Source organism: Chelmon rostratus, chromosome 10 (assembly GCF_017976325.1).
Source record: "Chelmon rostratus isolate fCheRos1 chromosome 10, fCheRos1.pri, whole genome shotgun sequence".
Taxonomy (NCBI): Eukaryota; Metazoa; Chordata; class Actinopteri; order Chaetodontiformes; family Chaetodontidae; genus Chelmon; species Chelmon rostratus.
This window is the reverse complement of record NC_055667.1, coordinates 15,265,380-15,326,327: the sequence shown is the minus strand read 5'-3', so window position 1 is coordinate 15,326,327 and position 60,948 is coordinate 15,265,380. Positions and strand designations below refer to the sequence as shown.

The following is a 60,948-nucleotide window of genomic DNA, read 5'->3' as shown; positions in this document are numbered from 1 at the left end:
TGGCCCAGCCACAGAGTAACAGATTCCCTGAATAAAGACGAACACACACTGCAACATTCAGAGTCTCTGCTTCAAAGCGAGGCCCTGCAAAGTGCTTTCAAAATACTTCAGCGAGGTCAGACAAAGCAAAAGCCTCTGTTATGCCACATGCAGACATCCTCTGCCAGTTTTCTGGGGCAGAAGCGGGGTCAAACCCATTTCCATTCCAAAAAGTTCAGAAGTAGAATTGGACATGAAATTGAAAAAGGAAAAAAAAAAGCCCTGATAAAGAAAATGAAATGAAATTGACCTCCACTCTGAAAGAGCACACATGGAGTTATAAAGGAGTGGCAGAGGAAAATATAACTGAATTAGGGTCAAAAAATGAGACACATAAGGCAGATTTCAGCGTTTCTCCACTGTCAAAAAATAATGGTGTGCAACCTGCATACATGCGTGAGTGCACTCACATCTGCAAACTGCACACAACCCTGCATTTCAGAAGTGAAACTCATTTATTATGATGTCCCAGTGATGAGGCATACATACAGAGAATAAAGAATAAGTGGATTATGCACTGACACATCGTTTAGCAGCTGATGCCTTCCTTGAAAAACAACATCAAATGCATTAGTCAGAACCTCTAGGGTTAGCGTATATCACTGAAAATAAATCATATGCTACAGTATGCAGTAATTGACCATTCGGTTATTGTTTTTATGTCAGGGCTGGCTGGTACAGACACAAGCTGTCTTTGGGGGTGGGCGGATAGAAAGTGGGGGCTTTGTGGTCTTGTGGTTGTCTGGCAAAATAATGTCAAAGTAAATGCCTTAGTATTGATCTGCTTCTAGTCCCCTCTCTCCACAGCATGTGGTATGATAGTCCGTATGCAGGCTACATGGCAAACAGATGGCAATCCACACCTACAGTCTGCAGTCTGGAAAAACCTGGATGGAGACTGAGCCTCTGCTCTGAAATTATGGGTAGGTAATTCCACCTGATGTGTAGTATGAGGACTACGTTATGTTGCTAGCTCAGTTCCCTTATGAAGGAACAGAGGTTAGTATCCAATAAGTAACTCTGCTGCAGGTATAAAGCCGTCAGTTGCTATTTGGGTTAAAGAAATGCTTGACTCTTAGCTTTAAGTCCATAATAATCTGTAATTAGCTTTGAGGTAGATGAGCGTCTCCAGGTTCTTTGGTAAGATGCGGCCTCTCTCTGGCTGCAGGCAGCGCCCAGCACTGGTGAAAATGCCCTCCACCACAGTGCCACAAGCAGGTATGGTGACCGCCCTTTTGGCCACCTGCGCGAGTAGAGGAAAGTCAATTGCTTTACGCCGCCAGTAATGCAACGCCTCCTCGTCCGTGGGCTCCTCTCGTAGGTAGATAGCCAGCTCCTGCTCTAGGCTCTTGGCCTGTGTTGCGGGTCTCTGCTTGATGAAGGAGAAGAGCTTACAGGGTCGAGAAAGTGAGGAGACAGGCGATGGAGCTGGGGCTGGAGGGGTCTGGGATTGAGGATGTAGGTCTGTGCTGGGGTCTATGGGGCTGGAGGCTGTGGAATGTTTGGATAACTCCTCTATGAGAACCTGTCTGTGCCAGTCAGGGTTGCTGCTCCATGTGAGCTTGAACTGGGGGTCCAGGGTGGTGGCAGTGATGTAGAGGGGGTCCTCCAGGATAGGGGCCAGCCGACTCTCTAAAGCCTGGCTGAGGCCCACCAGGAGAGAGGGGCAGTGGGGGGTTGACGTCTCTGAGAGATGCTTACGGAGGCCCAGAACACACGGCAGAGCCAGGCTGATGGACACATGTCTGTCTGTCTGCACGTCTGCCTGTCTGTCCCCATGCACCATGTCCCACGCCTCGGTGAAGGGCTCCAAGGTGTCAGTGAGCTCCCTCAGCAGGGCTCTCTCTGCTCCACCCAGCGCCAGCTCCCCTGGACCACTCATCTCCTCCAGGAACTCCACTGAGTCCAGCAGCCGCCGAAGCACCTGCGCCAAAGATGAAACAAAAAAAAATTGAAAGCTACGGAAACACACTTTCGACTTTGTACCCCCCAAAAAGCTCACATCTCTCATTCTCATAATTAAAATCTTGCTGAAACAGCTACATAATCCAGCTTTGAGAGTAACAACATTACAGACACATACTACATACTGGTACTTAAAAACATCCCACTCACAACTTTGTGTGTCATAAATAATCTAGTGTCTACATTCTACTTAGAAATGCTAAACAGGGGGAGTTAAAGTAAGTCAAGTGCTACCTGTATACTATGGCGGAGTAATAATACATACCTTAAGCTGAGCAGCCCAGTCTCTTGCTGCAGGAGGGGTATTTCCTGGTCCCCCCATGATCAGCCCAGGACCATCAAACACCTGAGTAAGTTTCTCAGGTGGGACGGCAGAGGTAATGTAGTTGTAGAAACAGCCAGCCTTGGCCAGCGTGGAGGAGAGCTGAGGACAGGAGCGTAACCCCTCACTGACACACTGCTCGAGAGAGCGAGAGAAACAGTCCACCCGACAAACACCCAGACCCTGCTCCCACGAGTCCTCCCATTCTGCTTCCTCTCCACCGTCGCCATGGCCATTCCTGATCCCTTCCTCCACGCTGTTATTATTGTCCACCTCTTCATCATCATCTTCGTTTTGCCCATTAGCGAGAAGAGGTGAAATCAGGAAACCAGGTAGACCACGTGGCTTTACTGTTGTTGTAGCCAGTAAAGGGTCCGCAACAACACGAAATGCTCTCCCTGACACGCCATGAGAGTGGCATACTTCATCAAAATCTGAAAGCACACGATTCCCAGAGCTGCCCCCTGTCAGGGGCAGGCACGCCAGAAGAGCTGAACACATCTGCCAATCAGACGTGAGGAAATGGCAGGTGACACCGAGGTACCTACACAGAGGGAGACAGAGAGAAGTGGACTCATCAGTGAGGGAATCAAACCAAGTGGGAATCTTTTTGTTTCAGGTTGATTTTACCTCCTTACCCTGAAGTGGCTCCAGTCAAGCCCCTCCAGAGATCCAGGCTGAGACTGAGGGCGTGCGTCGAGGCCAGGGCCTGACGGGTTGCTAGCTGGGCCTGGTAGGCGTAGGCGGGGAGGAGCTGGCTCTGGATGTAGTGCTGGCGCTCAGGAGTGTACCGCGGCTCCAGGAGCTGCAGCAGCTCTCTGAAGCCTTGATTTTCCACTATGGACACTGGCTGTAGATCACGCACAATCATCTTGGCTATAGCCTCAGAGATCAGAACCTACACAACAAACAAAATAAATGATTTTATTAAGGCTCCATTGCAACCACACTATTAACAATGAAACTCTTGTAAGATTTCATAAATGGCAGCCCGGTTATTGGCATCTCAGGCGATGACGGGACTCTAACACACACCTGACGTGGGTCATGTCTGTCAAACTTGGTCACTCCTCCTCCAGAGCCTCCTCCTACTCCTCCCTCCAGGGATACAGTTCCTCCAGCACCTCCTGCTGCTCCTCCTCCTCCTCCCACTCCTGTGCTGATGGGGAGAGTGTAGCGGGTATTCCCTCCATTGGCGGTGAAACTATGCAGGGAGCCAGAGGAGTAGCCCTCTCTCTTCATATCCTTCCTTTTCACAAAGTCATCATACATAGCCTGGTGCTTCCGCTGAAAGGGAGAGAGGCAGTGTGGGGGCACAACAATGTTATTAGTTGACAGGAAGAAGAGTTAATTCACTGTTTAGGTGCAGACATATCTACACCTTAATGCCTTATGAAGGAAAATGCAGTATGGGTAAATTCCCCTCTTGTGGAGGAGCAACAGACTGTCTTTACAGTCAGGTTTACACAGCTGGCTCTGATAATATACAGAAAAAAGATGCAGTATGGCCAGCTGTTGCTGACAGAAACATGATAAGACTGGGAATTGGTGTAGATGCTACGTCCCTCCATGTTAACAGCATTTCATTTTCAAGTCATTACCTTGAGATGCGTTACGAAGTTGGACGTGACACTCCGCTTCGCCTGGATTCGGGTGCCACAAGCCTTGCAGTTGGACTCGATTTTGCCATTTTCACCTTCAAACACAATATTAAAGTAATCCAGAATAGACACCTTCGAAACTGACGCCATTGGATCGCGCGGTCCCTCTGCTCCGAAGTGAAATCAACTTGCGATCAAGGACGATCTGAGTCTGAGGTATCAGTATCACCTCGCCTCTGATCATGAGCGCAGGCCGGCGTGTTTACTTCCCAATCCCTGATCACACATCAAAAAAATGTTGCGGCCAGTTGCGCAGACAAAAGAAAATTTAATTCCAAGCAGGAGTTGCGACGCCTGCGCGTCCGAAATCGGCCACAATCCGGCTACGCGGGCTGCTGCGGATGTCTGGAAACATCAATAATATGATAGAGGCGACATCCGTTGTTTCCGCGCTCCCATCCGTCGTTCGGACGCGACTGAGGAGGAGGCAGAGCGGTGTGTCTCATGGAGGCAATTCAGGCTAACACACAGTATTGTAATTGAAGCAGGAAGTACACACAATAAACGGGAGTTTCGATCCGTTTCGACTGTTCCCGGTAATGTTCGGCTGTCCCCAGCCAAGCCGCTTGGATGTGAGGGTGGTGGCGCTCGGTCAAATGTTTTCAATTAGGGTGCTGTGTTTGGTGTGTGTGAGACATAAGAGGGGACCGTTTTCCTCTCCTTTATAACACTTGTAATAAGATTTGGAATTAGGAATTTATGTACTGAAAATAGAAGAAAACATACTTCCGTCTGAGAAGCAGCTATTCAAAATTGAACATTTTATAACTTTATGTATATCGATGCATAAAGACTGTGGAACTTACAATTAGCTGATTTATGAATGTCAACAAGGAATTTACCAACGCTTTACAAATAAGTAAAGTAGTTAACATAAACATAAAAACAATGTGTATTATAGACGTCATTGTGTATTTCTAATCAAGATAATCAGCATACATAATTTATATTCTAATCAATATGTTTGATTATTCACCTTTTGGAGAAGAGGATCAGGAGCACAATATACTTACTAAAAACTTATTTAAAATGTCTAAAACAATGACCAGAATTCACAACTGTGTTACTACCAAATCAATTGTATTAATCATTAACTTGTTAAGAGTAAATGAATAATAATTCATCTTTACAGTATACAACAAAGATTTTATTGAGCCTGAGTAATTCCTAAAAGAGAATATTCACAAACACATCAACGGGCAACACGTATAAGAGTGAGACAGTCAAAACGCCACAAGATCAAACATCATCTACTAGCAGCTACATCACTGCTTCATCTGTAATCTTCACCAGGGGGATCACTGTTGAGTTCCACTGGCCCTGAAGCATAATCCGTCACTCTCTGTGGCCACAGGTGCTTCTCAGATCAGGTCCAGTGTGACTCGATGCGAGTTATTTAGTCTGCCACCTTGTGTGCTGCTGAGGCGTTCTCCTGGAGAATGTGTTTGTCTTTCATGCTGTGCTTCAGCTCCTGTCTGGTGTTCAACACTGCAGTCTGAAGGGCTGCAATCTCAGCTGACAGCTCTATTACTGTAATATGACAGAGAGGAGGAGAGAGGGAGGATGAGGGAAAGGAGGTTTCATCTTGCACACAGGCATTAAAACAGTATTGTCACCAATAAAATTCTTGTTCTTCTCATATGCTTAATTAGGGGGGTCACATGAAGGTTGATTTTTGTGCCATTTTGTTCATAAATTTAGTGCTTTATGTTTTACTTCACCTTCACCAATTTAGACTTAATCTGTGGCAGCAAATGTGATTGAAATTTCAACTTCTTTGTGAGACACACAACCTACCACGGTCTCAACAAAATGTCAGACCCTTTTATTGTAATTGTTAATTCAATTCCTTTGCATTTCAACTACATGAGACTTCCAACTTCCCTTTTGCTCCTTTAGCAATATCCAAATCCTTTTGTATTTTAAACTGTGATGTCTAGATGGTTTAACTCACACCTCAGGGGGTCGGTACTGATACCCGCAAGAGACCACATTTTTAAAAAAAAATGGGGTGTAATCTCTCCGGTGACATGCCTTCGGAGGGGCCAGTTGTGAATATTATGAGAAAGAAATATGGAGAAAAGCTTAGAGCATTTAAATGTCTGGACAGCTGAGTTTGGGTTCCCAATAGGGGGATCCCTCAGTTTAAAAAAACGTGTCAACATTAGAAGAAAAACTAAAAAAAACAGAGCAAGAAATGAGAGGAAAAAAGAAAATTTCTGTTAAGAAATTAGAAACTATAGAGGGTGAAAAAAGAATGTTTAAAGATGTGGAAAGGGGAAAATAGGAAAATGATGCAGAAACAATTACCTCTTTCACATGAAACATTTGAAACAAATAAAACTTTACATTCACAAAGAACACATGACTCGCAGAGTTCTTCTTCTTTGTACCCACAGTTGACAGCTTTGAAGTTGGACCCAGACCTCGACGACAGCCCACCTTCTCATCCCTCAGCTCCACCACCATACAACTCTACAATGCCCAGCAGAGGAAGAGAAACAGACCCCTCCAGCCTGACACAACAAAGAACAAGTCCAGGAACATCTTCTTCTCAGGCGTCTGTTCCCCCACAAGACGCTACAGGCAAACCCTCCTCTCCAATTGAACATAGACTGTGCAACCCCAATCAAGATGCAATCTTCAAGCCCATGATTGAAGTGTCCGGACCAAAAGGTGCAACATTGGTCTTCTGTGCATGGACTTCTGCTGACATTACAGCAGCCTCTCAACACCTCCCTAGCCCCACAGCATCAGGTAAAATATTTGCTGAGCAACTCCTCACGATTTGCCAGGAATTTAAACCAACCACAAATGAAATGAAAAGACTCCTAATTGCCCAAATGAAACCCACCGACTGGCAGAAAATATCTGAAAAATTCCCAGACGTTGACATCTGTTGTAAACACATGACCTGGGAAGATGAGTCTAATGCTCAGTATAGAGATATTGTCCGTTGTCTCTGAAATGCATTTACTCAAGCTCTCTATAAAAATTAACATGGCGAAAATCACCACCTGCAAACAAAAAGATGATGAAAATCTTGATAAATATCTCACGCGTCTGACCGAGGTATTTAACACGTACAGTGGCCTGCAACTACCAGATGAATTGAGCAACACTCCAGATGTGCAAGAAATTAATCTTTGCAACTGTTTTTTAAATGGACTGAAACCAGACATTGCCTCAGCATTTAAAAATTCCTGATGCACGTCTGTCTGAACTTCGCAGACACGCCATACATGCCCATGACAAATCCTCTTGAAGAAAAAGAAAAAGGAAGAGACAGCGCAAAAAGAACTTCACATGGCGGCAATAACCATGTATAACACAACTACTTGGACATGGAAAACCAGATCGTGAAAAGGGGGGGGGGGGGGGGGGGGGCTGCGAAGAAGAGCTAGCAAATGTCCCAGGGATGCCTGTTTTTGCTGTGGCAAAATTGGACATTGGAAACGTGACTGTCCTACACCAACAACAGATCCAGAGAATACTTCAGACTGAGGGAGGGACTCCTGCTGACAAGCCAAACCAACTTGTAAGGTCCAAAGAAGGTACTACACCACACTCACAGATACATACTGAACATATTAAAACACAATCTATTGAGAGCACAGACAATAGACATGCAACTGCTTTAGCATATGTTCAGTACACGTTCAGTACACGTCTAAGCATTTCAAGAACTTCCAACAACATACGACCATTTCAGACCAAAATGTTGTGTTCTTAGTTGATTCAGGAGCCATACACTCTGTGCTAAAAGCTTTAGAACTCACTACAACACCAAAACGGAAATTTCGTGCACTCTATTGGTTCATCAGGTCAAACAATTAAAGAGAACATTACCGTCCCACTCAAATGTGACGATGAGTTAAATGCAAATTTCAAACATGCATTCTTACTCTCAAAAGTCTGCCCCATTAACCTGATGGGCAGAGACTTGATGTGCAAATTAGGCCTTTGTCTAATCTAGAACCACATCTTTCACACTCCTTTGTTCACAACACCTCAAATTTACTCTATGAATACCATCCACTGCCTCTGAACTTGTAAATTAAGCCAGAAAAACAGTGTCAACAGATGCAAAAGACTTTATGGCACCAGAGGTTCTGCATTGCACCTCTCATGTGTCACCAGGACCTGATGAACCATATGAGGAATGTTGGTTGAGAGAGAGATTAGATAAACTTACTCACTGACTCACATTTATTGGATACAACATCAATGTTTTTTCCTTTCTGACTGAAGAACAAGCTACAGAAATTCAGGCCTACAGGAGATCCCTAAGACACTGTGGGCTGTCAGCAAATATGATGTTGTCCTCATCAAAGATTGTGAACCTGTTGTCATCACTTTAAAATCAAACTTTAGACCTTGCAAGGCTCAATACCCACTTAAACAAGAAACCATTGACGGCATTACACCGGTATTTGAGTCTCTTAAAGCAGCAGAAGTAATTGTTTAACAACAGGACTGACTACAGAGAGGAGATACACCAGCTCACCCAGTGGTGTTCAACCCGGTACTGAACACAGGGAAGACCAAGGAGGTCATTGTGGACTTCAGAAGGTCCAGAAAGATGGATCACGCCCCCCTCCTTATGGACGGAGAAGTGGTGAAGCGTGTGGACAACATCATGTTCCTGGGCCTCCACATCACATCTGATCTCTCCTGGTCCATGAACACCTCCTGCCTGGTAAAGAAGGCACAACAAAGGCTCTTCTTCCTCAGCAAACTGAAACGGGCTGTACTCTCCTCTCGGTTGTTCGTCAACTTTTAATCCTTTAATTGAAAGTATCGTCTGCCTTAGTATGACAGTGTGGTATGGCAGCTGCACGGCGCAGGAGAGGAAACAACTGGCATGGGTGGTTAAAACTGCACAGGGCATCGTGGGCTGCCCCCTTCCTAACTTAGACTCTATATATGAAGGCCGGGCCAGGAAGAGGGCAAGATCCATCGCCACAGACCCAGCCATCCGGGCCACAGACTGTTTGTATCGCTTCCATCAGGAAAGCGGTACAGGAACATCCGCACCACCAACAACAGACTGAGGGACAGCTTCTTTCCCAGAGCTGTCAGAGCTATCACCCCCAGCAGCCCCTCACTGGAGTAAAAGACTGTGAGGACTATGAGCCACTGCACACCGCACTTTTACACCTTCACCTCCACCTTTACCTGCACCTTCTGTGTACTTAACATTTAAGTACACACACGCCTACCTAATGTTAGCTGCATCTCAGTATATACATTTTAGTATATATTCAGCTGTTGTTGGTATATCTTGTTTTAGTATATTTTTATTGTCTTAGTTTATTTTATCCTCTTATCTTTATTTTATTATCTTTCTTATATTTCTTATATCTACATGGGGGTTGCAATGCAAATTTCGTTGACATGCACAATGACAATAAAGGCAATCATGAATCCTGGCCCACATGACTGCCATTTGGTCATAACTGCCACTGACGAAACCCTTGCCCCAAACAGGAATCCCCGCTTCATGGTAACAAAAATTCCACATCCAACAAAGCCCAAATCACCATCTCTGATGTCAAATTCGCTGATACAGGCACATATTGGTGTGGAATTGAATATCCAAACTCTGATATGTACAGACAACTCAGAGTCGTAGTCAACAAACAACCAGGCACGTACCACTAACACTTAACATACTGTCAAATGTTAAGACTATCACACCGACTTCTGAAATAGAAGACTACCACCCAGACAATTTGAGCATCACTGATCACAAAGATGACACAGTGCAACAAGCCCTCAGACAATGCAACTACAACAGCGCATGTGCCCTAGCTCTTTTACACAAAAAGGAGCTGAAGATTTCTGGTGACTGTTGGATTTATCATGCTCTAACAGCTAGATGGCAAGCAAGACCCTCACAGCAAATGTTGTGTTGCAGGGCCACATGAAGGAATCTTGGGACAAAGAAGATAATGGAAAATGTACTGTCCCTTTGGGAATGATGACGCTACTATTTGCCGGCCACCAAATCAGAAACAATGTCTCAGTCACCCCACATCCGAATATTATCTGGACTGATTCCCATTCTACCCCTAATAACATGGCATTTGAAGTTCCTCTACAACAGGGGTAACCAACCTTTTTGAAACCGAGAGCTACTTCCTGGCTACTGATTAATGCGAAGGGCTACCAGTTTGATACACACTTCTGAAATAACCAATTTGCTCAATTTACCTTTAACTATATGTTATTAATAATTAACAATATTTATCTGTGTGAAGACACTGATCATGTTGATTTCTCACAATAAATATCAACAATGATTTAACTAGATAGGAAATGGGTAAATAGCCATATGCAACACTTTATTTCTATATTTTCTTCAAGTGCAAGTGTTTTTCAAATTGAACTTTTTCAAATGATCACCTCTACAACAGTCCTAGGAAATCACAATGTCCCATTTTCACTACCCCCTAACATATCATGACTTAGGGATGCACGATAACTGTTTTTTAAAACCGATACCGATAACCGATAACTTTCAGCTCCTAAAGGCTGATACCGATAACCGATAACACACACATATACCTAACATCATGACATCAATACCCCGAACAAAACCAAAATCAGTTTTGACTCTTTAAATGAAGAGATATTTATTTTTCCAATGAAAAACTATTGGTAAGCCTCTCAAACATGTTCTTAAAGCTATCAAACAAACCTATTTGATAGCTCACATCAATTTAAATAAGGTGCATTACTTACTGATATAAAAAATAAAGGCTCCTTGAAATGATGCAAATACATGCATCAGGATTACAAACTGAAAAAGTGCATTCCAGAAGTTTGCAAAAAATAAATATACATAGAAAATTAATGCACTGGCACAAGTTAGATTCAAACATTTCTATTTAAACAAACTGAAAAAGTGCATTCCTCAATGACATCAAAAATAATGCACAGTGCATATTGTACTGACAGAAGTTAGAAGACGGCACTCTTAAATACTCAATTCTGATTGGTCAATCGCGAAAATTCAGCGGTGTTCCTAACAGTCACAGACTAAAGGGGCAATCCCTTAATGTACCAAGCTCAATTACAAATCGCCAGCTGATTTGAGAGGCAAAATATGGAGCATTTTCCGTGCATTATTTTTAATTTGTTTGGAGAGGACCAAACACTTGGCTGGAGAATGATGTCCCCAGCAAAAAAGACGAGAAAAGTAAAGAACAACACTGGACCGACAGCAGGAGCGATAATAAGACACAAAAGACTTGAGGACGCAGAGATTGACCAGAGTGAAGCCGACAGACACGAAAAAAACACCAAAAGAAACACAGCATGGACGATCGGTCTGCTAAAAGACTGCTGAGTGGAGACAAAACTGGAGACAGATTTTTTAATGTCTGACGCTGAAAGCAGAAATCAGCTGATGCAGGACTTTTATCCATCAGTCCGAAAAAATAGCGGTAAACCAAACTCTGTCTCCAGCTACGTCTCTCTCAGGTCTGGGATATCCCATCACTTCTACACATTTGACATGATTTCGCTGAATATCTGTAAAGAAATAAGTTTTTCTGCCTGCCGGCCTGCGCACAGTGAGAGGCGGTTGCTAGGCAACGTACGTGTTTACTTTCAGAGCCGCTGCGCAGTGAGAGCGGTGACAGGCGAGAGTAGACTCATTTTAAATCAATAAAATATGTTTTAATCAGTATTTTGTGTCACACTATTGAATGCTTAAGTAATAAGCAGTGTTCTAAGCGGGATAACGTATAGTGAGCAGTTTTCTACGAAGAAGCGTCGCGTCGGGCTTCTATGTCATCCTGAAGGAAGATACATGATCTCTTACTTAGACTTATCTATGTAAACAAACTGAAGAAGGGCAGTCCATAGTAAGTCAAGCACCATCACGTCCATGATTAAATCTTCAATAACCTTAGCCCGTGGGTCATCTTTGGCAAATTTCTTGGACTTTTCGAAAGCCTCACCGACGCCTAAGTCCCCGTGGCTTCTTTGCAGCTAGCTTGCTAACGTTAGCGTCTTTGGCAGGCCGGGCGTCCTCATACGCTTTCCAAACTCCGTCAAAGCGGTGGTTATGTTTCAGGTGACTGATCAGGTCTGATCACACACTGACATCACACAGTGACATCACATCACATGGTGACATCACACGGTGACATCATACTGTGACATCACACGGTGACATCACACGGTGACATCACACAGTGACATCACACACTGACATCACACGGTGACATCACACGGTGACATCACACGGTGACATGACACGGTGACATCACACGGTGACATCACACACTGACATCACACGGTGACATCACACACTGACATCACACAGTGACATCACACGCTGACATCACACGCTGACATGACACGCTGACATCACACTGTGACATCACATCACACATCACACGGTGACATCACACTGTGACATCACACTGTGACATCACACTGTGACATCACACACTGACATCACACACTGACATCACACACTGACATCACACACTGACATCACACACTGACATCATACAGTGAAATCACTGTGACATCACACACTGACATCACAGACAACACTGTGACATCACAGATCACACTGAGTAACCACGGTAACAGGGTTTAACATGAAATATTTCCAGTTTATCAGAAGTGAAAACTGACAGGAAGTGGTTGTAACTTCTTTACATTTGAGAGTTTCTCAGTTTCTTTTTCTGTAGCTCTGCCTCCAAGTAATCAAAGTAAAAAATGAAGTGCTTCTTTTCCAACATGTTAAAATAAACCTTCTGGACGCTGCAGCTTCACATCAGAATTAAAAACTGACTCAGATTCACTTTGTTCAATCAGGTTTGGTAAACAAACAGCTGTGAGCTCAACAACACCAACATGCAGAATGTGTATTTTCCCTGTACGTCGCAGCGTTCGAGTGATGGTGGGTCTCTGTAGTTTCTGCTCAGTCCAGTTAACCGATGGTTGAACCAAACACTGAAAAGTCTGTAAATCCACAGTTTTTGATCAGCGTGTGTGTTACTGACTGCCCGATTAAAACCAGTAAAAGCCACTCACCGGTTAGCGATGCTGAAAACAGGATAGTCGTGTTGGTGTCCTCTAGGGGCAGCTGGATTCATTACAGCACCCGATCATTCAGATCTCCAGGGTTCATCCTCTGAGGAGTAAGATCTGCCTCACTGGCTTTGTTAACATGCTGATGTTTAGCAGCTACGTCTAATGTTTACCATGTCCATCTTAGCTTAGCTTTTTAAGACTGCATGCTAATATTTAGCTAATTAGCAAAAGGTGCAGCTGAGGCTGATGGGAGTGTCTTTATTTCTGCAGGTATTTGCTCCCTAGCACGTTGGTTTATTAGCACTAAAACACTGACCTGATGGTGGCCCTGTGGCTTCTTTGCAGCTAGCTTGCTAACGTTAGTGTCTTTGGCAGGCCGGGCGTCCTCATACGCTTTCCAAACTCCGTCAAAGCGGTGGTTATGTTTCAGGTGACTGATCAGGTCTGATCACACACTGACATGACACACTGACATCACACAGTGACATCACATCACACGGTGACATCACACGGTGACATCACACACTGACATGACACGCTGACATCACACTGTGACATCACACGGTGACATCACACACCGACATGACACGCTGACATGACACGCTGACATCACACTGTGACATCACATCACACATCACACTGTGACATCACATCACACATCACACTGTGACATCACATCACACATCACACGGTGACATCACACGCTGACATCACACGCTGACATCACACTGTGACATCACATCACACATCACACAGTGACATCACACGGTGACATCACACGGTGACATCACACGGTGACATCAGACACTGACATCACACTGTGACATCACACACTGACATCACACACCGACATCACACACCGACATCACACTGTGAAATCACTGTGACATCACACACTGACATCACAGATCACACTGAGTAACCACGGTAACAAGGAAAACTGACAGGAAGTGGTTGTAACTTCTTTACATTTGATCTAAGAGCTCAGTTTCTTTTTCTGTAACTCTGCCTCCAAGTAACCAAAGTAAAAAATGAAGTGCTTCTTTTCCAACATGTTAAAGTAAACCTTCTGGACGCTGCAGCTTCACATCAGAATTAAAAACTGACTCAGATTCACTTTGTTCATTCAGGTTTGGTAAACAAACAGCTGTGAGCTCAACAACACCAACATGCAGAATGTGTATTTTCCCTGTACGTCGCAGCGTTTGAGTGATGGTGGGTCTCTGTAGTTTCTGCTCAGTCCAGTTAACCGTTGGTTGAACCAAACACTGAAACGTCTGTAAATCCTCCTCACCGGTTAGCGATGCTGAAAACAGGATAGTCGTGTTGGTGTCCTCTAGGGCCAGCTGGATTCATTACAGCACCTGATCATTCAGATCTCCAGGGTTCATCCTCTGAGGAGTAAGATCTGCCTCACTGGCTTTGTTAACATGCTGATGTTTAGCAGCCACGTCTAACGTTTACCATGTCCATCTTAGCTTAGCTTTTTAAGACTGCATGCTAATATTTAGCTAATTAGCAAAAGGTGCAGCTGAGGCTGATGGGAGTGTCTTTATTTCTGCAGGTATTTGCTCCCTAGCACTTTGGTTTATGAGCACTAAAACACTGACCTGATGGTGGCCCTGTGGCTTCCTTGCAGCTAGCTTGCTAACGTTAGTGTCTTTGGCAGGCCGGGCGTCCTCATACGCTTTCCAAACTCCGTCAAAGCGGTGGTTATGTTTCAGGTGACTGATCAGGTCTGATCACACACTGACATCACACACTGGCATCACATCACACGATGACATCACACAGTGACGTCACACGGTGACGTCACACGGTGACATCACACGGTGACATCACACTGTGACATCACACACTGACATCACACACTGACATCACACACTGACATGACACGGTGACATGACACGGTGACATGACACGGTGACATGACACGGTGACATCACACAGTGACATCACACACTGACATCACACACTGACATCACACACTGACATCATACACTGACATCACACTGTGAAATCACTGTGACATCACACACTGACATCACAGACAACACTGTGACATCACAGATCACACTGAGTAACCACAGTAACAGGGTTTAACATGAAATATTTCCAGTGTATCAGAAGTGAAAACTGACAGGAAGTGGTTGTAACTTCTTTACATTTGATCTTAGAGTTCAGTTTCCTTTTCTGTAACTCTGCCTCCAAGTAATCAAAGTAAAAAATGAAGTGCTTCTTTTCCAACATGTTAAAATAAACCTTCTGGACGCTGCAGCTTCACATCAGAATTAAAAACTGACTCAGAATCACTTTGTTCATTCAGGTTTGGTAAACAAACAGCTGTGAGCTCAACAACACCAACATGCAGAATGTGTATTTTCCCTGTACGTCGCAGCGTTCGAGTGATGGTGGGTCTCTGTAGTTTCTGCTCAGTCCAGTTAACCGATGGTTGAACCAAACACGGAAACGTCTGTAAATCCACAGTTTTTGATCAGCGTGTGTGTTACTGACTGCCCGATTAAAACCAGTAAAAGCCACTCACCTTTTACTGAGCACTTTGGTTTATGAGCACAAAAACACTGACCTGATGGTGGCCCTGTGGCTTCTTTGCAGCTAGCTTGCTAACGTTAGTGTCTTTGGCAGGCCGGGCGTCCTCATACGCTTTCCAAACTCCGTCAAAGCGGTGGTTATGTTTCAGGTGACTGATCAGGTCTGATCACACACTGACATCACACACTGACATCACACACTGACATCACATCACACTGTGACATCACACGGTGACATCACACAGTGACATCACACGGTGACATCACACGGTGACATCACACGGTGACATCACACACTGACATCACACACTGACATGACACGGTGACATCACACACTGACATGACACGCTGACATCACACGGTGACATCACACTGTGACATCACACACTGACATCACACTGACATCACACGCCGACATGACACACTGACATCACACGGTGACATCACATCACACTGACATCACACGCCGACATGACACACTGACATCACACGGTGACATCACATCACACGGTGACATCACACGGTGACATCACAAGGTGACATCACACACTGACATGACACGCTGACATCACACTGTGACATCACACTGTGACATCACACGGTGACATCACACACTGACATCACACACTGACATCACACACTGACATCACACACCGACATCACACACCGACATCACACACTGTGAAATCACAATGACATCACACTGTGACATCACACACTGACATCACACACTGACATCACACTGTGACATCACAGACAACACTGTGACATCACAGATCACACTGAGTAACCACGGTAACAGGGTTTAACATGAAATATTTCCAGTTTATCAGAAGTGAAAACTGACAGGAAGTGGTTGTAACTTCTTTACATTTGATCTAAGAGCTCAGTTTCTTTTTCTGTAACTCTGCCTCCAAGTAACCAAAGTAAAAAATGAAGTGCTTCTTTTCCAACATGTTAAAGTAAACCTTCTGGACGCTGCAGCTTCACATCAGAATTAAAAACTGACTCAGATTCACTTTGTTCATTCAGGTTTGGTAAACAAACAGCTGTGAGCTCAACAACACCAACATGCAGAATGTGTATTTTCCCTGTACGTCGCAGCGTTCGAGTGATGGTGGGTCTCTGTAGTTTCTGCTCAGCCCAGTTAACCGATGGTTGAACCAAACACTGAAAAGTCTGCGCACAGTGAGAGGCGGTTGCTAGGTGTTTACTTTCAGAGCCGCTGCGCAGTGAGAGCGGTGACAGGCGAGAGTAGACTCATTTTAAATCAATAAAATATGTTTTAATCAGTATTTTGTGTCACACTATTGAATGCTTTAGTAATAAGCAGTGTTCTAAGCGGGATAACGTATAGTGAGCAGTTTCCTACGGAGAAGCGTCGCGTCGGGCTTCTATGTCATCCTGAAGGAAGATACATGATCCCTTACTTAGACTTATCTATGTAAACAAACTGAAGAAGGGCAGTCCATAGTAAGTCAAGCACCATCACGTCCATGATTAAATCTTCAATAACCTTAGCCCGTGGGTCATCTTTGGCAAATTTCTTGGACTTTTCGAAAGCCTCGCCGACGCCTAAGTCCCTGTGGCTTCTTTGCAGCTAGCTTGCTAACGTTAGTGTCTTTGGCAGGCCGGGCGTCCTCATACGCTTTCCAAACTCCGTCAAAGCGGTGGTTATGTTTCAGGTGACTGATCAGGTCTGATCACACACTGACATCACACGGTGACATCACACGGTGACATCACACGGTGACATCACACACTGACATGACACGCTGACATCACACTGTGACATCACATCACACATCACACGGTGACATCACACGCCGACATCACACGCCGACATCACACTGTGACATCACATCACACATCACACGGTGACATCACACGGTGACATCACACGGTGACATGACACGCTGACATCACACGCTGACATCACACGGTGACATCACATCACACATCACACGGTGACATCACACGGTGACATCACACGGTGACATCACACTGTGACATCACACACCGACATCACACTGTGAAATCACTGTGACATCACACACTGACATCACAGATCACACTGAGTAACCACGGTAACAGGGAAAACTGACAGGAAGTGGTTGCAACTTCTTTACATTTGATCTAAGAGCTCAGTTTCTTTTTCTGTAACTCTGCCTCCAAGTAACCAAAGTAAAAAATGAAGTGCTTCTTTTCCAACATGTTAAAATAAACCTTCTGGATGCTGCAGCTTCACATCAGAATTAAAAACTGACTCAGATTCACTTTGTTCATTCAGGTTTGGTAAACAAACAGCTGTGAGCTCAACAACACCAACATGCAGAATGTGTATTTTCCCTGTACGTCGCAGCGTTCGAGTGATGGTGGGTCTCTGTAGTTTCTGCTCAGTCCAGTTAACCGATGGTTGAACCAAACACTGAAACGTCTGTAAATCCTCCTCACCGGTTAGCGATGCTGAAAACAGGATAGTCGTGTTGGTGTCCTCTAGGGGCAGCTGGATTCATTACAGCACCCGATCATTCAGATCTCCAGGGTTCATCCTCTGAGGAGTAAGATCTGCCTCACTGGCTTTGTTAACATGCTGATGTTTAGCAGCCACGTCTAACGTTTACCATGTCCATCTTAGCTTAGCTTTTTAAGACTGCATGCTAATATTTAGCTAATTAGCAAAAGGTGCAGCTGAGGCTGATGGGAGTGTCTTTATTTCTGCAGGTATTTGCTCCCTAGCACTTTGGTTTATGAGCACTAAAACACTGACCTGATGGTGGCGCTGATGAAAAGGATCAATTCACTTATTAATATTTATCTTGAGGGGAACATGAACTTCTGAACCACATTTATTAGTCATTAAACATCTGCTGAGATGTTTCAGTCGTTTCCATGGCGGCAGCCCAGCACTCTGAAACTTCACCATCGACACCGTCTGTAAACCTATGTCTGTCCCTCGGCTCTTTGACCTTTGACCTTTCCTCGTGAAGCAACAGGAAGTCTTTCTGGTGACATCGGTGACGTCAGACACACAAAAACGACGAGAGAGACCTTGTCGTCTACTCGGCTCGTTTCTTTCCAAACATGGCCGAAGCACTCCGGGCGATCCCAAGGACGCCGGCTGACCTGAGAAAACTTCGTCAAGTAAACGAGTGAAGGTCTGCTCAAAGATGAAAAGGTGACTCTCGTTAATGTTTCATTACGCTGTCGGCTGTTGGCAGCACAATGTTCGCCTCCACCCTCTGCTGCGCTTTCCCTCCATCGCCTCCATCACCACTCAACACAGAGGCCATCTGGAACACAAGCTTCCTCAGGTCAGGTGCAGGTCCTGGTCTCTGACAGGTGGGTGGGGCCTCAGAGCAGAGACTGCAGTCTGTGGTTGGTTGACAGTTTTTTCTGACTGACTGACAGATGAGAGACTCCGCCTCAGAGGAAATGACAGCTAGCTTAGCTTAGCTAGGTTAGCTTAGCATGACCTCTGAACAGATGCTTCATGTGAGTGACTGAACCACATGCATGAAGGCAGCTTCCTGAGTTCAGCAGAGGAAAGTCAATGAGATGATTCAGAGCTGCTGTTCACTGTCAGAAACCTGACCTGAGGTCAGTTCTGCTGCAGGACACCGAGCTCGTCTTCAGATTCCAGCCGGATCAAACTGTTCCTGCGCTCGATGAGACCTCTGCCTCACTGAACCAGTGAAGGCACTGCTGTGACTTCAGCTCGTTCAGGCTCTGGTCTATCGGGATTCATCCAGGAACCGGGTCGACTCAGTCAGAACATATGACAGCACAAAAGCAGGAAGCCAGAGAGCTCGTACAGCTGTGAGCTGCTGCCCCCTGCTGTCAGGAAGCTACAGGAAGACCAGCAGACTGCGATCAGGCAAAGGAAGCAGCACATGAACGGCTGGGCTAACTGAGACGAGCTAAAGGATCTGCTAATGTTTGCTGCTTTCATTCTACTCGTTTTGTTGGACAAAGTGCTGCCCAGCTCGTATTTATTACATATGTGACATCTGTGCTGCTGTTATGTTTAGGTTATATCCAGATAATTATTGATCCAATCAGACACTCCGACAACTGAGCTTTGAAGACCTGAAGCTGCAGGACGCTGTTTCAGCTTCTGCTGCCCCACGATGCATCACTCCACAGGGAAAAGGAAGAGAAAAGATGCTTTGAAAACTAAACAGTCGATGAATTAATGTTTGAGAAAACATTTCAGCCACCGAGGCCGGAGGTCAACAAAGAAGCAGGGACACATGCAGTTAGTTCAGCCTATCACACATTACGTCACACACGACCAGCTCGTCCCTCCGGGCCGTAGAGAAACTATTGGTAAGCCTCTCAAACATGTTCTTAAAGCTATCAAACAAACCTATTTGATAGCTCACATCAATTTAAATAAGGTGCATTACTTACTGATATAAAAAATAAAGGCCCCTTGAAATGATGCAAATACATGCATCAGGATTACAAACTGAAAAAGTGCATTCCAGAAGTTTGCAAAAAATAAATATACATAGAAAATTAATGCACTGGCACAAGTTAGATTCAAACATTTCTATTTAAACAAACTGAAAAAGTGCATTCCTCAATGACATCAAAAATAATGCACAGTGCATATTGTACTGACAGAAGTTAGAAGACGGCACTCTTAAATACTCAATTCTGATTGGTCAATCGCGAAAATTCAGCGGTGTTCCTAACAGTCACAGACTAAAGGGGCAATCCCTTAATGTACCAAGCTCAATTACAAATCGCCAGCTGATTTGAGAGGCAAAATATGGAGCATTTTCCGTACATTATTTTTAATTTGTTTGGAGAGGACCAAACACTTGGCTGGAGAATGATGTCCCCAGCAAAAAAGACGAGAAAAGTAAAGAACAACACTGGACCGACAGCAGGAGCGATAATAAGACACAAAAGACTTGAGGACGCAGAGATTGACCAGAGTGAAGCCGACAGACACGAAAAAAACACCAAAAGAAACACAGCATGGACGATTGGTCTGCTAAAAGACTGCTGAGTGGAGACAAAACTGGAGACAGATTTTTTAATGTCTGACGCTGAAAGCAGAAATCAGCTGATGCAGGACTTTTATCCATCAGTCCGAAAAAATAGCGGTAAACCAAACTCTGTCTCCAGCTACGTCTCTCTCAGGTCTGGGATATCCCATCACTTCTACACATTTGACATGATTTCGCTGAATATCTGTAAAGAAATAAGTTTTTCTGCCTGCCGGCCTGCGCACAGTGAGAGGCGGTTGCTAGGCAACGTACGTGTTTACTTTCAGAGCCGCTGCGCAGTGAGAGCGGTGACAGGCGAGAGTAGACTCATTTTAAATCAATAAAATATGTTTTAATCAGTATTTTGTGTCACACTATTGAATGCTTAAGTAATAAGCAGTGTTCTAAGCGGGATAACGTATAGTGAGCAGTTTTCTACGAAGAAGCGTCGCGTCGGGCTTCTATGTCATCCTGAAGGAAGATACATGATCTCTTACTTAGACTTATCTATGTAAACAAACTGAAGAAGGGCAGTCCATAGTAAGTCAAGCACCATCACGTCCATGATTAAATCTTCAATAGCCTTAGCCCGTGGGTCATCTTTGGCAAATTTCTTGGACTTTTCGAAAGCCTCACCGACGCCTAAGTCCCCGTGGCTTCTTTGCAGCTAGCTTGCTAACGTTAGCGTCTTTGGCAGGCCGGGCGTCCTCATACGCTTTCCAAACTCCGTCAAAGCGGTGGTTATGTTTCAGGTGACTGATCAGGTCTGATCACACACTGACATCACACAGTGACATCACATCACATGGTGACATCACACGGTGACATCATACTGTGACATCACACGGTGACATCACACGGTGACATCACACAGTGACATCACACGGTGACATCACACAGTGACATCACACGGTGACATCACACGGTGACATCACACACTGACATGACACGGTGACATCACACACTGACATGACACGCTGACATCACACTGTGACATCACATCACACATCACACGGTGACATCACACGCCGACATGACACGCTGACATGACACGCTGACATTACACTGTGACATCACATCACACATCACACGGTGACATCACACGGTGACATCACACACTGACATCACACACTGACATCACACAGTGACATCACACGCTGACATGACACGCTGACATCACACGCTGACATCACACTGTGACATCACATCACACATCACACGGTGACATCACACGCTGACATCACACTGTGACATCACACTGTGACATCACACACTGACATCACACTGTGACATCACACACTGACATCACACACTGACATCACACACTGACATCACACGGTGACATCACACACTGACATCACACTGTGACATCACACACTGACATCACACACTGACATCACACACTGACATCACACACTGACATCATACACTGACATCACACTGTGAAATCACTGTGACATCACACACTGACATCACAGACAACACTGTGACATCACAGATCACACTGAGTAACCACGGTAACAGGGTTTAACATGAAATATTTCCAGTTTATCAGAAGTGAAAACTGACAGGAAGTGGTTGTAACTTCTTTACATTTGAGAGTTTCTCAGTTTCTTTTTCTGTAACTCTGCCTCCAAGTAATCAAAGTAAAAAATGAAGTGCTTCTTTTCCAACATGTTAAAATAAACCTTCTGGATGCTGCAGCTTCACATCAGAATTAAAAACTGACTCAGATTCACTTTGTTCAATCAGGTTTGGTAAACAAACAGCTGTGAGCTCAACAACACCAACATGCAGAATGTGTATTTTCCCTGTACGTCGCAGCGTTCGAGTGATGGTGGGTCTCTGTAGTTTCTGCTCAGTCCAGTTAACCGATGGTTGAACCAAACACTGAAAAGTCTGTAAATCCACAGTTTTTGATCAGCGTGTGTGTTACTGACTGCCCGATTAAAACCAGTAAAAGCCACTCACCGGTTAGCGATGCTGAAAACAGGATAGTCGTGTTGGTGTCCTCTAGGGGCAGCTGGATTCATTACAGCACCCGATCATTCAGATCTCCAGGGTTCATCCTCTGAGGAGTAAGATCTGCCTCACTGGCTTTGTTAACATGCTGATGTTTAGCAGCTACGTCTAATGTTTACCATGTCCATCTTAGCTTAGCTTTTTAAGACTGCATGCTAATATTTAGCTAATTAGCAAAAGGTGCAGCTGAGGCTGATGGGAGTGTCTTTATTTCTGCAGGTATTTGCTCCCTAGCACGTTGGTTTATTAGCACTAAAACACTGACCTGATGGTGGCCCTGTGGCTTCTTTGCAGCTAGCTTGCTAACGTTAGTGTCTTTGGCAGGCCGGGCGTCCTCATACGCTTTCCAAACTCCGTCAAAGCGGTGGTTATGTTTCAGGTGACTGATCAGGTCTGATCACACACTGACATGACACACTGACATCACACAGTGACATCACATCACACGGTGACATCACACACTGACATGACACGCTGACATCACACTGTGACATCACACGGTGACATCACACACCGACATGACACGCTGACATGACACGCTGACATCACACTGTGACATCACATCACACATCACACGGTGACATCACACGGTGACATCACACGCTGACATCACACTGTGACATCACACTGTGACATCACATCACACATCACACAGTGACATCACACGGTGACATCACACGGTGACATCACACGGTGACATCAAAAACTGACATCACACTGTGACATCAGACACTGACATCACACTGTGACATCACACACTGACATCACACACCGACATCACACACCGACATCACACTGTGAAATCACTGTGACATCACACACTGACATCACAGATCACACTGAGTAACCACGGTAACAAGGAAAACTGACAGGAAGTGGTTGTAACTTCTTTACATTTGATCTAAGAGCTCAGTTTCTTTTTCTGTAACTCTGCCTCCAAGTAACCAAAGTAAAAAATGAAGTGCTTCTTTTCCAACATGTTAAAGTAAACCTTCTGGACGCTGCAGCTTCACATCAGAATTAAAAACTGACTCAGATTCACTTTGTTCATTCAGGTTTGGTAAACAAACAGCTGTGAGCTCAACAACACCAACATGCAGAATGTGTATTTTCCCTGTACGTCGCAGCGTTTGAGTGATGGTGGGTCTCTGTAGTTTCTGCTCAGTCCAGTTAACCGTTGGTTGAACCAAACACTGAAACGTCTGTAAATCCTCCTCACCGGTTAGCGATGCTGAAAACAGGATAGTCGTGTTGGTGTCCTCTAAGGCCAGCTGGATTCATTACAGCACCTGATCATTCAGATCTCCAGGGTTCATCCTCTGAGGAGTAAGATCTGCCTCACTGGCTTTGTTAACATGCTGATGTTTAGCAGCCACGTCTAACGTTTACCATGTCCATCTTAGCTTAGCTTTTTAAGACTGCATGCTAATATTTAGCTAATTAGCAAAAGGTGCAGCTGAGGCTGATGGGAGTGTCTTTATTTCTGCAGGTATTTGCTCCCTAGCACTTTGGTTTATGAGCACTAAAACACTGACCTGATGGTGGCCCTGTGGCTTCCTTGCAGCTAGCTTGCTAACGTTAGTGTCTTTGGCAGGCTGGGCGTCCTCATACGCTTTCCAAACTCCGTCAAAGCGGTGGTTATGTTTCAGGTGACTGATCAGGTCTGATCACACACTGACATCACACAGTGACGTCACACGGTGACATCACACAGTGACGTCACACGGTGACATCACACGGTGACGTCACACGGTGACATCACACTGTGACATCACACGGTGACATCACACTGTGACATCACACACTGACATCACACACTGACATGACACGGTGACATGACACGGTGACATCACACAGTGACATCACACACTGACATCACACACTGACATCATACACTGACATCACACTGTGAAATCACTGTGACATCACACACTGACATCACAGACAACACTGTGACATCACAGATCACACTGAGTAACCACAGTAACAGGGTTTAACATGAAATATTTCCAGTGTATCAGAAGTGAAAACTGACAGGAAGTGGTTGTAACTTCTTTACATTTGATCTTAGAGTTCAGTTTCCTTTTCTGTAACTCTGCCTCCAAGTAATCAAAGTAAAAAATGAAGTGCTTCTTTTCCAACATGTTAAAATAAACCTTCTGGACGCTGCAGCTTCACATCAGAATTAAAAACTGACTCAGGTGACATCACACACTGACATGACATGCTGACATCACACGGTGACATCACACTGACATCACACTGTGACATCACACACTGACATCACACTGACATCACACGCCGACATGACACACTGACATCACACGGTGACATCACATCACACTGACATCACACGCCGACATGACACACTGACATCACACGGTGACATCACATCACACGGTGACATCACACGGTGACATCACACGGTGACATCACACACTGACATGACACGCTGACATCACACTGTGACATCACACGGTGACATCACACACTGACATCACACACTGACATCACACACTGACATCACACTGTGACATCACACACTGACATCACACACTGACATCACACACTGACATCACACACCGACATCACACACCGACATCACACACTGTGAAATCACAATGACATCACACTGTGACATCACACACTGACATCACACTGTGACATCACAGACAACACTGTGACATCACAGATCACACTGAGTAACCACGGTAACAGGGTTTAACATGAAATATTTCCAGTTTATCAGAAGTGAAAACTGACAGGAAGTGGTTGTAACTTCTTTACATTTGATCTAAGAGCTCAGTTTCTTTTTCTGTAACTCTGCCTCCAAGTAACCAAAGTAAAAAATGAAGTGCTTCTTTTCCAACATGTTAAAGTAAACCTTCTGGACGCTGCAGCTTCACATCAGAATTAAAAACTGACTCAGATTCACTTTGTTCATTCAGGTTTGGTAAACAAACAGCTGTGAGCTCAACAACACCAACATGCAGAATGTGTATTTTCCCTGTACGTCGCAGCGTTCGAGTGATGGTGGGTCTCTGTAGTTTCTGCTCAGCCCAGTTAACCGATGGTTGAACCAAACACTGAAAAGTCTGCGCACAGTGAGAGGCGGTTGCTAGGTGTTTACTTTCAGAGCCGCTGCGCAGTGAGAGCGGTGACAGGCGAGAGTAGACTCATTTTAAATCAATAAAATATGTTTTAATCAGTATTTTGTGTCACACTATTGAATGCTTTAGTAATAAGCAGTGTTCTAAGCGGGATAACGTATAGTGAGCAGTTTCCTACAGAGAAGCGTCGCGTTGGGCTTCTATGTCATCCTGAAGGAAGATACATGATCCCTTACTTAGACTTATCTATGTAAACAAACTGAAGAAGGGCAGTCCATAGTAAGTCAAGCACCATCACGTCCATGATTAAATCTTCAATAACCTTAGCCCGTGGGTCATCTTTGGCAAATTTCTTGGACTTTTCGAAAGCCTCGCCGACGCCTAAGTCCCTGTGGCTTCTTTGCAGCTAGCTTGCTAACGTTAGTGTCTTTGGCAGGCCGGGCGTCCTCATACGCTTTCCAAACTCCGTCAAAGCGGTGGTTATGTTTCAGGTGACATCACACGGTGACATCACACACTGACATGACACGCTGACATCACACTGTGACATCACATCACACATCACACGGTGACATCACACGGTGACATCACACGCCGACATCACACTGTGACATCACATCACACATCACACGGTGACATCACACGGTGACATGACACGCTGACATCACACTGTGACATCACATCACACATCACACGGTGACATCACACGGTGACATCACACGGTGACATCACACTGTGACATCACACACCGACATCACACTGTGAAATCACTGTGACATCACACACTGACATCACAGATCACACTGAGTAACCACGGTAACAGGGAAAACTGACAGGAAGTGGTTGCAACTTCTTTACATTTGATCTAAGAGCTCAGTTTCTTTTTCTGTAACTCTGCCTCCAAGTAACCAAAGTAAAAAATGAAGTGCTTCTTTTCCAACATGTTAAAATAAACCTTCTGGATGCTGCAGCTTCACATCAGAATTAAAAACTGACTCAGATTCACTTTGTTCATTCAGGTTTGGTAAACAAACAGCTGTGAGCTCAACAACACCAACATGCAGAATGTGTATTTTCCCTGTACGTCGCAGCGTTCGAGTGATGGTGGGTCTCTGTAGTTTCTGCTCAGTCCAGTTAACCGATGGTTGAACCAAACACTGAAACGTCTGTAAATCCTCCTCACCGGTTAGCGATGCTGAAAACAGGATAGTCGTGTTGGTGTCCTCTAGGGGCAGCTGGATTCATTACAGCACCCGATCATTCAGATCTCCAGGGTTCATCCTCTGAGGAGTAAGATCTGCCTCACTGGCTTTGTTAACATGCTGATGTTTAGCAGCCACGTCTAACGTTTACCATGTCCATCTTAGCTTAGCTTTTTAAGACTGCATGCTAATATTTAGCTAATTAGCAAAAGGTGCAGCTGAGGCTGATGGGAGTGTCTTTATTTCTGCAGGTATTTGCTCCCTAGCACTTTGGTTTATGAGCACTAAAACACTGACCTGATGGTGGCGCTGATGAAAAGGATCAATTCACTTATTAATATTTATCTTGAGGGGAACATGAACTTCTGAACCACATTTATTAGTCATTAAACATCTGCTGAGATGTTTCAGTCGTTTCCATGGCGGCAGCCCAGCACTCTGAAACTTCACCATCGACACCGTCTGTAAACCTATGTCTGTCCCTCGGCTCTTTGACCTTTGACCTTTCCTCGTGAAGCAACAGGAAGTCTTTCTGGTGACATCGGTGACGTCAGACACACAAAAACGACGAGAGAGACCTTGTCGTCTACTCGGCTCGTTTCTTTCCAAACATGGCCGAAGCACTCCGGGCGATCCCAAGGACGCCGGCTGACCTGAGAAAACTTCGTCAAGTAAACGTGTGAAGGTCTGCTCAAAGATGAAAAGGTGACTCTCGTTAATGTTTCATTACGCTGTCGGCTGTTGGCAGCACAATGTTCGCCTCCACCCTCTGCTGCGCTTTCCCTCCATCGCCTCCATCACCACTCAACACAGAGGCCATCTGGAACACAAGCTTCCTCAGGTCAGGTGCAGGTCCTGGTCTCTGACAGGTGGGTGGGGCCTCAGAGCAGAGACTGCAGTCTGTGGTTGGTTGACAGTTTTTTCTGACTGACTGACAGATGAGAGACTCCGCCTCAGAGGAAATGACAGCTAGCTTAGCTTAGCTAGGTTAGCTTAGCATGACCTCTGAACAGATGCTTCATGTGAGTGACTGAACCACATGCATGAAGGCAGCTTCCTGAGTTCAGCAGAGGAAAGTCAATGAGATGATTCAGAGCTGCTGTTCACTGTCAGAAACCTGACCTGAGGTCAGTTCTGCTGCAGGACACCGAGCTCGTCTTCAGATTCCAGCCGGATCAAACTGTTCCTGCGCTCGATGAGACCTCTGCCTCACTGAACCAGTGAAGGCACTGCTGTGACTTCAGCTCGTTCAGGCTCTGGTCTATCGGGATTCATCCAGGAACCGGGTCGACTCAGTCAGAACATATGACAGCACAAAAGCAGGAAGCCAGAGAGCTCGTACAGCTGTGAGCTGCTGCCCCCTGCTGTCAGGAAGCTACAGGAAGACCAGCAGACTGCGATCAGGCAAAGGAAGCAGCACATGAACGGCTGGGCTAACTGAGACGAGCTAAAGGATCTGCTAATGTTTGCTGCTTTCATTCTACTCGTTTTGTTGGACAAAGTGCTGCCCAGCTCATATTTATTACATATGTGACATCTGTGCTGCTGTTATGTTTAGGTTATATCCAGATAATTATTGATCCAATCAGACACTCCGACAACTGAGCTTTGAAGACCTGAAGCTGCAGGACGCTGTTTCAGCTTCTGCTGCCCCACGATGCATCACTCCACAGGGAAAAGGAAGAGAAAAGATGCTTTGAAAACTAAACAGTCGATGAATTAATGTTTGAGAAAACATTTCAGCCACCGAGGTCGGAGGTCAACAAAGAAGCAGGGACACATGCAGTTAGTTCAGCCTATCACACATTACGTCACACACGACCAGCTCGTCCCTCCGGGCCGTAGAGAAACTATTGGTAAGCCTCTCAAACATGTTCTTAAAGCTATCAAACAAACCTATTTGATATCTCACATCAATTTAAATAAGGTGCATTACTTACTGATATAAAAAATAAAGGCCCCTTGAAATGATGCAAATACATGCATCAGGATTACAAACTGAAAAAGTGCATTCCAGAAGTTTGCAAAAAATAAATATACATAGAAAATTAATGCACTGGCACAAGTTAGATTCAAACATTTCTATTTAAACAAACTGAAAAAGTGCATTCCTCAATGACAACAAAAACAATGCACAGTGCATATGGTACTGACAGAAGTTAGAAGACGGCACTCTTAAATACTCAATTCTGATTGGTCAATCACGAAAATTCAGCGGTGTTCCTAACAGTCACAGACTAAAGGGGCAATCCCTTAATGTACCAAGCTCAATTACAAATCGCCAGCTGATTTGAAAGGCAAAATATGGAGCATTTTCCGTGCATTATTTTTAATTTGTTTGGAGAGGACCAAACACTTGGCTGGAGAATGATGTCCCCAGCAAAAAAGACAAGAAAAGTAAAGAACAACGCTGGACCGACAGCAGGAGCGATATTAAGACACAAAAGACTTGAGGACGCAGAGATTGACCAGAGTGAAGCCGACAGACACGAAAAAAACACCAAAAGAAACACAGCATGGACGATTGGTCTGCTAAAAGACTGCTGAGTGGAGACAAAACTGGAGACAGATTTTTTAATGTCTGACGCTGAAAGCAGAAATCAGCTGATGCAGGACTTTTATCCATCAGTCCGAAAAAATAGCGGTAAACCAAACTCTGTCTCCAGCTACGTCTCTCCCGGGTCTGGGATATCCCGTCACTTCTCCACATTTGACATGATTTCGCTGAAAAGAAATAAGTTTTCCTGCCGGCCTGTGCACAGTGAGCGGTGGTTGCTAGGCAACGTACGTGTTTACTTTTGAGCCGCTGCGCAGTGAGAGCGGTGACAGGCGAGAGTAGACTCATTTTAAATCAGTCATCTCCTAATTTTTGCTGCGCCCGCTAACTTGTTTCCACCATATATGATCTCCATCAAATGCTACGTTTTTCTCATGCAAACAAGACTGACCTTTGAAATATATCCTAGGTCAGAGTTCATCTATATTAAACATTTTTTGAAGTTTTTTTATTTATATATTGTCATTTCCAGTTTATACGTAATTGCGATTTAACAAGAATAGCAACCGAAAAGAATAACTGGTAAGTGGCGCTATTTAAGCTATTTTTAGAACAGGCAGGCGGGCGACTCATGTGGTCCTTAGGGGCGACCTGGTGCCCGCGAGTACGTGTTGGTGATCCCTGCTCTACAACATGCAGAGACTTGTGTTTGTTCAGCATCATCATCAGGTCCTTACCTAGACCAGTCAAGTTGTCAAACTAAAATATTCGTTAACACTACAGCATCAACTAATTTGTTCTCATAGTTGGCCTAACAACACTCTAACAAGATTTGTCTGCCCACTTAACCAACTTTCATCCCAACCTGGAATAATGTGGTCTTGCAGTAAAAAGGCTCATCATAAGTTGCCACCTCAATTTCAGTAGTCCTGTTGTTGTCAGCTATCAATAGTTACAACTGATACCAAAATCTTGCAGAAGGAGACTCCTACCATTAACACTCAATCTACTATGCATTTTCAAGCTCACAGATTTTTTCTTATATATATTATATTATATTTGCTTGTTTTCTGTATTCACAGCATGTCTGTTAGGCTCTTTGCAGGACTTTTTACAACGAGCCATACATTTTGTTGAATTGGAGTGCAAGGGATTTTCTTAAGTTGCAACAAGTTGAACTCTCAGGACTGTGTCCAACTGTTGAAACATTGTTGTTTTGGTATATTGTAGAATTCATGAAAATATCATATCAAATATCAAATGAAAATGATGATATAATCCTGGTGATATCTTAGAGCATTTACATACTAAACAAAAGCAAAACAAAGTATAGACTCTTTTGGAAAAGCATACCTTGCTTGAATGACAACTGTGCTTGTTTAAGAGACTGTGGCACCAGAATGCCAAACCACTTCAGTGGATCTTGCTGAGGATTCTGTTTGCCTTTCCTGACTGGAGTTACTTCAGCAGCTTTCTCACCACTTGCTTCTTCACTTGCCTCCTTCTCTGTGATATCCTTTTTTGGTTTGATCCTTCTCCTGATACCTGTGAAATAACATAATTTAATAAATGCAAAAATGTATGTAGTTAATGATAAATGTAAAAAACATTCCTTCTCTAACACCACGTGGACTATGGTAGACTCACCTTCTTCTCGAGGTCCAATGTCCTCTATTGACCTTGCATCTTTTCCATCGTCATTACAACACTTTTGTTTAACCCTTTCTGTGCAGAAATCCACCTCACCATTGTCTAGTGCTCTGTAAAACATACATCCAAGTACTAAATAAATCTAATTAACAATTGTTCAGTTCCAGCGGTCAACAATTTACCTGGTGGCATTCGTCTGTGTGAGATATATCGAATTCCTCACCTTGCATGAACACAGACCAGTGGCTCTATTTCACTTGCATACTGAAGAGCAGAGACTTGCTTGTTTCCCATAGAATATCGAGCCTGAGACATAGAAAACCATCCCTGTGGGGAACACAAAATGGTGACTTTACATTACTCATATGTGCTAAGGTGGGTGACGATGATATAGAATAAACACAAGCCTTCAAACATTAAAAAATGAGTGTGATGTATACATGCACATAGTGTACATCTGAGGACATACAATTACAATCACAATTTCCCAGGAGCGCAAGCAGACACAGACAGGTTTCTTGTTTTGTCAACAGAACAAAACACAAAGATATTGCGTTAAACTAGTATTTCTTCGGGCAAACACTTAATCAATAGCCAAAATTGCTACTTCAGCTACATTTCAAAAGGACAGCACCTTCAAAAACATGTTTGCGCGGATTACGTATTACGGATTACAGACAAACAGATACAAACAGAGATAAAAGTCGCTAAAAGGAAATTAAAAGTGAAGTCTACGCGATCTGTGCTACCTGCTCTATGAGAGAGTTGAGAGTGGCTCGTTTCTCCTCCAGTAACTTCAATTGATCCATGAAACGGAGCAGCTTTTCGTCCAGTAACAGAGAAGATTCCTCCGATTCTGACACACCCATGTCGATTTCTTGTACCTTAATAGCTCAAGTAGTCTCAAATGAGTATACGGCCGTCGTTTCCAGTGGAAATCAGCCGACTAATAAAATAAAAATAAAAACAGGCAGCACTCAACCATCAAGAACACCGTTGACGCTCACTGCTTCCGTATAGCGTCATGTGACACTTGATGTCACGTGATTAAATCACATGTCAAAAAGAATTATACCCATTGCAGTAAAACAACGAAATCATGCATCAGTATCGCAGTGGCGCCATTTAAATATTTTTGTTAGCATTGTCATAGCAATCAAAACCAACAAATGTATGTCTGTTACCGTTCAAAAATCACTCACGACACAAATAGGACCGTTGGTTATTTTGAATGGCAACATTTGAGAACCACACATACACACGTGTAACTTTGTGTGTTTTCTTTAGAAAAAAGATGCAATTTAAGGATACAATCTACTTAACAACGAATGGAATAAAGCACTGCAATAATGCGTCTGCCTTGTCTAGCTGACTGTACAATGTGGAACTGTTTGCAATACTTTTTGGTTCCTTTCTTGTTATTTCATTGTCTGCTTGAGTTTGCAAAAAGCTAAACTTTACCTGACTCTTATTTTTGCAGATATGTTTAGTAGAAATAATTCATGAGTACTGCTGTAGAAATATATTTCAAATTTATTACAAAATACACCTTAGTTCTCTCTCATGCACACAATTGTAACCATAACACACACACACACACACACAAAGAAACATATAAAATAAATTTAATAATAATTATGTCGGTGGATGAAACTTGAGAGCAGCAGAAAGTGGACCGGGAAACTTGAAGCGGCGTCAACGTAAACACTGCGGCCGGCTCCGCTGCCGTTTTTTTTTTTTTTTTCTCACTGGAGCGGAAGCCGGCAGCGATTGGCCTCGGGGAAAGATGGAAATGACGAGCCGCGATTGGCCGGGGGAAAAGATGGAATGAGGCACCGCGATGGGCCGTCGGCCGAAAGATGGAAATGGGGGTCCGCGATTGGCCGAGGGGAAGGATGGAATGAAGCGCCGCGATTGGCCGTCGGCCGAAAGATGGAAATGGGGGTCCGCGATTGTCCGAGGGGAAGGATGGAAATGGGGTAAGGCCGGTATCTAGCAACCTGTCTCCAATTAATCAAAAACGAAGTTCCCATACCGGGAGTCGAACCCGGGCCGCCTGGGTGAAAACCAGGAATCCTAACCGCTAGACCATATGGGACTGTTGTTCAGAGAGTCACGTTCTTCATATTAACCGTATAATCACATAAGTTTGTTAAGTAGGGTTAAGTGTTAATTTTCGCATCTTGACTAAATGTCTTACCTTGCCAGCTACTAACAATGTTACAACTTATTTTAACAGTTAGCTCTGCTTACATTAGCTTAACGTGAACTTAGCTCATGTATAATGGTACAGGAACATCATCTGAACATATTGCAGAATGCATGCCTGACTTTGACATTAGCCAATTCTTTCATCCAACAGCGAAGTTTAAAGACCAACGGTTCACCTGCTCATTGATCATGTCGCACATACTGTAACACATTGTGCTGCCTTGACCGGGATTAGTGTGTCCCCTCAGACTTGTTGAAAGGCTACCGTAATGCAGGAATTGTTGATGGACTCCCGTCTTTCACACATATTTGAAAAATGAAGAAGCTGTTATACTCAGCCTAGAAAGTGAGCATCTATGACCCATTTATTAACGTTATTGTTTTACGAGAAGTGCCCAGTTAACCGACGACAGACGCTCAGTTAATACGTTACCTTTCTAATAAACTAACCTGTTTAAGTTTGAAATACGTTTGGGAGAAGTTCTGTGGAATCTGCTTGCTTTTATATGTTTTAGACGAAACGATATAACCACGTGAAACTGAGGCAGCTTTGTAAAGCCACCCGTACAATTCGACGACATGACTCCCAGTAGCTCGCCGTGATCGTATAGTGGTTAGTACTCTGCGTTGTGGCCGCAGCAACCCCGGTTCGAATCCGGGTCACGGCAGGGTTAAATCCCTGACACGGCTTGGGATGTCGCTTTTATTTTTCTTCTCAAAGTCTAAGAAGATGCCTAATGAATTATTTTGCGACCGTTTGCTGCAGTGTCGTTTTTTGGCATTAAAATTGCCGAATGTGCCAATTTCTGTGTCTGCCTGCCAATGAGGTAGGAGATATATGCTCAGTCTAATGCAATTAGTTGTCGTTTCTTGGGCAATTTCAATTTAAGGTCACGTCCTTGATATTTTCAGAATTCTCTGGATCCGCTCTACCATTAATTATTTTTGAGAGTCTGTGATCCAATCATTCAATAATTTAAATGATTCAATTCCATCTACTACATCTCTCAATGCAAATGTTCCTGTTTTCCACAGCGTCTCAGCTTTTTTGAAATCGGAATTGAATGCATGAGCCTGTAGCCTATACCTCAGGATATCTCTGGTGGTCTAATAATGCCTATATGATTATCACGCATGTTACAGGTTGTCTGTCAACACTGGTGGTAGGATACTAAAGGTTAATATGTGCCATAAACACTAAATCTTCTCAGAAATTATTAAAATGTTTGATACTACCACAATTTTCGCTGTGCGCGCTCCTGTGAGGTGCGTGCAGCGGTCACCTTTTCCTCCAAAAACGTTGTTTTTTCGTTTTTAATGACAGAATGATCGAATGATACAAGGACCTTACATAAAGTATCATAATTCACCCTTCACCGTGTCTTGTTACAACTGTGTCTATGAAAAAAAGGGGCTGGTCTTTTGAAGTAAGAGGCACGTTTTCATTGGTGGCTGTCAACGACAACGACCATGTTCCGAGATGAAGAGCCAATAAACGGGCCAGCAGATCGCATGTGCTTTACCTCAATGCATACGGTCGTCTGATTGGTCTTTTCAGTCACAATTAACCGCCCCCCGCTGTATTGAGTTCCGCGTTTGAGTTTATTTGCGCTAATATGACATGAACAGTAGTCTGCAGCTGACTTTAGGATCTATTGGATGTTAAAACCTTTTATTGCGACTGGAGACCTATTTTGGTAGGTAAGCAAAAAAGACACATTGTTTTTGTCTGATACTGAATTGCTTGATTAAAGCCTTACCTCTAATAACCGACCTTTTGTAGACTCAGTGCATGTGTAGTGCCATTAAGTATTTCAACACAGACAATACTCACTCGTCAATGAAACTGACATGCATGTACTCTTCAGTATCACATTATTGAAATCAATCATTTTCAGACCACTGTGAATGTTTTTGAAAACGTGGGTGTTATTTTCTTTCTAGAAACTGTCGATGGATGCCACATCAGCAACTGGGATTATTCATCCCTACTGGCCACGGGACCTTTTTATTCCCACCTATGTCGCCAATAACCGATCTATGTCAGAGATTGTGGCCTTCCTGTTTTCTGTGTCTGGCATGTTTCTGCTTGTGACCTGGCTGATCACCGGCCGCACAAGCGCCACCGGCAGGCTGGGGACATGGAGGCGTCTGGCTGTGTGCTGGTTTGCTGTTTGTGGTTTCATTCATGGCGTCATTGAGGCCTGGTTCTCTCTGTATTATGATATTATTCCAGGAGACCAGAGCTTTCTGTCACAGCTCTGTGAGTACCAACAGGAAACACATGTTAAGAGAGAGTGAATATGCAGTCTTTAAGTGCTTCTTTCATTAACATTAACTTTTCTCTCATAGGGAAGGAATACTCCAAAGGAGACAGTAGATATATCATGTGAGTTAATCCTTACACAGAAGCATGTAGAATTTAGACATGAAAAATAAGGAACTGTAAATAATTGTACCCTGCATATTTACATTTAATCTAGAGCGGATAATTTCACTGTCTGCATGGAGACTGTGACTGCATTGTTATGGGGACCTTTCAGCTTTTGGGCTGTGTTTGCCTTCTTAACCAATAAGCCCTACAGATTTGTTCTGCAACTCATCATTTCGTTAGGTAAGTGGGTCCACTGTCACTTCCCTTGTAAGCAAACTCTCAGAAGTTAATTGGTTGTTTCACATTTGCATTATGACTCATACTACATAATCTGATTGCAGGTCAGCTCTATGGAGTAGTGCTTTACTTCTTCACAGAGCACAGAGATGGTTATGTTCACAGTGAGTTGGGACACCCAATCTACTTCTGGTTCTACTTTGTCTTCATGAATGTTCTGTGGGTCGTCATCCCGCTGGCGCTCGTAGTGGATGCATGGAGACAGCTATCAGCAGCCCAGGCACACACTGACAACACAAAGTCAAACAAGTCTAAGAGGAAATGACCAGAGACTGACTCACACTGTCTGAAGTACTGGGGGTACAAACAAATAAAAAAAAATACAAAATCTTCAAATTGCTTCATTCTATTCATCTCATTATGCAATGAAACCCACTTAATGCACTCAACTGCTATAGCCTAACCTTTATTAAACCCTAAATAAATTACTAAACAAATGCCTAATTAAATTAATAATAGGTGTAATAGCTATTACACAGTAATACACATCACATGTCAATTTTTTTTGTAATACAGCTTATAACAGTGTTATTACGCCGAAATAGCTCAGTTGGGAGAGCGTTAGACTGAAGATCTAAAGGTCCCTGGTTCGATCCCGGGTTTCGGCATTTTGATTCAACACGGCACAACCTGTGTATCCGTGTCGATACTGTATGACTGCCAAAACCTGACACCCTGTGGTCGAATACAACAACTACAACATTTGGGTCTTTTCCGCTTTGTATTTGAATTGCACAAACGCAATACAATCATGTTTGTGCACTCCTCACTCCTAGAGGAGTACACTCATAGCTCCAGAATAAGTTTTGACATGTGGTTTTTACTTTTATATTCAGGAATCTCACACACAACCAGCACAGAGTTTGGAGAAAACCAGGTTTCAAAGATTAATGGCTTTACTTTTGATCTGTGACAGTGGCAACGAGATGTACTATTTGATGGTGAAACATAAGAAACATGCAATTTTACAGGTTACATTTGATAATAAACTGATGACACTGAATCCTCAGCTGAACATTTTGCTGAGTCTCAGTCCCAACTGTATGTTTTTCTCTTTCTCTCTACTTGCTACGTTTTTAAGTGCCTTCAAAGCCGCAGGTGATTCTGGCTGTATCTCCAGCAGTTTCCTAAATGCCTGCTTGGCCTCCTCCAGCTCATTCACCATCTGGCAAGCTTGGCCCAGCCTGTACCAGGCTTTAGCCCCGCCAGGTTCCAGCTGAGTAGCTTTAGTTGCATTGGCCTTAGCCTGCTCTGGTTGGTTCAGTTTGAGCTGGCACAAGGACAGGTTTGAGTGGAGCTCTGCTTTGGTGGTTTTGAATTCAGTAGCTGAAGGCAGGTGCTGTGTTGTATCACCAGTTTTTATGTCTCTCTGCTCCTCTGCTTCTTGCTCTTCTCCTTTTTTCTTCACCTCTCTCATGTGGCTATAGAGAGTGATAAGAAGTTTGAGGGCCCGACTGTAGCTGTCTGCTGCTCCCCACACATCCCCACTTCTGAATCTCCCTCCACCCCTCTCTTTGTGCAACTTCACCCACTCCCACTTTTCACCCGGACACATCTCCCAGGATTCCTTGCCTGGTGTGAAAGCTTTGAGTTCAACTGTGGCACACAAAGGCAGGTTTTCCTCAGCTGACTGGGGAACAGAAACATCTGGTCCAATTCCCAGTGGAGAAATCAGAATCTGTGAAGCAAAGCACGATGATCAGACTGGCTGTTTACTTTCACATGACAGAGGAAAAGAAAGAAAATATGTGTAACTCATATTGATGTAATGCATATTCAACAATTTTGGCTTTATGGCAAATTGGGACCCAACTGTAATAACTTTGTGCTCTGCATCACAACAACTTGCTGTTCTCTAACAAATTAACATCCTCACACGCTATAATATCTGCTATCGAAACTAGTCAGTCTCAAGTACCCTTGGACAAAACGTCAAATAGTTTACTACCCTCAACATCAAAATAAAAAAAGCTCACTGAAAATGTTGAGCACATACATTAACATTCCGGTGACATATACACTCTAACAGTATTCCAAGCATCTTTTGTGTCAGACCTCATCACAACAGTTGTTACAATTCTTGATGATGCATCTGGTATGACCATGTCATAAAAAGGTCTGCTAAGTCCAGCCAGCTTGGTAAATCACATACCCCAGGTGCTATTCAGCACCAGAGTAATGCATATAACATAAACTCTTCACACATGTAAACAAAAAACATGATTGATTGACTTTATCAGTTTTTACTTATAATTTCCATACAATTTTGTAAAAAAAAAAAAAGGTAACAGTATAGGACAGTAGTTGAATTATTGCCCAGTCCTCTCTACACTCTTACCTCACGTTTCTCTCCCGCTCTCATCCCCTCCACACATGCTTCTGTGATGTCACACTGACCCTCCCCTAGCCTCAGCGTCGTCCAGTCACCCAGCGGGACCTGCAGTACAGAGTCCTGACATCTTGGGAAGGCTGCGGCCACCTCCTCCGTAACCTCAGGGACTGACTGGTCTGGTTGAACCGACAGCTTCTCATTTCCCTTTTCAGACACTAAACTCTCTGCTTCGTCCATGTCAGCTTTGAGTCGCACTCGGACTCGACACAGTGAACCCAACCTTGGACAGTAACTGGATGAACATGCTTGAAGAGACAAAAAAAACCCAAAAAACCAACTAGATATCTTGATGCTTAATACATTTCTATTCTCAAAAATATGGACTGAACTGAAAATGGATCATTTATACTGAGGAAGAAAGTAATAGAAAAGCATCATACCAGCATCATCTCCAGAATTATAAACAGTCTGTTGACTCCCATGGCCTGTTCGTTTTTGCTGGACTTTCCAGAGGCCTCTGGGACACACTGAGACCCAGGACATGATGTCAATGCCATCATGATCACCGTTACTATGCAGCGTTTCTAAAGTTTGATCCATCCATCCATCCCTGGGTTAGAGAAATACATAAATATAAGATGATCATATTTCAGGCATCTTAATACACTATATATACATAAACCAACTCGAAATGATGATAAATGTCAGGATTTTGTGAAGAGGCATGTCAAAGTAATCACAAACATTAGGGCTGCAACCAAACCCATTGTCAAATCCATGAGTGTATCCTGAGAGACCACAAAACCCTAATTTGTCTTTGGGCCTCAGTTAAATAAATGTTGGGATAATCACAGATAAATAACTCATTCTCAGACTCTGGAAAAAAACAGTAGTACCTTGCACATGGAAAAAAAATCTGATTATCTTTAAAAAACACACTTCATAAAATTTGCTATCCTTTTGTCTCTTGTCTGGAAAGAAATCCTACATCACTCATCCTTATAGTGTGCATTTACCATGTGCTTCAAATGTAGCACTCAACTTCTCTGGAGGGAAGTTATATATATATACATATACATGTGAACAAGTATCACTGCATAACAGGTTTAATATCAGAACATTAACATCTGATCACAGAGAAATGTGTTTCTAGAGGTTAGTTAGTACAGCTAGCGTTAGGCTAATATGCTGGCAGCTTCATAAGCGTAGAATACGGGACTGGCTAACTTGAGGCGGTTAGCAGCACCAACAACAGTAGAGTTACCAACAGCCACTTAGCATTACCAAGCCAAGAGTCATTTTATATATATTTATTTGACAAGACAAGCTCAGTAAGCAATGCGTTGCACTGTTACTGCGACAGATATGTAGCGTTATAACATTATACCGTATACGTTATTTTACCAAGTGCATTAGCGTACCTAACGTTAGCCTTAACAGCGGTTAACCATACACAAACTAGCTATAAATGGCATCAGATAGCTATGGCTATCAGCTATTTCATTTTTCTGAATAACCAGCGATGTGGTTAAATGCCAAAAGGCACATTTCTTACCTCATACACCAGTCTGACATTAAGTATTAGCTGGCTATCCCTACAACCAGGAACACATAAGATTGTAAACAAACGACACGTACTTTTAGAGACGCTAAGGTAGTAGTACAACTACGACTACTTCTCCTCCTCCCGATCCGCATTCTTCTTCTCCTTCTTTGTGTACAACGGATGCGAAGCCAGCTCGTAAGCGCATTACTGCCACCCACTGTTACCAGTGAGTAAACTCGCATTATTTATATTTATATTATATTTCTTGGTGTATTTTCCTGCCAAAGTTATGCAAAAAACCCCAATATATACACACACACACACACACACACACACACACATATATATATATATATATATATATATATATATATATATATATATATATATATATCAATATTTATATATATATAGCACAATATTTACTTCTTAAGACAAACACAAATCCAGAGTATCAGCAAACATTTCTGCAAGTGGAGAATAATAGCCTTGCTCATGTCATTTGACTGATCTCACAGATATATAACCCCGCTCTAAAATGTTTCTCACCCATGGTATGTGTCATCTGTCTGTAAAATACTACTCTTGTCTTCCAGCAGGTGAAGACAAAGACAGATGACTGTGAAATGCCAGCAAAGCGGCCAACATACAGCATTATTACTTGCCTTGTAATTTTGAGTTTAATTGGTCTATTTTTGTTTCCATTCTTTGTTTTATTTAATATATTTCTAATAATTTATTTTTCGATTTTCTTGATTTATCTGTACTTATTTCTGTCCTTGTGCAGCTGCAACCCCTGAATTTCCTCTCTGGGAATCAATAAAGGCTTATCTCATCTTATCATACATTTTCTATAAAATTATCTTGGCGCACATTCAACTTAGTCTATATCCTCAAGATAATGAGGTTGTTTTTATTGGTGCTCGGTGAATCATGGACTAAAGCTGTAGTGCAGGCTTGTAAAATCAAAAAAAATCCAGCACACAGTATACCACCAAATATACAGTATTTAATCTGTTATATTACAACACAGGATTTAGAAAATGCTTTTGTGCATTGCTACTTCTTTACTATGGAACACATCACACATGCAAACACATGCACAGTTTGCACCTCTGCCTGTGTATTGACCTTTGACTTGTACCACTCATGTTTAAGGCCTGTGCGTTAATCTGTCCTGTCAGTATGAGTTAGGGCTCTATCTTTTGAGCACTAGAAACCATTAGGTCTATCAGAGGAATACCACACTGGGCAGCCAAGGTGTGTGTGTCTGTGTGTGTGTGTGTGTGTGTGTGTGTGTGTGTGTGTGTGTGTGTGTGTGTGTGTTTGTCTCTGTGTGTGTGTGTGTGTGTCACAGACAGAGAAACAGAGACAGAAAGGAGGGTCATCTGAGAGGCAGTCTATCCTCTTATATGGGGCTTGTTTGACCCTTGAAGAGTATGACGAGGTAATAAAATTACGACACTAGTGATATTACATGACTGGATAGGAGAGCCATGCATGCTTTAGTATTAGGTATACAGTGGTCAATCTCATGGAGGGTGTCTAAGAGTTCATGAAAAGGTTCATAAAGTTCCAATTAAAATCAGCAATTCTACAATTTTGCAAAGTTCCTCCTTATATGGTGACAAAATGGATTAAATCAATAACTGTTCATTCTCACAATGAAAACTACCATGATGAAAACCTCATCAGGAAAAACTACATGTACATATATGCTTGCCTGACAGAAAATTACTGGCTTTGCACCACAACGGTGGTGGAGGTGTATATGTGGGTTGTGCTGATAAGTTACACTGCAGTATAGTAACGCCAAACTAGGTTGAGATAATTTATAAAAAATAAAATTAATATGCATGTAACATTTGTGAAGTAACAATACATATATATATATGCCCTTTAAAGAAAAAATTAGGGTACCACATTAAGTATTGTTCATGTTGTCCATTTCATGTCCTGTTATGTTATTGTATGTCAGTAGGTGGCAGTAATCAACCATGAGCTAAAGTTGCCGTTCCGGCTCATAAAGCGCACTGTTGCACTCACTCAGTACTGTTTACTGCTTTTTCCAGGTCAGTGGGGATGTGCAGCCTCTCAGAAACAACAAGAGAAAGACCTGGTAATTCTCCCTCAGAGAAGAATTGTGCTTTATGGTCACAGCTTGCTAAATGACATTAAATGTAAGCGGTAAATTGCCTGTTTCAGGTGCGCAGAGGTTCTGTCTATGTACAAGTTTTTTGCTTGGCAACTGTGTCTATCAAGATTCAATTTCCCCCCAAACTTTGATATCAGTATCTGTCTCAAAAATCCAGTATTGGTCGGGCTATAGTGCAGAGAGGGCAGAAAACATTGTGACACTTAAGGTGGACTATATGGCACAAGCAGAACAGAAGTGCTGCAGTGAAACATCTTAGTCTTAGGGCCTCACCTGTCACCGTCACCATTATTGTCATCAAGGTCATTTTGCGGTACAGAGAGGCTCTTTGTACAAACACGACCAAGATCAACCAAGAAGAAGAAAGCTGCAGCTAGAGCCTGAAATGTGAAGAGATATGACATGCAGTTCTCCATACGGAGCAAATGAGCTGCAGTCACTCGCATGAATAACCAGGTGCACAAGGATGGTGAAAACAGGACCCACAAACTAAATCTCAGTGGGCACAGACTCAGGACCAGTAACTGTGTGATGGTAATCATACTTTCACTGCCATAGACCGTATATATGCATGCATTACACGCCTGACTTCCAGTAGGGGTCTCTCTTCCCAGCAATATACGCACAATGCAACCAGGACAGTTACAGTACACAGAGTGTACATGTAATGCAGGTAGTATCACTGACTCTGTGATGTAACCCAATTTCAGTTATTTTGTTAGTATGGGCTTTTTTCAAATGTACATAAAACTCAAGCAGCTTTGCAGCAGGTGTATCATAATGCTTGCAGCAAACAGTTACTCCTGAACGTACTGTGCACACTTGTGCTCAGCTAGAGCCACAAAAACAGATAAAATATGTTTTATCTGATGTGAATAAGTGAGAATATAAAGCCAGTCCTCAACTGAAAATGTAGAACACTGACACTATGTGAGGATAGACACAGAGTAAATAAAGCAAAGCAAAACAATTCAAAAGTCCTGCAACAGATGTTATTTTTGTGACTCTTACAATGTTAAGATCATTTTCATATGGTGGTTTCTTTGTCTTCTTGAAATAAGAGCAGGGATAACTATTTCTAACACACTTCAATGCAATGCAACGGACTGCAACATCACCACAAGCTCCTGCCAGTGAAATCATTATTGCTGTTTAAGGTTAAAACTTTCCTTTGTCTTTTTTAAAGTTTGACAATGCCAGTATTTATTCCAGATCTTTTGGTTTTGGATTGCAGTAGAGAAAGTAAAAGTTTGTTTGGTCAGTGAGTATGTTTGTTTTCCAATTGACTCTGTTTTCAACATACAGGACATTGGGCAAATATATGTTGTTTTCTAGTCATCTTTTGGTGATATAACCCGCAATTCTCAAGAATATCTTAAGTATTTGTGGGGGTTTTTTTCCATCGGTGAGAGAATACTCTGGCCTTTTTCAGTTTCTCTTCCTATTAATGACTGCAGAGTCTCTTACTCTAGCTTTGCAACAAAGATTCAAATCTTTGCATTAAGTTTTCTGTTAGATGGCACGCTTTCAGATTCTAATAGCTCTCCTAATTAGTGCTTTAATAAATGCAGATGCACTGAAGAGCTCAGTCAACTAAGGATATACTATAGGTAGAAGTTAATTGTCATATTTCATGAATTCACTCTCTTTTCAATCACGTTTGAGAATATAACAAATACTTTTGACTGCCAGTATACATTTATGAGAACAAAGGGAAGTGTGTGTCTGTGCATCTCGCAATCGTCCCTCTTCTCAGAGTCTACCTACTCTGTCCCTCCATTTTGTTCTTTAACTCTCTGTCTTTCCCTCTTTCTCACACACAAACCAGAACCCTCAATTCTTTAATCCTTCTCCATGTGTTACCAATATCATCTCTTTCTCCTCTGCTTCTCCTGTCGACCATCTCCCTTCAACCCCCTCACCTTCCTCTTGGCTCTCTCAGGCTTCCCAGCTGGCCTCTTGTGAAACATCCCAGTGGGTAAGTTCAGAAGCATGTATCCCAGGGCTCGTGGGCCGCTCGATGTTCGCCAGAAGGGCGTTGCAACCTGCCAGAGTTGGGTCCAGGGAACAGCTGCAACCTCAGTAGCCAGGGCTCGGAGGGTTGGTATGACCTCTGCTACCCTCTCTGAGGGGTTCAACATGCGTCATTCAGGGAAAAGGTGGAGTAAGACAGGTGAACAAAGTGGAGAAATGTGCCAGATAGAAGAGGAGGAGATCAAAGATCAGAACAAAGGAGACAATGTTAGATAGATAGATAGATAGATAGATAGATAGATAGATAGATAGATAGATAGATAGATAGATAGATAGATAGATAGATAGATAGATAGATAGATGTGGATTTGGGTGGAGGCTTTTCCCACGAGGATAAAGATGGACCGACCACCAGCAGGATCACACAGCGGAACTAACTGAGAATGTCAATCCCACCACAGAGACTATCAACACAATTTACTGGCTGAGAGACAGAAGGTGATAAACCGATAGAATTTCCTTTAATCCATGATATGGTAGCCATCTTCTTAATAGTCACAGACAGCAGGCTACTTTGAACACAAACCTATTCCCCCACCAAAAACTCTAAACACTGAGCTTGTCTAACATTCAGCCTGTGTTTGTGTTTGTTTTTTTCCTCATGAAAGCGGCAGCCAGCGCGCCTGTAATCCCTCCATCACACATTCCCTAATACTCTGAGACAGTAACACACACACACACACACACAATCACACACAACCTCCACGACCCTGGCTGGCCAGAGGCTAACTCGTAAACAGATCGGGCCACACGACGGGGTGTTTATCCATCAGCATGTATGTGTGAGTGCGTTGAGCACTTTAACTGCAGCTAGTTTTACTCCCTCTGGGCTGTTTGTTGTTTATAGTGACAGACACTGACAACAGGCTCCGACTTCACTATGTAAACTCAGTGTGACGGCAGGAGCTTTATTCTAAGTGGTTCCCACACTCAGCATTAGTAGATTAGACAAACTATATGAACTTAAGGATCAGCATACCTCATTAAGACTCCTCCACCAGACTGTGTTCAAAAATTGAATGCCAAATTTAACCCTGACCCAAACCCTCAAACAACAGCAGTACGATCTTGACAAAAAACGTTGCAATCATAGACATCTGAGACCATTTCCTATTGTATTGTGAGGTCTTTGGGCGAATGCTGTACTGTAGCAATGAGCTGCCAGCCTAGAAGAGTTTCATTTATTGAGGTTTTCGGGTCAAGTGGGGATCAAGGCTGATCCTGAGGCTGATTAGAGCCACTGAAACGATAAGGTCAAGAGAGACAGATCTAAGGAGGCTGAAAGGTATCACTCTGCAATATATATGGCGTATTATCTATCGCTGTCATATGAGTATTGCATTACAACCAATCAATAAAAAAACAAAGCCTCTCTTGGTGCACTGCCTTGTAATTCAGACTGATTGCCAACGGAGTTGCACAAGCAGTGAAGTATGACTTTTCTCTTCCATTAGCAGTGATGGAGCAGAGTCTGCCAGGTCAGGGCTATTCATCTACATTATAATGTCATGATGAGATTACTTCAACTGCAAGGGAAGAAACAGGCTCCCAGTTCGACTCCCAGGGTAACAACACATCACAGTATTGCATCCTTATGTGGCAGATGCAGTGTTACATGCACATCATGTGAGCGATGCTCTCCTGAAACTGTTAAGCCCAACATTAACTGTGCAATGTGCGTCGACTGCTATTAAAACTAAATGATTGATGCCTTTTTCTTGAGTGGGAACAGTAATGGTGTTTCAACACTTCCCGCTGCTCACACATCACGGCTCAAGCTACCATGAATAATACCTCTAACCTCTGTGATGGTTTTCTGGATGAACACAGGAGCGCCTTCAGCTACAGACCGACACCACCGAGGTGCAACTTCTGCCTCACTGTTTTACACTGACAGGGATTTTTATCATAGACGATTGTCATATACCTGAAACTCAGTCCAATGTTAACTGCTACTCCTGCTGTTTTATTGACCTCTACTACTTGCAGTATGATGCACCTTTTAATAATGTTCATGCTGTCTCATTTTGTCATTTTCTTTTCTACTCATTCTTTATATTTTTTTAATAGTAAACACAGTTTGCATGCATGTTGCTCTTCCCTTTATTCTGCAAGCACTTTTATGTAGTATGCATATTTAATAATTAAACTCAATTGAAAACATTACAAAGACAATATATTTAATGTTCAACCTCATCATCTTCATTGATTTTTGTAAATATCTGCTTTCTTCTTTCTTTCTTTTTTTATTCTTTATTTTCGTGTCATGCACACAAATGTGCCCAACCCACATGGGTTTACAAGACACCAATATATTGACATTGCAGCAATACATCCTAAACAATAATTCTGCTGCTCAGTTCTCAAAATATATTGCCTTCTATTCCAAGCCTGGTAAAGAAATTTTGCCATGAAAAAGGTTCCCCTTCTGAAACATAGTTCAAGTTTTTCATGGTCATCCAACCAAAAGAAATCAAAATAAACAGAAGACATCTTATTGAAAAGTACCTCTCTGATATCTTCGTATACAGGACAGTAAAACATAAAATGAACCTCATTCTCAACTTCTCCCAAATCACACAGCTAACAAAGTCTGTCCTTCTCTGGAGTAGCATTAAACCTACCAGTCTCTAAAGCTAATGGTAATGTTCCTGAGCGTAACTGTGCACACAGGGATCTCTGTCTTTTGCTTAAATTATACTGCACATAAGGTTCCACACAGTAGCTGTCCTTTATAAGACAATAAGTTCGTAATTTTGGTTTATACCAAATGTCAACAGACCATTTTCTATAAACTTAAAGAACATATTACTCCTCATCTCCTGAATATCACAACATAATCCATTATGAAAAATAAATGATGAATTATTCAAATGAAATAAAGATTTTAGCTCATTAGCTTGTTCTGAATTTGATGCAGCAACATGTTTCAAACAAGTTGGGACAGGAGCAACAAAAGACTGGGAAAGTGGTGAAATGCTCCAAAAACACCTGTTTAGGTCATTCCACAGGTAAACAGGTTGATTGATAACAGGTGATAGAGTCATGATTGGGTATGAAGGGGGCATGTTGGAAAGGCTCAGTCAAGCCTTGTTTATCCTTATTAAGAAAACATACATTTTGCATCATATGTACTCAAGAGCTTGAATGCAAGAGTAGAATTTGTACAAACAAATTGTGGTCATGTTTGTGTGTGCCTCCTGTATTAAATTCATATCAAGGCTTCTCACGCATTACATTAATAGAGATTTTTGTTCAACTTCTGATGCTTTTTAAGGCAAAAAAAACAGACTCCGCCCTGTCGTTCTGTAGTGTGACTATTTGAAATGATTAAATCTGCTGTGTGCCACTATTTTGCCATTACTGAACACATTTAAAACATAGCATGTTAAAATGTGCGTGCCCACCAGCAGTATGGGGAATCTGGCATTAAGTATGGGTAAATTGCTTTATCTGGAGCATAAACAGAGTTAACTCCATTATGTTGTTCCTCTGGGGGCCAGTTATACAGTCGGACCTGTGCAGGCTGAGTAGGAACCCACTGAGGGGAGGAGATGGCTATCAGGAGCCACAGGGCAGATGGGGGGACCGTTTTTATCGATGCACACCCTGTAATGGGGTCTTCCTGTGAGGGGGCCGGAGGAGTTTTTTTTTTTTTTTTTGACAGAGCTTTCATGTGTTCTTTTGCTGTGGTGTGTGTGTGTGTGTTGTGTGATCAGACAAAGTCACTGTGGGCCATTAGGCCTCCGCACGCATGCATACTAGCACACATCTGGATATGCTTCTCCACAAACAGTCATACCTACGTACAGTCTGGCAGTCCATGTGACCTTTCAATACTATTCGTACTTTTAGGTAAAGCCAGTTAAACCTTTCAGCTGGTGTATATCACCACCAATGAGTGTCCGCTATATGTGTACACACACACACATGCACACACACACAAACACAGTCATGTTTCCATCACTTTTGGGGACATTACATATACTTAAATTCATTTCCCGGTGACTTACCCTAACCATAACCCAATATGTCACCCTAAATGTCATGATTTAAGTTATGGGGACTTGTGCTGTCCCCATAAGGAAGACGAGCCAACACAATGTGACTGTTTAAACAGATTTATGTTCCCTCAACATGATTTGTACATGTACAAACCCACCTGCTTGTGTCACGTCACACTACTTGCATGCTATTATGCCCACGACTTCCTGTAGGTGATAAATGTATGTGCTCAGTCCTGTCACATATCTGCAGAAGATTATCTGAGAATACTTAGCAAGCCATGTCTTTACAGCTGATCTACTGTCAGAGTAAACAGCAGAGGTGGCATCTATCTCGATGTAGCCTTTGACTGAGTTTGATGTTAAAGTTTGGATGACATATCCATAAAGATTTTACAGCTGTGTTTAGGAGAGACCTTGTCTGTTAGGCCCGGCGGCTTAACTTAGCGATGTATCAGCTGCTTAACTCTGCACAGGTGGAGGCACACCTCCCCTTAAAAAGTGAGTTACCTCATCACGGGTTGAGAGAGAGAACCGGAGGAGATAGGGAGTAAGAGCAAACGATAGGTTGAGCTGGCCAGTGGACAGAAACAAACATTAGCATTCAGAAATCACCTGGCCGGCTGCGATTTACACAGGATTTAGGTTTGGATCAGGGTCTGAGGTCTGCAGAGGGCGAGGGGCTCTAATTCAGACCAGCCTCCAGTCAAAGTAACAGTTAGCAGCTCCGCAGTCTGTTAGCTGTCATGTGTGTCTGTCAGTTACACTCGGCGGTTTCACGCAGCGTTCTCAACAAGCTGTCTGTGGCGGGACAAGCCGTGTCAATCAGATAAGGGCTGTATTCGTGTGGAGGTACTTGCCCACTAGCCAGTGGCTTGAGGAAATAGCATACAAGGACATGAATGGCAGGAAGGATACTGGCTTTTATTATGAAATGTGGATACTGGCTTACTAATGTTGTCAACCACAATATAATGAAGGAGCTACAAAGCAAAGAATCAAAAATTTACACAGTTATTAAAGATTACTTGTGACGCCTGATGCAGGTATCCCAGAGTGTCCATCTACCGCTGGTTGTGTGTGGGGTTGGTGGACTGCCCTTCTTTCATTCACTTGATGACTCAGGGATGAGTATGATTGTCCTCCTGAGGTGTCCTACTTGTTGGTCTTGGCTTGGATGAAGAAGCTGATCCTTGTCTTTTGCAGTCAGTTACAGGCCTACATGAAGTGCAGATCCTGCAAGGACTCGAGCAATGGAAGGGACCCAGTTGGTGGTGTGGATGTGGAACTTTTTGAAGTTGTCCTTGTACCTCTTCTTCTGACCTACAGGTGCCTGCTAGTCTTCTTTCAGTCAGGATTAGATGATCCGTTTGAATCCAGCATTCTTACTAGATGGCCAGTCCATCTGAATTTAATGGTGGTGGTGGAAATACAGTTGATGTTTGTGAGTTTTTCTTTCCAACTAATACTCAGACACCGCTGGCGGTGGTGGTGCTCCAGGGCTGTGATGTGTCTATTTCAGGTGGTGCAGGTCTCCGTTCCATAGCGGAAAGAACAACTTGGTTCTCACTTGTATGTCCCGGTTCTCACTCTTCCCCTGGGTTTTGCAAAGGCCTCTCTGGCGCAGCTGATATGTTGATGTATTTCTTTGTTAATGTCAGCTCTGTTGGAAAGGAAGCTGCCATGGTGGGGGTCCATGTTTCCGAGACTGGTGTTGTCAGCGTGTATTACTGGTAGGGAAGCAGTGACATGCCTTGCCTAATGGAGAACTTGTGTCTTCCTGATGTTCAGGGCCAGTCCCAGGAGCCTATATGCTTGAGAAAATGCGTCAAAATGGGCTGCCCAATGTTAAATCAACCAAAACAATTTCTTCAGTATGACTCTCACTGAGGAATGGTGCAGCATAGAATTCTGAAGGAAATCTTCCTCAAGTATTGAATAAGAACTATCAGAATCAATATCTTCAATGAAAACCATTTCGGTTTCAGCACATACACAGTTGTCTGACCACGCCTGTAACTTGGAGAAAGATATAGGGTAGTATGATGAGAGGGCAAGGCAGAGAAGGGCAGCCCACCCATTGCAGTCCAACATGCGGAGGGCAGATGTACAGGCGTGCGCGCAGGGCTCCTCTCAGAGTACAAAAGGTTGATCTAAATAAGACCCAGCTGATGTTGCCGTTTTCTCCCCAGAGCCAGCCCTCTCGCTCTCCGGTCCTCCATCTCTCACTCATCTTTGTAGGCCTCTTTTACTAATCCTCTCGCACCGTTTGACCTATGACTTGGTGCCCATACTTTTTCATATCTCTCCCCCCTCTTTTGTTCTGCTTGGAGCGGGTGTATGTGTGGCAGATCTCAGGGGAGCGGGTAAAGTATAAATCTATAGCAGTTCTGACATCTCACAGTCTCTGGTTCCCATTTGGTATGATGCCCTGCAATCAGTCACTCCTCGACTCTCCTCCTTCCCTTTCTTTCCTGTTCATCATTGTTCTCATCCTGGAAACGTTCACAGAACTTTGCAATGTTCCTCCTTTTGAAAACTGAATTAATATCACGCTCTTCACAAACACCCACGTCCAAGTCAATGATCTGTACTCTGATCATCTCTCCCTTGTATTTTACTCTGCCTTGTAAGCAGCAGTGTTAAATTGACACACAGTTTTAATGGTAACATGAACAGACTCAGTCAGTATTGTTGCTGACAACTCGCAGCAGCAGCACTGGGGAGGGAGAGACGTGTTATCGCTCTGTTCTTTCATCTCCAGTCATATCAGCTTGATCAGTGAAACTGCTTAATGTGGACATGTGTTTCCCCTGCTAACAGTCTGCTACAGGGCACAAATGCACGCATACACACTGAGCGAGCAAGAGAGCGTCTGTTTCAAATCCCAGCGAGAGCACGCCGATAACAAAGTCTGCAGGATTTACAAGACCTTGACCTTGTCGCTCATGCAACACCACGTAAATTCTGTCTCCTCTTGGTGCTCAGTCTGACTAGAAGAAGATGCCAAAATAAGAAGAAGAGAACTTTGTAAACAGTTCACTGGTAATTTCAGACATTATGCCGTGAGAAACACTGTGTCACGACTTCACACCAAGTATTTAACTTCTACCTCTCTAAACTGTGCACTTTTGGACACATGATGAGCAAGAATTAATGAAATACTTCAACATTCTAGGATTTTTTTCTTTCTGAGAATTAGAAGAAGAAAATCTGAAGCTGGAGCCAGGACACAGTAAACACTCAAAGCCTTGGGAAACAGCTAGCCTGGCCATATGCGAAGTTAACAAAGTCTGCCTACCAGCACCTAAAAACTCACTAACTGACGCCTCAAATCTTGTTTATTTAATCTGTGCAAAATTTTGTCATTTCTTAAGCAAAAATGCCAAACATTTACCGATTCCAGCTTCTCCAATGTGATGATTTTCTGCTTCTTTGGTTCCCCTAGCTGTTAGTAATTTGAATATTGTTGTATGACGGATTGACAAAGCAAGTGATTCAAATATGTCACCTTTGGCATTCACTATTTTACTATTCCATGCAATTTATTGACAGAACGATTGATCTATTAATCAAGAAAATGCTTGGCAATTGCTAATTAAATGACTATTAGCTGCAGCCGTAGCTAGTGGGTTTCTGCTAGCTCCAGCTTCGTGTTCAACACACACGAGTGGTACTGATCTTTTCATTTAATCCTCAACAAGAAAGGAAATAAGCACAACTGCAATTCCTTTTCTCACTACAACAAATTGTAGTGAATATGAGACTAAATATACACTTCATAGACTATTATTATTATTAAAGATGCTTTTGTTTCAAACGGATGCTAAATAAGAGGGATCATCCATTAGCAATGTTATATCTGGGAGAAGTGTGCTGCAGAAAAGAAATGAATTGTTGGGGCAGAGCTGGATGAATGAGTGAGGTGTGGGACGACGGTGAGGGTTAAGTGAAAAGGGCAGGATGCTACAGGATTCTGAGTGAGAGAGCTTAGTGCCGGGGAATGGAAAGACAGAAGACCACCAAAGAGGGCCTTGGAGTTGGATTAGAAGCACATGGTGAGACATTCAGGCATTGCAACATTTGTGTGTGAGGATCAGGGTTGGGAGAGCAGGTCAGACCTGCACCGAGAGACTCCCAGGGGAGGGTGGGCTTACAACCCCAATTCCAAAAAGGCTGAGATGCAGAGTGCAGTCATTTGCAAACTCCAACAATGGTTTTGCAAAGTGTTCCTGAGCCCATGTGGTAACACCCTTTATACAATCATGTGTTCACAAAGTGGTGAACCTCGCTCCATCCTCGCCTGTGAATGACTGAGCCTTTCAAGGATGCTCCTTTCATACCCAATCATGATACTGTCACCTGTTACCAATGAACCATTAAATGCAGAATAAGCATATATTTATAAAAATCAATGAAGTTGATGAAGTGAAAGATTAACTATATTGTCTTTAAACTGATTTAAATTGAGCATATGTCAAAAAAGATTACATTTTGTTTAATTCATGTTACAAACTTCTTTGGAATCAGGGTTGTACACCGCTCGAACTTGTAGGTAAAAGTGGAGTTTTGAGGTACTTTTTTTGTATATTTCTATTTTATGCTACTTTATACTTAGATTCCACTACATTTCCAATGGAAATATTGTACTCTTCACTCCATTTATTTGACAGCTAGTAATTATTAATTACTGTCAAATTAAGATTTTAGATCAAAAAAAGCACCCGATAAGATTATGGGATACACTGCATTATAGAGCTAAATGACCAAGATGATACATCAGTAAATATCATCTTATTGCAGATATATAAGCATCACAGCATATTTCATCTGATAAGAAGAAACTGCAGAACAGAAATGCTAAACTAGGCTTGAGTTTACTTCAAATTTGTGTCACTATTACATAGTATGGTACCTCCAGAAGTTCTCAGATGGTTTCATCTAAATTATCTTAAATGATCTTCTGAAGTTATCCAGCATGTTGAAAAAAAGAAAAAGATACAGAGTATATTCCGAAGAAAAACAAATACAAATTTGTGGGGTGGAACTGTTTTTTCTTGCAGCCCATCAGATCTGAATTTTGGGAGTCACAAAGAATTACATTGATCCAGCAGTGATCTCTCTAACCATTCATCTTCTGTAATATTTGCACCCAGTTCTTTGTCCCATCCCAGCTTTGCAACCCTTCAAGTTTATCCTTAGCCAGACCCCTAACCTGTCAACCACTGGACTTGACAACCCAACAGCACATAAAAGAATTAAATATAGGATCAGAGTACTTCTTCCACCATTGCCTAAAGCATATTGCAACAAGGCAAACGAACCAGTCCTAAAGCTATCTGATCCTCACCCTGTGCTGAAACCTGGCAGCAACCGACCAGCTGCTTCCAGGCCCTTAAAGCGGTCCAGAGGCTGATCTAAGTCTCGGTGTATCTCGATGTGAGTCAGATCTCCAGAGACCACGAGAGGGCCCGTCCATCACAGTCAGAGATAGCACAGTTTGCTGAAAGCTGACTTCAGGGCAACATTTCACTCTGACAGTCCAGGACAAGTGCCAGCCTGCTGCCACGAATATGCCAGCTCTCACTGGATTGCTTCAGCCGGCCACAACACAACTATTGTTCAAATATGGCGTGAAATCTGGTGTTCTTCACCAAGAAAATGTTTTCATTTTGATGCAGACGGTCTCTTGCAGTTTTTTGACACCAGCTTGGCAATCACAAAGGCTTAAATATGGAACTGGTAAACTGGTGTAACTATTTCACGCCGGGCAGAGTGTGCAATCAAGATTACATCCACACTAATACATTTTCGTTTTTAAACGCACAACTTTTGCTACTTTCACGCCTAGTGGCCACACTACTCCACCATTACAGAACCCTGGAAACAGAGACTTTTGGAAACACTGCTGAGCTTGTTTTAGTTTGAAAACTCCGGGACTGTGTTGTGCGACAGACCATCGTGTTCGGTTCTTGATGTGTCCTTCCCTGATTTGTCATTCCCCTGTCAGGCGAGGAAATTAAAAGACATTAGCCTGTATATTATCTGTGAGCCTTGACTACAGTAGTTAATTCGACATGGATAACAAATTGCAGGCGTTGCTGAACTTGCTGTCAATGCTAGCAGCTGTTGTGCAGCCAAATATCATGCTACTGTGTGTGCACCAAACACCAGCATGCTCAGTGTACCTGAATGATCATGTGGTGTGCTTTGTCAGGTGTGTCAGTCTGGGTGGAGATCATCTTTGTTTTAAAACATTCACAACAAACACTCATACACTTGCCTGTGACGTGCACTTCTGAGTGAGTACTTGCTCTGTCTTGTCAGAGTTTTAAACCACAATGTTTGCACAATGTGGTGATATTACTCTGACGTTCAGACTAATATCAATAACACAAAAGTTATTGAAGCGCTGTCTATCCCACCCAAGCAGAAATCAAGATAGGCGTTTTTTCCAGGATTTAACATGGCAGGAAATTGAAAGCCAGAGACAGACTCACAGGGCTGCAGAGTCTTTCAGACATGCCTGCTGGGCTTGGAGGAACACACAGGATGAGCTGGCTTTGACCTCAGTGACATTCAGACAGGAGCATCAGAAAACGGCAGGAATGATGTTAAACTTTAGCCTCCAAGAGGGAGAAACGACGTGAAAGCCTTAGAATTAATTTCCTTGCCGGAACATCATAACAAGTTTTTCCTAATGATGTTGCCAGTCACACACACACCAGAGCACATGCTTCAAGTGCGTGTCAGCGATCTCGCTATCACCAGCAACACCGATGATGACTGTTCGATCGATGAGTCACAACTTCAGTGAGGCTTTGCGCGGCCATGTGTCACAGAGTGTATGCTGATTTGTTTGGACGTCTGGGCTGTGGAGGTAGTCTGGTCACTCTTGTTCATGAGTGTCTGTTTATGTTGCATAAACTATCTGTTACATCCTGTTGATGAACTCATCGCAGCATTCTCGTTTTCTACAGTAGCATGCATCCACATTCATTTCAATGTGTGTCATGGGCTCATGGCTCAGCGTACAATACGGAGTGTCAAAACCCCTAAGGAAAAATACATAATTTCATTCATAATGAGGACAGATTTACTGTCTGTTAATGGCTACCTTTCACATTTTCAGACAGATGTGTGTCATTCAACTCATTTTCATTTTAAGCCATTTTCTCAATAAATCTATTAATAATTTTCCCAGAGCCCAAGGTTACCAATTTAAGTTCACTGCTTTGTCATATATGAGGAAACAAAGCAACAAAACAATACTTTCTGCTACAATTATGTTAGAAAATACATGATTTTATCACTATGATCTTCAGTCATGCTAGCAGCAAGGGTCCAGAGATGGCAGAGTCGGTCCAACTTTGGTCTAGACTGAAATATCTCAAAAACTATTGGACGGATTGTCGTGAAATTTTGCACAGATATTCATGGTCCAGAGATGATGAATCTTACTCACTTTGACTGACTTTTCCTCTATTGCGATCTTGAGGTTGACATTTTGGGTTTTGAGTGAGATGTCTCAACAGCTATTGGATGGATTGCCATGACATTTGCGACACACATTCAATTGTGCCTCAGGAGAGATTGTCACCACTTCGGAGATCCTCTGAATTTTTATCTAGCGCCACCATCTGGTCAAAATTTTGATGTGTCCAATACATTTCTTCATGACTAAACACCTGGAAAAACTAATGACCCTACCATTAGCCTCAGTTGTAGTTTGTGTTTATTGCTAACTAGCAACATGCTAAACTAAGATGCTGAACATAAACATTACATCAGCTTAATGTCAGCATGTTAGCATTGTCATTATGAATACGTTAGCCTGCTGACATTAGCATTTAGCTCAAACAGCCACTGGCATGGCATGGCTGGCTGAGTCTTGTTGCTTGAAAGCTGAGAAAAATTAGTAACTGATTATCAAAATAGTCCCTGAGCCATCACTTTCTGCTCTTGCATTATTACTAAGGATGTATGAATCAAAGTACACTGTCTGAATTCACATGTACATTTTACTGGGTTCTACTAGGGACACATAAATGTACCCAAAATACGAATAAAATTAAGTAAAATAATGTCATTATTACAATAAATAATGTAAATCCAGTATGTTAGCACAGACAGTTTTTTCCTAACTCTTTCTATATTGACACCCCCCACACTCACTCAGACATATTAGTAGAGGCTCAGCAGGCAGGTATCCACAGGCTTTAATATTTTGTATAGATAGCTGTATATGGGCTGCTGTTACTGTTTGTGCCAGGAGTGCTAGTCCCTGTCTGAGCCCCTTGATGTCTGCTGAGTTCACTAGGGTTGGTACTGGAGAGACTGGGACTGGTGGGGGTGACCACCATGCTGGAGTCCTACCTCCCGGTGTGTGTGTCTGTGTGTGTGTCTGTAGTACAGAATGCCTGGGACTAAACCGCATTTGATTTTTATACGCTTGTGGCTAACAGGAGCCAGATGTAGCCGCCTCCTGGGAGCTTACCATCGAAACAGCCATTTATTTCTCTTTTTCACTCTCTTTAATGAGATGTGTGCATACATGCTGACATACATACTTGTGTGTATACTGTATATGTTCAAATAAAAGCAGCCAATAAGCCACAACAGCTCTTGCAATATTTCTCTATCAGGCTTCAGGCTGCTATGACTTACGCCTCTTGTTTAGCAGTGCCAAAGACAGGATGTGTCCTGTTCAGATGACAGGGCATGAGGGTGAGGAGATCCATGATTTCATCACAGGACGAATGAGAAACAATAGATCATGGTGTCAAAGCTCTGAGCACTCACAGTTCTCTGGACCGTCAACCTGGCCCCGAGACACATCATGAAGCCTAAGGTTCACACACAAACACACACACCCACACCCACACCCACCCACACACACACACACACAGAAATAACAGGCACTAGAAGGTCGGAGTCCTTCAGCAAAATAATCCTGGCATTGTGACTGAGGTGAATTCATCAGCTCATCACCAGTAACAACAAATAGCATATTAAATCAAAGCACCACAATTTTCGGGCTGCTCTCGCCTGCACATATACATACAGTGCCCGAGCGCTGAAAAAGAGAACAGAAAGCAAAAGAGCAGCGATCGGGAAAGAAGGGAGAGTGTTAATTGAAAGCGAATGTGTCTGTGCTGGCTGCTGGTCAGAGATGGGCCGGGGTCCCAGTTGGCTTCCACTTCAAAGGACCTACCCGCCTGTCTCAAGCGCACCTGCAGCCGGTTAAACCCTGCTCTCATCACTCAGGGCGTGGAAGGACCTCTCCTACAACTTAGAGCCCTCACCACAAAGCCTTTTGCCAAAGGACCATAATGGCCCGCACTCAAGAATTCAACCTAAAACACCAGGTAGCCCATACAACTTTCTCTAGAAAACTGAACGTCAATCACACGGTGTGAGCGCTCACAGAACATCCACAGCAGGATTCCTGCAGCCTCAACCGCAAGGCCACACAGGGCTCATATAACCACCACAATACAGTCCAAACTGAGGGTTTCATGGAGCTGGAAATGTATACAAATTAGTCAGAGAGAGAGACATTTAGGAGGCACTTTTCTTCCGTTTTTTTGTCCTCTAAAAACTGTATGTGGAGAAACATTTGAGGGTGAAACTTACTAGTAAAAAATAATTTATGTATGTGTCCATGAGAAATTTACATTTTCATTTCTCATATCCTGACATATCCATGTTCTCTCTGAGATGGACTTGTACTGATTTAGTTTTCACTTGGAAAAAACATTTAGCTAACAATCAACCTCTGATGACCATAAATGATTGGGTTTTGCCTCTTTCTCTTTATATTTCCAATCCGCCAGCACAAATGATGATGATGACGATGATGATGATGATAGACCAGAATTTAGATGTGCTGCAGTATGGATTTTCCTCATTGAAAAAAAACATTCAGTGTGGCTCACAGAGATGAGAATGAGGCTTCAAAACACACTAAGAATGTGTCCCAGAGTGTATCCAACTGTGATGTGAGGGATTGGATTGTCATTGTAAACGCATTCACATCTGCATTCTCATCTGTCCAGTCCAGATAGCGTTACCTGAGATTCATCTTAATGTCAGGTCTGACCAACAAGAATCTGACAGAACAAACAGCAGCATGTACAAACACCATCACCGCTCAGTCGGCCTTAAAACACTGTAAAGGAGAGAAATGTGAAAGCAAGGTAAGGTTTATGAGACTAAACAAACACCAAAGAGGCTTAGGGCTTAATCCGGACCACAGCTTCCTGTTTGTGCTGTACAAAGCACAAACATGCACATGCAGACAAAACCTATATCAGCACCTGATTCTTGCGCCTTAAGCCCTCTTTGATAAGATAGCCAACTAGATGCCTCTTTGTTTTTAACCATCTTACCATCATTCGCTGATGTGCTTGATATACTGTTTTAAAAAGATTACTGTTTCCTTTGCTTTAACCTGTATTAATTGATTTTTTGACCACTTGGGTGCAGCAAAACAAGCTGTAAAGTTTGTATAGTTGCCTAGTCACACATCAAGCAGACATTAACATTCATTTTGAGTCCTCTCTCTACCATGACCTGAGGGAAATATCTAGCTCTTTAGCTGCTGCTATAAATACTGCACTATGTTCACCAGCTAGTTGCTAACTTTGTCTGCCTTTGGTGCTGGCCAGGTGTTCAGTGGGTTTATCATATCATATCATATCATTGGCTTCACTTTTTTAAAGCTGCCTGCTGTTGTTGAAAACAGGCCGATGCGAGCTATAAGACTAAACATTAAAGTTGCAGGCCGTAAAACCAAAACAGTGATGTAAAATATGCTGAAAGGCTGCGAAGAACTGCACAGTCGGATGATTATTATTTGTGGGTTTGTCACTACGAGCCTCCCATTCCACATTCCACATAATAATTTGACCCATTGTCAATTTAAAAATACAGATAAGTGTAGCGTTAATGTTGAACCCAAAAATAAAGAAATGTTTAAAATTGTGACCACCTTGATTGGCTATTCAACTATTTTTAGTATGAATGGTTAAAAAAAAGGAAGAGGAACATTAAACGTCGCCATCTGAGCATTTTGCTGTGAGTCGACGGTTTTTGACGTTATGGCATCATGAGAATATTTTGCTGACAGACTGAAATGATTACAAGCATCATCACCATGACAAAAATAACTCATTTTTGCTTTCATTTCATATGCACACACACACACACACACACACACACACACACACACACACACACTCACACTCATAAACACATCTGAGCACACACACGATCCTCATCCCACGTCTTAATCCTAAAATAACTGGTTAACCTTGTGGGGATCCACTTTTTGTCCCCAAATGGGAAGCGTGTGTTTAAATTCCTCTTATGTTCTGTTTTAATTGCAGTCCATGTTCAGCTGCAGCCTACAACATGACATACACCTGATATAGGCTAATTATACTGCTTTCATGACACTTTTTCACTGAACTCCTGAATAAATAAATGAGAAACACAAGCTCCCACTCTTTAAAATATGGCTGGATGTTCTACCAGTGATTCAGTCTTTGTTTACAGGGTGACTCACTGCTTATCTTGAGTAAAAAGTAGAAACACAGAGGAGAAAGATTCACTGTTTCAGAGTTCAATTCACTGATTCACTGTTCACTATGCTACCTCAGCCAGCCACCATGTGACCAACCGCCCATGACCTGCAGTGTACGTCACACAGACAGTTCCCTACTAAAACAGGAAACTACTCAGCACAAACTCAGTTCCACCAAGAGGGAGCAAGGAGCTGCTGTGCAGTAAAAATGACCAGCATCCACAAAGGTACATTTCAATTTGAATTCTTTTAAACATTTCATTCTTTAAAACGTAAATGCTGTAAGTGGGAAAGGGAATCAAAGCAGTCCGATTAAAGTTTATCCCCGTCTGTCCCATCTAATATGGATGGATGATACAGTACGCCTGATTATTTCTGTCTGTGTGACTGTTTGTATCATTGTTCCAGTCTATGTATTGCCAGTGAAGCATGCCTGTTTTTTCCTAACAAGTGTCTGAGATGTGTTAAACATCAAAGAGGCCATGTTGCCCCGTATATCCCTTTGATGTCATCTGTATCACCTGCTCTACAGAGTGCGTGTCTGCGTGTGTGCGTTCATGTGTGTGCATGCTCCAAATTTGTCCAGCATGACGGCATCCTCCAGTCCTGGTAAACATGCTATTATAGAGTAATCACCATCACATCTACGACACTTAGTGTGTTCACAGGAGCTATAAAATCTATTAATGACAGGCTATCCTGGGAATAAAGAAAGAAAGGGTGTACAGAGCTTTGCCCTGCAGAGGCCAACCATGATGTAACGTAAGGGTACATACTCTAGCAGCAGTTATGGATGTATGTCTGTGTGTGTGTGTGTGTGTGCTTGTGAGCATTTTTTGCACCTGCACAAACACAAACCCCCTCTCAATGTATGTGCCTTGTGTCGCACCCTTTGCATCAGGGGAAAGTGGTCGACAACAGGCCCTGACACCTTCTCCGAGAGCTGGCCAGACGTTTCAGAAGCTTCTGGAGTTCCAGCACCGCCGTGTTTGTTCAGGGCAGTTCATCTCTGTCGGCAGATCTAAATTTACAGGACAATAAATTATCACAGATCTGGTTCTCTGGCTTGTACTCATGCATGTGTGCGCACACATGCATATGCACATTGTGGCTTGTCTGTCCCTTGAGGACAGTGTATTTTTAGGGCCTGTGTTGTGTTCTGACCTTTCATTAGCTTTATAGATAATGCTACTGGATTTTCAGATGATTATTACCGAAACAGCCACTCAGGCCTGGTCCTTTTATCCTCACGACTACTTAACATGCAGAAGTTATGACAGTATCAAGTCCATCTACAGTAAGTCATCTTTAGAAATTAAATTAAATAT

General features: G+C 43.0%; 4 protein-coding genes and 3 non-coding genes across 10 annotated transcripts; 3 read left to right on the top strand and 4 right to left on the bottom strand.

Annotated features, from left to right (window-relative positions):
• Positions 1-405: 405 nt before the first annotated feature.
• si:dkey-109j17.5 (zinc finger BED domain-containing protein 4) lies at positions 406-4,556 on the bottom strand. Its single transcript, XM_041945164.1, has 5 exons — positions 3,928-4,556; positions 3,362-3,613; positions 2,965-3,224; positions 2,270-2,870; positions 406-1,963 (listed from the first exon to the last, which is right to left on the bottom strand). Exons 1-5 carry the CDS (start codon positions 4,075-4,077, stop codon positions 1,121-1,123), a joined length of 2,106 nt encoding a protein of 701 aa, XP_041801098.1. The 5' UTR covers positions 4,078-4,556; the 3' UTR covers positions 406-1,120.
• A 248-nt stretch (positions 4,557-4,804) lies between these two features.
• Positions 4,805-32,095, bottom strand: ccdc115 (coiled-coil domain containing 115). 2 transcript variants are annotated; one of them, XM_041945201.1, is made up of 5 exons: positions 31,830-32,095; positions 31,304-31,407; positions 31,078-31,190; positions 30,910-30,975; positions 4,805-5,517 (listed from the first exon to the last, which is right to left on the bottom strand). In XM_041945201.1, the coding sequence occupies exons 1-5, from the start codon at positions 31,947-31,949 to the stop codon at positions 5,384-5,386; spliced, it is 537 nt and encodes a 178-aa protein (XP_041801135.1). In that variant the 5' UTR covers positions 31,950-32,095; the 3' UTR covers positions 4,805-5,383. The 2 variants fall into 2 exon arrangements, with proteins under 2 accessions (XP_041801135.1, XP_041801136.1); XM_041945202.1 differs by having other exon boundaries at positions 4,818-5,517; positions 30,784-30,975; positions 31,830-31,972.
• A 1,011-nt stretch (positions 32,096-33,106) lies between these two features.
• Positions 33,107-33,178, bottom strand: trnae-uuc. Its single transcript has one exon. It is a non-coding gene; the product is annotated as a tRNA-Glu (tRNA).
• A 709-nt stretch (positions 33,179-33,887) lies between these two features.
• On the top strand, positions 33,888-33,959 carry trnah-gug. Its single transcript has one exon. It is a non-coding gene; the product is annotated as a tRNA-His (tRNA).
• Positions 33,960-34,875: 916 nt separating this feature from the next.
• On the top strand, positions 34,876-36,280 carry LOC121612358 (EBP cholestenol delta-isomerase). 2 transcript variants are annotated; one of them, XM_041945191.1, is made up of 5 exons: positions 34,876-34,988; positions 35,236-35,554; positions 35,644-35,680; positions 35,775-35,905; positions 36,007-36,280. In XM_041945191.1, exons 2-5 carry the CDS (start codon positions 35,245-35,247, stop codon positions 36,225-36,227), a joined length of 699 nt encoding a protein of 232 aa, XP_041801125.1. In that variant the 5' UTR covers positions 34,876-34,988; positions 35,236-35,244; the 3' UTR covers positions 36,228-36,280. The 2 variants fall into 2 exon arrangements, with proteins under 2 accessions (XP_041801125.1, XP_041801124.1); XM_041945190.1 differs by having other exon boundaries at positions 34,892-34,992.
• A 142-nt stretch (positions 36,281-36,422) lies between these two features.
• On the bottom strand, positions 36,423-39,991 carry fkbpl (FKBP prolyl isomerase like). Of its 2 annotated transcripts, none has more exons than XM_041945178.1 (4): positions 39,933-39,983; positions 38,735-38,904; positions 38,301-38,599; positions 36,423-37,640 (listed from the first exon to the last, which is right to left on the bottom strand). In XM_041945178.1, the coding sequence occupies exons 2-4, from the start codon at positions 38,892-38,894 to the stop codon at positions 36,969-36,971; spliced, it is 1,131 nt and encodes a 376-aa protein (XP_041801112.1). In that variant the 5' UTR covers positions 38,895-38,904; positions 39,933-39,983; the 3' UTR covers positions 36,423-36,968. The 2 variants fall into 2 exon arrangements, with proteins under 2 accessions (XP_041801112.1, XP_041801111.1); XM_041945177.1 differs by having other exon boundaries at positions 36,424-37,640; positions 39,850-39,991.
• Positions 36,498-36,570, top strand: trnaf-gaa. Its single transcript has one exon. It is a non-coding gene; the product is annotated as a tRNA-Phe (tRNA).
• Positions 39,992-60,948: the final 20,957 nt, after the last annotated feature.

Bases quoted from the DNA above. Each gene is read 5' to 3' on its own strand.
- si:dkey-109j17.5 (XM_041945164.1), bottom strand. From the start codon at position 4,077: ATGGCGTCAGTTTCGAAGGTGTCTATTCTGGATTACTTTAATATTGTG. The intron at 3,614-3,927 runs GTAATGACTTGA...TCTCCCTTTCAG, and splicing joins ACTTCGTAACGCATCTCAAG to CGGAAGCACCAGGCTATGTA. The intron at 2,871-2,964 runs GTAAGGAGGTAA...CCCTCTGTGTAG, and splicing joins TTGACTGGAGCCACTTCAGG to GTACCTCGGTGTCACCTGCC.
- fkbpl (XM_041945177.1), bottom strand. From the start codon at position 39,869: ATGTCAGACTGGTGTATGAG. The intron at 38,905-39,849 runs GTAAGAAATGTG...TCTCTAACCCAG, and splicing joins ATGTCAGACTGGTGTATGAG to GGATGGATGGATGGATCAAA. The intron at 38,600-38,734 runs GTATGATGCTTT...TGTCTCTTCAAG, and splicing joins TAATTCTGGAGATGATGCTG to CATGTTCATCCAGTTACTGT.
- LOC121612358 (XM_041945191.1), top strand. From the start codon at position 35,245: ATGGATGCCACATCAGCAACTGGGATTATTCATCCCTACTGGCCACGG. The intron at 35,555-35,643 runs GTGAGTACCAAC...TTTCTCTCATAG, and splicing joins GAGCTTTCTGTCACAGCTCT to GGAAGGAATACTCCAAAGGA. The intron at 35,681-35,774 runs GTGAGTTAATCC...CATTTAATCTAG, and splicing joins GGAGACAGTAGATATATCAT to AGCGGATAATTTCACTGTCT.
- ccdc115 (XM_041945202.1), bottom strand. From the start codon at position 31,949: ATGGGTGTGTCAGAATCGGAGGAATCTTCTCTGTTACTGGACGAAAAG. The intron at 30,976-31,077 runs GTGAGTCTACCA...GTTATTTCACAG, and splicing joins CATTGGACCTCGAGAAGAAG to GTATCAGGAGAAGGATCAAA. The intron at 5,518-30,783 runs GTATGCTTTTCC...GTCATATTACAG, and splicing joins ACAGTTGTCATTCAAGCAAG to TAATAGAGCTGTCAGCTGAG.